This window comes from Uloborus diversus, unplaced genomic scaffold, assembly GCF_026930045.1.
Source record: "Uloborus diversus isolate 005 unplaced genomic scaffold, Udiv.v.3.1 scaffold_12, whole genome shotgun sequence".
Classification (NCBI taxonomy): Eukaryota; Metazoa; Arthropoda; class Arachnida; order Araneae; family Uloboridae; genus Uloborus; species Uloborus diversus.
Genome location: NW_026557876.1, coordinates 11,314,356 through 11,386,444, shown reverse-complemented (window position 1 = coordinate 11,386,444; position 72,089 = coordinate 11,314,356). Strand labels below are relative to the sequence as shown.

Genomic DNA, 72,089 nt, shown 5'->3' with positions numbered 1-72,089 from the left:
ATTATTGGGCGATGCCTGAAATGACAAAAAAATGAGCTTATAATTTGATGCATAATGTATGTAAACAATGATGTTAAAAAGTATGCATCCATTTAGCCAAAAAGAAAAGTTTCGGAGCTGCGAAGAATCCATCTCAATGCAAAAAATGTGGGTAAATGGCTATAAAGACTTGACGGCACAGAAGAGAGCGTTTGTCGGGTGTCTTTTTGTCCATAGGCTCGTATTTTTATGCATTGGAAAGCAGTTTCCTTTCACCTCCATACAATGGAACAATGCACGTACATTCACATCTGTGCAATCATTTACATTTTCCAACATTGTTTATGTTTATACTTAGCTCAAATGTTTTTTATTCCTTAATCTATGTCAATTTGAAGATTTACTGTAACAAAAAACATGACATTTCATGTAAAACCTGTGTACATTTTTTTAAGCTGTAGAAAAAAGAAAAAAGCTTCTGTGAGTCATATACTTTTCTCCGTTTAGTTTTGTACTAAAAAACGGAGGGTGCATATAAAAAAGAGCTCTTTTAACATTAATGTGAAACACAAAAATGCTAAATAGAAGAGGTGATTTTTTTTTAATGAAACTGAATACACTTTTTTAACTCTGTAGCTTTTGGTATTGTTTTACAATCAGAAGTAAATATAAAATAGAAAAAGTAAGGTCTTAAATTTATTTTGAAGAATGCTATATCCTATGAATTAGGATAAATCTTTGAGGGATCGGCAATTCGTTTTATCTGTGGTCTGGACGCTTGTGAAAACTGTGGGGTCCTGTAAAAAAATCATACCTTACAATGTTTTCAAAAATTTGTTCACAAATTGATATTTAATAGCAGTGGTGTTCCCATAGGGGTTCTCTACATACGCTGCATACTCAAACATTTTTTAGACATAGCGTATACCCTCAAGCTTCATAAATTTTCATATCATGACATACACAAATTGTGCGTAATGGATTACTGGAAGTATACACTCAGAAAAATTGATGGGAACATCACTGATTAAAAGTCCTTTCCGCGGAAAGAAACGGTACATTCAGAATAGTTTTGTCAGCAGGTTTTATTCCATAAATACAAATAAAATAAAAATAAGCAATGTTCGTTTCGGTATCAAAAGTAAAGATTTATCGTAGTTATAACACAGAAAATTGAAAATTAATATTATGTGCAAAAAACTGACTATTTGATCTTAATAGGAAAGTTTTCGATTTTTCAATTTTATTTTTATATGATAGAGTAACATGTATGAACATCATAGGTGAAAAATTATTGTGATACGATAAGTGGTTTTTTTTTTAATTAATTTTTAAAGTTCAAGCCCTTGTGACGTCAAATGGCATAGGAAGTGACGTCATGCGCTCTTCCGATAGGAGAGAAACGCTAGCGAACCGGTTCCCATGTCATGGGAGAAACCAAAGAACGTGCATTCGACTTCGAAGACGAAACATAAAAGGCTTATCTCCTTGCATTAAACTACTCGCGTTTCTGCAACATGAAACCTCTCATCCTCTCGGAAATATTCGAATATCAACATTCATATTATTTGAGGAAGATTATTTAGATTGTGCTTTAACGAATCCGGCCTCCATAGTGTGTTCAGAAGGATTTTATTGAATTTCTAAAAAATAAAAATATCAGCGCGCTCAAAATGTCCCTAGCGAAAACAAATGATCTTCAGCGGAAGGCTGCCCATTCGCGCCTTGTGACGTAGGTTCGTGACGTTTCAGAAGAGCGCACTTTTGCGAGTGGATTTTTAAAAATTCATTAAAAATCAACAACGGTGTTTTAAAATTCGGCGATGGTGAATTTTTTAGTTTTGAGGGTCAATTAGCAATATCCAATAGCCAAAATATGAACATTTAATAGGTTGCAACTTCAAATTCAAAAATCTGTACTTATTATCTTAAATTTTTCACTTAGTCCCCATATTTGGTCGCTTGCGCGATGGAAGTAGCAAGTAGATGTAAATTTCGAAAAGCATCATTGGATGTTTATCTCAATATAAACTATTGAAAGTACCGTTAAATGTGCAATAAATTATGAACTTTTTAAAAATATTATTTTCAAGAAAAGACAATTTTTTTTAATTTTTTGAAAGCATCCTTTAATATGCCAAAGAAAGAAAATATCTGATGATTATTGGCATTGGCCTATGATCAGCGGATGTTGATTTTGTTATTATACATTATATGGTATGCCGATGGATAGAACAAGTTAATCATACAGGTTAATCAATGAAAAATAGCTTTGTATTTTGCTAAATCAGTTTTGTGTTACATACTAATAAGAAAATAAAAAGAAGTATTGTAAACCAAAAGCGGATGCTAAAAGATAGGCGTGACACGTGACATCAAAGAAACGCTAAAATAACTTGAAAGTGCTTTGTTTTCAACTAGTAGTTAACGAATTCAAACGGTTTTGAACAAAATGTTTAAAAATCATTTAAATTTTGGGCTTCCTTGCGACAGTAATATTAATATTAATCACTATAAAAACTTTGAATCAAGGCTTCTCTATAGTCCATTTAGCGAGAGCTGATAGTGGACGTAAACAAAGCAACGTGACAATTGGCGTTACCGCTGTCTGCTTGGCGCTGGGATGATTGAAAACAGCGCCAATCAGATAAGAGAATGTCCGCGCTTTCAACGCGAACAGCATTGCCAAGCAGGCGAGTAAGTCATGGAAGTAGTAACCTTCTTTGTTTACTTCCTCTATCAGCTCTCGCTGAATTGAGTATAGTGAAGCATGAAATTTACCCACTATGATTGCTGTCTTAGGATTTTTATCTTCATCTACCAATAACTTGTATATTGTGATTGTGAAATATGAATTAGTTTCGCAAACCTTTAATGTTTAAATGGTTCTAATTAAATTAGCACACAAACAAATCCTAGAGGGGAACAAGGATTCATTTTTTCTGCCAAATGCTTTAAGTTTTAGACACGTATATATATTGTATATACACACACACTGCTCGACATTGAAAATGCAACATCAAGAAAGAGTGGTCAGAAAGTGATGAAATTTGCAAAAAAGACAGAGACAGCAAGGAATAATAATAAATGATCTTAATTTCAAAATGATAGACAGAATACAGAGCGAGAACGGCGTCGGCTCAGTAGGATGTAGGACCACCGCGGACAGCGATACACGAAGAAACACGTCCAGGCATAGAGTCAATAAGGGTGCGGATGGTGTCCATTCCCTTTCAACCATTTGCTACTGAACAGTTCGTCTTCTGAACGAGGCAGCGACAGAGCCTACAAACGACGTCCAATCACATCCCACACATGTTCAATTGATGGCAGGTCAGGAGAGTATGATGGCCAGGGAAGCATCTGTGTGCCTTGGAGAGCATGTTGGCAGGTGCGAGCACTGTGTGGTCGGGTGTTATCCTGCTGAAAAATTGCATTAGGTAGCCCTTGAAGGTAAGGGATTGCCACCGGCCGCTGCACATTATCCAAGTATCGGTGGGCCGTCATAGTGCCCTGAATACGAACTGGAGGTGATATGGAATTGTACGCAATTGCGCCTCAAACCATTATGCCACGTTGTCGTGAGGTAGGACGTTCCACAGTTACTGCCGGATTAGATCTGTCTCCACGTCGACGCCACACACGTATGCGGCGACTATCACTGGATAAACAGAAGCGGGATTTCGCCATTCTGTCATCCACGTCGCTCTAGTCCGGCACCATACTAAACGTTGCTGTCTATGTTGTGGGGTCAATGGCAGTCTTCTTAGCGGATGCCGTGATAGGGAAGTTTCCGATTTTTCAATTTTATTTTCATATGATAAGAGTAACATGTATGAACATCATAGGTGAAAAAAAAATTTGCAATACGATAAGTAGTTTTTTTTAAATTAATTTTTAAAGTTCAAGCGCTTGTGACGTCAAATGGCATAGGAAGTGACGTCATGTGCTCTTCCGATAGGGGAGAAACCGAAGGACATGCATTTGACTTCGAAGACGAAACGTAAAAGGCCTATCTCCTCGCGTTTGTGGAACATTAAACCTCTCATCCTCTCGGAAATATTCGAATATCAGCATTGATGTTACTTGAGGAAGATTATTTAGATTGTGCTTTAACGAATCAGTGTGTTCAAAAGGATTACTGAATTTCTAAAAATAAAAATTTCAGCGGGCTCAAAATGTCCCTAGAGAAAACAAGGGATCTTCGGCGGAAGGCTGCCCATTAGTGCCATGTGACGTAAGCTCGTGACGTTTCAGAAGAGCGCACTTTTGCGCGTGGATTTTTAAAAATTCATTAAAAATCAATCACGGTGTTTTAAAATTCGGCGATGGTTAATTTTTTCGTTTTGAGGGTCAATTAACAATATCCAATAGCCAAAATATGAACATTTAATAGGTTGCAACTTCTCCTATTGCAAACCACGTGCGACCAGACGACGGGAAATGGTTCTGGTTGACACGGGAACATTCAGGGTATCTTGCACCTGCTGCAGAATCGAGGAACAAGTGACTTGTGGATCTGCTACAGCTTGTCGGTGGATGCGTCGATCCACGCGTTCTGACGTCACTGTGGCTGCTCTTGCATGCCTCTATCTTGCCACATTTCGTTGTTCCAACCATCTTCGGCACAGCCGATGCACCGTGCTCGCATCCATGTGGATATCAGCTACGATTTGACGTACGGACCAACCTCCTCTTCTCAGTCCGATCACCATACCTCTCGTAAAATCGTCTATCTGCTGGAAGTGCCTTCGTTGACGGCGGCCTGGCATTCTCTCGTGTTACACGTATCCTCCAAGGCAAAAACAAAATTTCTTCGATTCTTCTCCATTCAGAAATGGCACGAATATTGCCCATTCTGAAAATTCCTTCCCTTATATCTTACTTCACGTGCGTCGGAGAGCTGCGCATTTCACATCATTTACATAACTCAGAGATGTACGTCTACTTTAAAATTTGTATGAATTTCTGAACACCCCCTTCTTGGTGTTGCATTTTCAATCTTGAGCAGTGTATAGGGTCGTGGTAGCCCGATCGGTAGAGTGTCGGATTCGGGGCCGGAGGGTCCTGAGTTCGAACCTCAATGGTCGAAGACCCACCGTCGTCATTAAAGGGGACTGGGCGACGTTAAATATGCTCGTGGTCTCAATGTCCTCCAAGTACCAGGTAGCTATTAGCTCTTGGACTAGTTCTAAATTCTCATTAACTGTTCGATCCGGTGATGGTGCTGCCATCTATCGGTATATAAAATAATGGAGGCAAGGCACTTAGTATGCAGTCCTCGACATAAATACAGTTGTAGTCAGTTGTGACTCTGAATAGAATAGGAGCAGTGTATGAATCACGTTTGTTCTTAACAGTTTTCTTTATCTTTCTTTACTAATAATAAAGCTGAAAGTCTCTCTGTCCGGAGGATGTCTGTAGGATGTCTGGATCTCTGTGACGCGCATAGCGCCTAGACCGTTCGGCCGATTTTCATGAAATTTGGAACAAAGTTAGTTTGTAGCATGGGGGTGTGCACCTCGAAGCGATGTTTCGAAAATTCGATGTTGTAGCGATGTTGTAAAAATCTTCACAAGCAGATTCGATATTGATTTTACAAGTCTATGTTTTGTTTCAAATGACAAAGTAATTATCCAAAATAATCCTTTACAGTTAATTATTTTTAGACTTTTTGGTTGATCTAACCAAATTTGTCTTTCTCGGGACCTGATATAAACCTGGCGGGACACCGGGATTTTGCCTGAAAACCGGGACTGAGTCTGGATAACAGGAAAGTGTTGCCGTTTTGAGAAAGACCCCCTATCATTCGTCCGCGTCCAAGAATTATTGAAATTCAACTCAATCTTTGCTAATAATAAAGCTGAATGTCCCTCTGTCTGTCAGGATCTCTGGGACGCGCATAGCGCCTAGACCGTTCGGCCGATTTTCATGAAATTTTTCACAAAGTTAGTTTGTAGCATGGGGGTGTGCATTTTTCGAAAAATCGATGTGGTTTTTTTTCCATTCCAATTTTAAGAACAAAAATATCATAAGATGGACGAATAAATTACGAAATTATCATAACGTGGAACCGTAACATGGGCACAAGCCAATTGGCGAGATACGAAATTATCATAACGTGGAACTGTAACATGGGTACAAGTCAATTGGCGAGAAAATTCACCGTGCATTATTTATATATAAATACAGGCGAACCAAAAAAGCTTTTAATTTTTCTATTACGGGCAAAGCCGTGCGGGTACCACTAGTGATTCCATAAAGCGGCTGATTCGATAAAGCTGCATTTTGTTCCGTTTTTGACGATTTGAAACATTAAAGCGTTTGATTCAACTAACCACTGATTCAATTGTAGAGTCACACTGAAAAAGTCTATTTTTGCGTAAAATGGGGTTGTTTCCATCCGTCAAATGTACTACGTTTAATCACTGAAGTTGATAGAATGAGCAAAAAAAAAAGACATGGAGCGTGGAAAATCTTTTATTTTCAAAACGCTGAATTTTCAATTATTTTTTTTAATGTCCGATATTTCAAATAAATCGCGATCTTTATGACGTCACAAGTGATGAACTTTGGCGCGCACTACCCTGGCACGCTGAATGTTTACGCTTGCACTTTACCGCGTTTCCAGGTTATGATAATTCAGAAGCGAATTAAGTATTGCGCTCTACGCTTGCTATCAGCCATATCGTTGCCAGTACATGTGGGTAAAGAAGCGAATGAAATATTGCGCTCTGCGATAATGGCATCAGTGAATGAGATTTCATCACTTATGCTGTCGTGTGCAGAAGCGTAAGAAAGAAAATTGAATCTGCACACTAGTTTTTTTTTTTTTTTTTAATATTAAACTTTGCCAAATCATTTGAAAAATGGTCAAATCCTATGTTTTTAGGCACGCTCTTTCAGAAAAAAATACTTTTAAAATTTCGGAAACACCCCATTGGTTGCTTTCAGATCTAGGGATGTGTCGTTCACTAGTCTAAAAGACAGACTCTTAAAATAAACGACGCAATACGATCTCTTAAAGAATGAACGGCCGTTCTTTTGAACGATGGTATTTATTTTACAGTCCTCCCTATCATTTAACATCTTAATTTGATTTTTACGTCTCTTGATATTATTTTCGTATTACACATTAAAAAATTATCTTCGGTTTTATTTTTACAATCAAAGTGTTTTTATTTGGAGTGGGGAGGTCAGGGGGTTCAAAAATACATGTAAAAAAAGTTTCTCCTAGACAACAGGACAAACCTCAATATTTTTAGACTTTTGGATAGTAATGTTTTGGAAGAACTTTAACCTCCTATTTCAACTGAAAGATGGTGCTCAACCCCCCTCCCCCAAACTTCCAACGTATGGGGAGGGGGGTTAAAAAATACACCGAACAGAAAAAGCAATGCTGCAGATTATCATATACACTACTAACATGCATATACATTGCAATAAAATAATTATTTACAAAAAAAAAAAAAAAAAGAAAAGAAAGAAAGAAAAATTAATTTGAATTTTGACATCTTGAATTCAAATTATGTTTTTCGCAATCACGAGTGTGTGTATGTAGGCGTGTGTGTTTGTGTGTGGGGGTATGTGTGTTTGTGTGTAGGTATGTGTATGTGTGTGTAGGCATGTGTGTTTGTGTCTGTGTGCTGGCATAAGTGTGTGGGTAGTTGTGTGTATGAATGTGTGTGTAGGTGTATGTTTGTGTATGTGTTTGTGTGTGTGTGTGTGTGTGTGTGCGTGCGTGTGTGTAGTTGTGTATGTATGCGCGTGTGTGTAGGACATGGATGCAACCTGGAGACGGCTTTCGCTAGAGGAGCAGCATCGTGAGGTGCCGGTAGACGGTGATGGTGCGGAGGGTGGCCGTGGGAGAATAAAATGATAGCACGCCAAAAACAGTCAAATGAAAGCAATTGTGATTGCTCAAAAAAACAGCTGAGGAAATCAAATGTTTATAAATGTGTGGCATGTTCTATGCTACGGCTAATGTTAAATGAAGGGGTCATTGAGTACCCTCTTAAAATTGGAGTAAGAAGCTAAAACTTTTACAGCATAAAAATATTAGTGAGAATTAAAAAAAAATAGGGGATGTCCTGGACTCTAGCTTAAAAAGTTTTTTTGAACCACCCTAGGGGCTAAAAACCAATTTGTCATTTTTTTTGAGCAATCACGATTGCTTATTGCTTTCATTTGACCAATTTTTATCGTGCTATCATTTTATTTCCCACCAGCACCCTCCGCACCATCACCGTCAGCTGTCTCCAGGTTGCATCCATGTCCTACACACATGAGCATACATACACAACTACACACGCACACATACACACACAAACACACATACACAAACACATACACACACGCATACATACAGACATCTACACATACACAAAAACATACACACACACGCACATATACACACACATACACAAACACATACACACACGCATACATACAGACATCTACACATACGAAAAAACATACACACACACAACTACCCACACATTCATGCCTGCACACAGACACAAACACATATGCCTACACACATACACATACCCCGCCCCCCACACACACATTCATACACACAACTACCCACACACTTATGCTAGCACACAGACATCTACACATACACAAAAACATACACACACACAACTACCCACACATTCATGCCTGCACACAGACACAAACACATATGCCTGCACACACGTACCCCCGCCCCACACACACATTCATACACACAACTACCCACACACTTATGCCAGCACACAGACACAAATACACATGCCTTAACACACATACACATACCCCGTACGCACAAACACACATACCCCCCACACACAAACACACACTCGTGATTGCGAAAAACATAATTTGAATTGAAGAAGTCAAAATTCAAATTATTTTTTTTTCAATTATTTTTATTTATTTATTTATTCTTTTATTTACTTATTTATTTTTTCAAATGTTCGGTATCCCCCCAGTTTCGGCCGACACAAAATTTCGTTCCCCCGTTTTTCAGTTTCAGTCATACTTTTTAAAATACTAGAGGAGGAAGGAAATTTTAACTGTCGGCGAAACTGGAGGTAAACCGCATGTTAAGAATTTTCCCATAGACTAATAATAAGAATAGACCGAGGTATGGCAACCCTTTGCTGCTCATGAACCAAACCATGTGACTAGTGGATATCCTAGCAACAGCAGTCGTTGATCATAGCAAACGATCAACTCCCGCGAGAAATAAAATAAATATAATTGATGGAATGCGGAATATTTATGGAGTCCGATTTGTAAATTTGTTATTCTAAGTTGTAAATATTTTGTTAATATAGTGAGTTTTTCGTTTAGATAGTATTGTGCATTTTCTTTAGTCAATTTCAATAACTCTCTAAGCAATTAAAGATGCAAGCGGCCAAATAGAATCGGCAAACGGTAAGATTTTCACCTACAATTTCAATTTAAGATTCCGATTAGTACATTTTTGCGTTAACGCAAAACGTTTACTCCATTACGTTCACGCCAATGCTGACGTAGCAGTTCCTAATGAAATAAAAGTTACTGAAAAAGACTAAAAGAAAAACAGTTCAATCTCTGCACCTGGAAAAATATTATAAAGAAAACACATTACTTAAAATACATGTCGAGTGCCAAACTATAGATAATGTTGCTATCTAGCAACCATGTGCCAAAGTTTTCGCCAAGCGTTCCACCAGTCACATGATGTATCTATGAACGAATTTTTTCATCAGCAAGTCTGGGAAAGCTCGGTCTACTCTTATTATTAGTCTATGGAATTTTCCCTATCACTATCCGATACTAGACGTTAAACCCCGGATATCACAAATTTGCCATTTCAACTGCGCTTGCGCGGACTTAGCTTTTTGGGCTTTCTGCTTTAAGATTCCGTGTAGCTTGTTTATTCTGAGCTAGAGTTTCAAAAAATTAATGGAAGCGATTAAAACATTTTTACAGAAATTTTGGCTCTGAAAAAGGTTTTTTTTCTTAATAGAAAAGCATAGACTAATAATAAAAGGTAATAATAAGATCTTATTATTAATCTACCAGAAAAATCCATTAATAATTAAGACGCAAAACTCAATCTTTTCCGAGGCCTAAAAACTAAATCAGAGAAAGCTTTGTGATTTCTAAACTTCATCTGTTGCTATCTCATATTTGTTAAAGAATTTAAATTGTTTGTAATTAATTTAAGCAAGAGTTTTGAAATAAGCGAAGTCTGAGCGCACGCACAGTTGAAATGGCAAATTTGTGATATCCGCGATTAAACATCGATCATATCATATGACGACGTCATATTAAGTATTGTTGGATTCCAACAATGATAAATATCGTTCACATGTTTTGTCCACAACAAAGCAAAATATTGCAACTGGAAATCATTCACTGCAACAATGTTCTTATTCTTCAACAATGAATACGCTTTCTCAGTCTTCATTTCTGAGTCGATGAGGATAGTAGTCGAGCAGAACTTGAACTCAAGCAATAAAAAAACGTCACATCTGGGTAAAAAGCATGGATAATTGTAAGTAAATCAGTTTTTTTTTTTTTCATTCCTTGTACTAAACACAGCGTGCAATAGCAACCTATTTTTGTACAGGGTGTTTCAAAATGAATAGCGGGGTTTTAACATGTTATAATATTCATTACACCAAACTTACAGCCACAAGTGATATATCAAATGAAAGAGAAACTCAAACAGTTTTACATAATAGCCTACAAGTGTTCAATGTGAGCACCATTCGTCACTCGGCACACGTCAAGACGATACACGAGTTCTTCCCAAACTTTGATGAGTCCCTCATTAGTAATTGCTGCAACAGCTGTTTCAATCCTGTTCCTTAATTCGGGAAGGTCGGCTGGCAGTGGAGGCACATACACACGGTCCTGAATAAATCCCCAAAGATAGAAATTATACGGCGTTAGGTCGGGTGACCGTGGAGGTCATGGGAAACAAGCTCTGTCACATTAGGCCCCTTACGGCCAATCCAGCGGTCGGGTACAGTTAGGTTAAGCCAATCGCGTACCTCATTAGGCCAGTGAGGCGGCGCACCATCTTGCTGAAAGATAAAACACAAAACGCTTTCTGTTCTTTAGTCGCCATCTTTGCTACAAGCGCGTTCTAGCGGATAGCAGCAGAAACATTCCACGCGCATGCGCACTGATGCGAACAAACAAAACTGAGTTTCTCTTTCATTTGATACATCACTTGTGGCTGTAAGTTTGGTGTAATGAATATTACAAATAAATATTATAACATGTTAAAACCCCGCTATTCATTCGGAAACACCCTGTATTTCATAGCGTTATCTCCCAAATAACGAAACATTTTTGGATATAGTTTATATCACTTCCATCTTTGCTCCTCTTGGTTTTACATTTTAATTCGTGCTATTTAAGGGTTAAGTATATTTATTTGGGGGAATTCGTTACGTTTTGGCAAAACTTTTAATGTTGTGTGATTGAGTTATCAATTTATTGCATCTCTTAATGGAACATTTGATGCTTCTCAGTAGCATGTCTGTTCTCTTGGAAGACAATTTTACATTTCGATGGAGCTTTAGATGGTTTTTTTCTAGTGCTCTTGCTGATTTCATTGTCAGGCTTTTTACATTACAATGGATCCTTGAAACTCGTTAAATGGTTTTCAAACATTTAATTTGTGCATTAGCATGCCAGGGGGGCCCACAGGGGGGGATTATGGATCAAGTTACGCAATCAAAATTGGGGTGGGAAGGGCATTTTTTATTTTTTTTTTAAATTTATTTATTGACTTTTTTTATTTTTTTATTTTATTCTGTTTATATTTTATTTCATATATTTATTTAGTTTGAGTGTGTGCGTAAACATGTGTCAATAAAAATCGGAACTTTTCTAATGAAATAATAATAATAGTAAATAATAATTAAAAATAAATAAAAAAAACAAAGAAGGGAAAGAGGGTTGAGAATTTTTTTTGGGGGGGGGGGGATTTGCGCCGTATGGGCCCCCCTTGTGGCACATGATGCTTTGCTTCATTTCTTTGCACTGTACGTTTTCCGAATGACTTCATTAAAATGCTAACATGAAGAATGACAACCAAACAAATATGCATTATAACCTAGTGTAAGAACAAGAAGTTCAAACTCGCACAAAGCCAGCATTTCGTCAGCACTAAGTGAACATATTGACCAAATCAAACCCTGTAGCCAAGGACGGATACAGATTTTTTTTCAAGGGAGGGGCGATTGATTTTTATTACTTACTTTATACTATGTCTACTGATTTTAAAATATTAATCACAAAGGTACTACTTTAACTCCTAAGCAGGTGCGAAGTAGGGTCATAAACCAAAACTTCCCTTCTCCCGCTAACAATGAAACTCGTCTAAATTTGCGTTTTTTAAACTTCATTTTCGAAAAATTACCGGATTAGAGTCCCTCAAGGGAGATCGCCGCCATCGCCCCTCCCTTGTATCCGTCCCTGTCTGTGGGGCCCGACAGCCCGTGATGGCCAAGGCCTACTGTGCCCAACTCAGTTTTCCTGACCAGGGGCTCTGGGCTGCTAGGCGGTTAGTTCCGGTTAGGTGGTCAGCCTAACGCGGAACCCCAAGTGTTTTGTTCCCAAGCACACTTGGCACTCATTTCATCGACCCACTGAAGGGATGAACGGCTGAGTCAAGCATTCTCGAGCAGGAAATGAACATATTGATCGCCGGTGGCAATATTGGCGTCTCACGAAAACAGTATCGGAGAAATTAAAATTTTTATGTAATATTACTTTATACTGAATTGCTCTCAAGTGCGATAAAGCATTTCTACAAAAATTTTGATTTTGAATCAGTAATTAATGCGTTTTTTTTTTTTAACTTCCTTTTACAAAAAAGGAAGTATTGTATTCGCGAAAAAAAATTCACTCAAAAATCGACCTTAATTTTCATTTTGCTCAACCCCGAATGAATATTGAGTTCTTTTTTTCGACTCGACCACACTTGGATAAGTAAGTGCCTAAGAATGTATAGACAAGCGAAATATCCTTAATGACGATTCCCGAATTAATTACAACGAATTTTCTCGTGACGTCTGCATGTACGTATATGTGTATGTGCGGATTTGCGTATGTGTGGATGTGCGTATAAGCGGATGTATGTCGCATAACTCAAGAACGGTAAGTCCTAGAAAGTTGAAATTTAGTACGTAGACTCCTAGTGGGGTCTAGTTGTGCACCTCCTCTTTTGGTTGCATTCGAGTGTTTCTAAAGGGATCTTTTGCCCCTTTTTGGGGGATAAATCATTGTTAGTTACGATGTAAACTCAACTGGTGTTATAATTTGGCGGACACTTGGCAATATCGCCTGTTTTTTGGTCGCCAAGTTTTTTTGCCAGATTGGCTACAAATTTGGCGATTCTTTTTTTTTTTTTAATCTTTTTCAATTTGACCACTGTTGGTGATATTTAGAGAGTAAACTATTGAATCACATTAAAATTACCAGTAATGGGGAAAGGACATTGAATTGGAGTAGAAGGAAGTCATGTGATGCACACATCAGCTCGGTTTTTTTTTTTTTTTTTTTTTGAATTTATGAGATGCACCACGACTTTCCCTAAAAGGCGAAATTATTTCCTAAACATGTTATGCCTTTTCTCTCTCATTCTGATTGCTGTTTTAACAAAATATTTCCATTTGAAAGCCATGCTGAGTACTTTTTAGGCTGCGATGCTAATTCCTTTACTTTAAATCAATTTTTCCGCTACATGTTGTCTGAGCTTAAAGAGAAATCACGAGCAGTACAACGCAGAAGAGTAGAGGGCACAGCAGAGAGCAATGTTAAAACACTTAGAGATCTATTGAAATAGCTCATTTTTGCAGAATGAAAAATTTACAGTTGAACTAGAATTTAAGCAGATGCTTTTCACTGATAGTTGCAGTGAATTGTAATAGAAAAATGCATGGCATGTAAAAGGAAAATGTTACGAACTACAGTAAACTCTCAATAACTCGAAATTCCAAGGGACCAGCCAATACCTTCCAGCAATCGGTAGTTCGAGTTACCAAAAGCTCCTTTCCCAGCTGTCTTAAGAAAAATTTCTACTTTCTTTTTAGAAATATTGTATAATGGGTAGACTATAACACATAGTTTGGATAAAATATTAGTATTATACTATTTTTAAAGAGAATAAGTTTTACTAAGATACTTCGAAAATAGAAATTACTGGGGGGAGGCTTACTGCTTACTTTTTAATGTTGTAATCCCAATTCATTTTCTCTTGACGTCAGTTAGTATTGCTTTTAAATGTCTTTGTCCTAAAAGCGTATTATTTGAGTCATCCAGAAAATGAAGACTATTTTTTTCAGTTTTTGTCATAACTTTAAGTCTCAAAGATTAACCAGCAATAAAATTTTAGGACGTCAGCCACTGCAAAAAGTAGCCCAATCGGCTACTCCTCACTTTCTTGCAACACTGTGAACCGTTTTAAGTCTCAAAGATTAGACGGCAATAAAATTTTAGGTCGTCAGCCACTGCAAAAAGTAGCCCAATCGGCTACTCCTCACTTTCTTGCAACACTGTGAACCTTTTTAAGTCTCAAAGATTAGTCAGCAATAAAATTTTAGGTCGTCAGCCACTGCAAAAAGTAACCCAATCGGCTACTTCTCACTTTCTTGCAACACTGTGAACCTTTTCAAGTCTCAAAGATTAGCCAGCAATAAAATTTTAGGTCGTCAGCCACTGCAAAAAGTAGCCCAATCGGCCACTTCTCACTTTCTTGCAACACCGTGAACCTTTAGGAGCACTATTGTAAATATTCAGTAAGTTACCGCCCTATAGCCAGGGCTACGGCAAATACATGAAATACACCGCCAACTCTGTCAATTCCAGCCGGTTCGGTTGTTGAACCGAACCATTGCTTCGGTCACTCGACTGGTCAGTGCTAATTCTGTATTAGCTACCAGTTTGTTTGGCTCTCTTGGCTTCCTTAAGAGGTTTTACACCTCCAGTTCAGTCACTCCTATGTATGCCGGGCTGATGAGTGCTAATAAGCACGAAACTGCAGTCCTCGGCTGGAATTGACCGAGTTGGCGGTGTATTTCACTATTGTAAGTAACTTATACCCCATACACAAGATCAAAAGCAAATTAATGTGTAATAGAGGGAAAAAAACCTATTTTTTCCTGTTTTGGCTGCATTTTTATGCATAAAATGGACACGAAACTCTCGTAAAAACTTCGACTTAAAAGGAGTACATTCGGGATACAGGCGTCTCCCGTATAACACGGTACTTGTACAACGCGGTTTCGATATTACACGCTACGAAACATTTATAAAAAGTGGAATTTCATTTCTTTTCCATACATTCTGTTAATTTTTGCTATTAACTCTAATACTTTACTTTGTTTTTATGAAACTTGGTTTCGGTACAACACGTTACACATCCCTTGATTTACACTATTTCTAAGTCTCGGATGACACGGTTTCGATATCACACGGAACACGGTTTCGATATAACAATGAACATGGTTTCGATATCACACGGAACACGGTTTTAATATAACACGGAACACAGTTTCGATATAACACGGAACACAGTTTCGATATAACAGGGAACACGGTTTCAATATAACACGGAACATGGTTTCGATATAACACGGAACACGGTTTTGATATAACACGTAACACGGTTTCAATATAACACGGAACACGGTTTTGATATAACACGATACATCTTATATATATATATATATATATATATATATATATATATATATATAACTTGATATTTCTCATGTACATACATAATTACAGTCTAGTCCCGACTTACGCGAGGGATGCGTTCCAAGACCCTTCGCGTAAGTTGAAATTACGCGTTGTGGAAAAGGGTATGTGTAAAAACTTTGATAAACATACCCATACGATTAAAAACACTTGTAAACACCACCTCAAACTGTTAAAAAACCATTTCTTAACTATACATTACTGTTTCTGAAACAAAAGATTGAATTTTCATTTACTGTATTTAAAAAAAAAAACGTTTTATTTAACATAAAAAACTGCTACGATGCACAAAGTCAATGATCAATGGGAAAGGAAGACTTAAACCACTACGGTACGTACATTATGTAGTAAGAAAAACAAATGCACTATAGTTGTTGAAACTTTCTCTTTTTCCTTCTATCTTCACAGTTTTAAATGAACAGCACTCTTAGGTGTCATTATATTTCATCAACTTTCTTATTTAGAATGAAAAAAATAAATGGAAAATGAGGAGTAGTTATTTGTATAACCGATGTTCAGACTAGTACGGTGTGGGAACTTCCGCCCTCTACGATGTCAAAGGGATGAAGGTCTATTCGCGGAAAAACCGCGATTCTCTTCGGAAAATTTTCATGTTGCGGGGGAAGAATTCGCGTTGGGAATAAAATTCTTTACCAGGGAAAACATCGCGTTATAGCCATTTCGCGTAAGTCGGATCGCGTTGTAGCGGGAGTCGACTGTAGTATCAAAAATAAGTAAAAATGTTATTTTTAAAAACGTCTCGTATAACACGGTTTCGATACTACATGGAACGCATTAACCGTGTGATACAAGGGACACACCTGTATAGAGACAACATTTTTATTAAATACACTAAATTAATTTGAGATCGAATGAGCACTTCGAGATAAAGGAATATTCGAGTTATCGAGACGCGACTGCATCGCAGTAAATTATTCTAGAAAATTAAAAGGATTGCTTCATTAAAGGATGGAACTAATATATTTAAGTATCAAAACACAATGATGCCGCTCGAAAATTTGACGAGAGAATTAGCACACAATTACTTATGAAACTTTTAGTTTCTCGTATTTACTGGTTTGCCACCGGTTAGTTGGAAAGACAACATCTAGTTACTTTTCGGAAACGGACGCATCAGTTTGTAAATTTGACAGTTTGACGTTTACGCACTTGATTCCATTTATAACCTGAACTACAAATTGATTGAAGCAGATGCCAATGTAAAAATGAAGGGAAGGGAGAGACCTAATGTGCAAATGGTCTGCTTGAAGCTATGAACAAAGAAATTAAGGGGGTTCGGGGCACAAAAATTGTCAAATTTTGCAATTTGTTTTTATTTATTTAAAAAACTTTTCCGTTTTGTTATGCTTAAAAGGACGTTTGAATCTTGTTTCTATCTTAATTAGAACGAAAGATATAATTATTTTTGTTACTTGCATTTAACTAATATTATATTTAACTTTAAAACTTTAAACGCGTTTTTCTCCATGATGCAATTTTTCCCGATTTTGTTTGCATTCAAACTCTTATACGTCAAGAACCGATAAAGTAATGAAATTTTGAGCATACCTTTTACAAACAGTTTACTTTAATCTTTATTCGGCAAATTAAAAAAAAAAAAAAACGTTTATTGCAAAAATATGATTTAAAAAAAGTATCTTTTTGTTACTTGCACATTTAATTAATATTATATTTAACTTTTAAACTTTACATGCGTTTTTCTCCATGATGCAATTTTTCTTGATTTTGTTAGCATTCAAACTCTTATACGTCACGAACTGATAAAGATAAAGTAATGATATTTTTAGCATGCCTTTTACAAACTGTTTACTTTAATCCTTATTTGGCAAATTTGAAAAAAAAAAAAAGTTTATTGCAAAAATATGATTTTTAAAAAAAGTATCTTTTTATAACTTGCATTTAATTAATATTATATTTAACTTTAAAACTTTAAACGCGTTTTTCTCCATGATGCAATTTTTCGTGATTTTGTTTGCATTCAAACTCCTATACGTCACGAACTGATAAAGATAAAGTAATGATATTTGGAGCATACCTTTTACAAACTGTTTACTTTAATCCTTACTTGGCAAATTCGAAAAAAAAAAAAAAGTTTTTTGCAAAAATATGATTTTTAAAAAAAGTATCTTTTTATAACTTGCATTTAATTAATATTATATTTAACTTTAAAACTTTAAACGCGTTTTTCTCCATGATGCAATTTTTCGTGATTTTGTTTGCATTCAAACTCTTATACGTCCAGAACCGATAAAGATAAAGTAAAGAAATTTGGAGCATACCTTTTACAAACAGTTTACTTTAATCTTTGTTCGGCAAATTCGGAAAAAAAAAACTTTTATTGCAAAAATATGATTTAAAAAAAGTATCTTCGAATTTTTCTTCAAGTATTTTTTATTTTTTATTGAATTTATGTTTTTTAAATCGTCGAATAAAAATTAAAGCTTGGATATTTATGCAGAATTTTTGAAATAAAAAATGAAAATTGAATAAGAATATTTTGAGTTTTTGCTATTTAAAGCAACCCCGTTTTTTTAAATAAATTAAATTTGAAAAAAAAATTTTAATATATTTATGTTATGATTTTAAATAGATGGTGAATCAGTGTAAAAAATTTCAATACTCTAAACTGTTTAATAATTTTTTTTTTTCAAAATGTGTCCCACACCCCCTTGACACGTGGGCTGCCTTCTACGAGATAACTCGGAGATTGCGTTCTTTTCTAGGACGCCAACTACGAGTTATCTCGTACTTGATTACTTGCCATTTTTGTGCAACTACGACTAAAACGACTAAACTCGCAATATATCAGCGCTAATATCGATAGATGGCTTCTGGGAAACGAACAAAAAGTCAATGCTGGCTTGCACAAACAGAAAATTTACTACAAAACGCACAAAAATATAATTTATAAACATTTATTCAAATTCAGGAAATTAATTAATATTTTATTGCGTTTGTGGAACTTCTTAAAACAATCTTCCACACGAAGGGCTACAAGCACAAGGGTTACAAGCTAGATTAAAATAACGCGTTTCGCGCCGTTTTTTTTGCATGGGTACATAGTATACGCAGAGCCGAAGTTTCATGCCGCCCCTAGGCAGATTTGAATTCTGCCGCCCCCTCCCGCCTTAAAGAAGCAAAAACTCAAAAACACGCAAAAACGAGCTGATTTGTGCATCACATGACTTCCTTTTACACGAATTTAATGTTTTCCCCCATTTTGGCAATAGGGAAGTTTTCGATTTTTCAATTTTATTTTTATATGATAGAGTAACATGTATGAACATCATAGGTGAAAAAATTTTTGCGGTACGATAAGTACTTTTTTTAAAATTAATTTTTAAAGTTCAAGCGCCTGTGACGTCAGATGGCATAGGAAGTGACGTCCGATAGGAGAGAAACGCTAGCGAACCGGTTCCCATGTCATGGGAGAAACCGAAGAACGTGCATTCGACTTCGAAGATGAAACGTAAAAGGCTTATCTCCTCGCATTAAACTCCTCGCGTTTCTGGAAAATTAAACCTCTCATCCTCTCGGAAATATTCGAATATCACCATTGATATTATTTGAGGAAGATTATTTAGATAGTGCTTTAACGAATCCGGCCTCCATAGTGTGTTCAAAAGGGATTATTGAATTTCTAAAAAATAAAAATATCAGCGCTCAAAATGTCCCTAGCGAAACAAGGGATCTTCGGCGGAAGGCTGCCCATTCGCGCCCTGTGACGTAGGCTCGTGACGTTTCAGAAGAGCGCACTTTTGCGCGTGGATTTTTAAAAATTCATTAAAAATCAACCACATTGTTTTAAAATTCGGCGATGGTGAATTTTTTAGTTTTGAGGGTCAATTAACAATATGCAATAGAAAAAATATGAACATTTAATAGGTTGCAACTTCCCTATTTTAATGTGATTCAATAGTTAACTCTCTAAATATCACCAACAGTGGCAAAATTAAAACCAGGTTTAAGAAAAAAAATCGCCAAGTTGGCGACAAAACTTGGTGGCCAAAAGACTGGCGATATATGACCAAGTGTCCTCCAAATTGTAACACCACTGGAGTTTGCATCGAAATTAACAATGATTTCCCCCAAAAAAGGTGCAAAAGACCCCCTTAGAAACATCCGAATGTAATCAAAAGGGAAGGTTGACAACTAGACCCCACTAGAAATCTATGTACCAAATTTCAACTTTCTGGGATATACCATTTTTGAGTAATGCGAGATATATACGCACATACGTACATACGCATATACGCACATACGTACATACAGACGTCACGAGAAAACTACACCCAGGGAGGTAACTTGTGGTGTAATGTAACGTTTCGGTCACCATGTAATGACCGAAAAGCGTGAATGAAATACAAAACGTGCATCTTCTTTTTCAGCTTTCGAAATGAACGAAATGTGTGCCTGTTACGCCAGCCGTTCTGAATGTGCGCAGGAGTCCATCGGCAAGTGAGTATAACGAACATATTGTTATTCATTTTTTTACGCCTCCTTATATTTGATTCATAGATTTCACTTTTTCAGAACTTTAAAAAAAGATTTCCCATGCGCAAATGACAGCAAAGCATTGTACAGTTGTTCCCCGCAACAACTCGATTCGACCCAAGCGAAATGGCTATAAAGCGATTTTTCCCCAGCAAATAATTTTAGACCTAACGCGAATTCCTCGCCCGCAACGCGAACATTTTCAGAAGGGAATCGCGGTGTGAAAGTGCCGACTTTGTTATTGGCTATTAAAAAAAAAAAAATTTTCGTGAACAGACCTTTATACTATTTTGTAGTAAGTTACCGCCCTAAGCCAGAGCTAAGGCAGAAGTACTTAAAATACACCACCAGCTCAGTTATTCCAACCGAGGACTGCAGTTTCGTGTTTTTTAGCCCTCATCAGCCCGGAATAGGAACCACATGAGCTGGTGGCGAAAATCCTCTTGAGGGAGCCAAGAGAGCCAAACAAACTGGTAGCTAATGTAGAATTAGCACACCAGATGAGTGACCGCAGCAACGGTGCGGTTCAACTCAAAGATTGATGGCAAGGCATGGTATTTTGTAGTAAGCTACCGCCCTAAGCGAGGGCTAAGGCAGAATTACTTAAAATACACCACCAGCTCAGTTATTCCATTTTAAGACCTTTATACTTTTAGCATCACTGGCAGCTGAAGTTCTCACACCGTACTAGTCTGAACATAGCTTCAATTGTATATAATACAAATAACTACTTTCTAAATGTGAAAGTTTCTCTGACAATTAAGGACATGCTAGAGGTTCTCGATATGCTCAAACAACTAAAAAATGCGTCGAAGGTATCGCGACAATTAGGCGTGAATAAATCTTCCGCATGTACAATTAAAAGTCAAGAAAATGAAATTCGTAAAAGTTCGCCGAGTAGTGTCTAAGCAAAATGCAAAAATTATAAAAATGGAAGCTGCTCTTTTATTGAGAATTAAAAAAACCAGGAAGAGGGGTGTTGCCAGAAATGAAAACGTTATACAAGAACTAGCGAAGCAACTGTATTAAAAAATATTTTAGAATAAAGATTTGATGACGCAGTATGAATCATCAACATCTTCATTTTTTGAAACAAATATCATTCCTGGATCTACTATACAGTATTATCATAGTACATCATTTTATTATTGCTACATACTGTACGCACCGTACTGGTTTTTTTATGTCTCTCTTTCCTGTTGATCACTGATTTTGTGCATCGTGACAATATTTTATGTTGATTAAAACAGCTTTTTTATAAATATAAATATAAATTCAGTTCTTTATGTAAGAAACGGTAAAGTATAATTAAGGAAATGTTTAAAACAGTTTGAGGTGGTGTTAACAAATGTCTAAAATAATTAGGTTTGTTTATAAAAAAAATTTACACGTACCCTTTTCCACAACGCGAAATTTCGACTTACACTAGGGGTCTTAGAACCCATCCCTCACGTAAGTCGGGATTCGAGTGTATGATGGTAAAATGTGTTATAAAGAACCAGTTTATGACAATAACTCAATTTTGAGCAAAGTTCAGATACGACTTTTGAGCCCAGCACGACAGTATAGAGAATGTACAGTTGAATGCTCACGGCTAACCCTCCCCCCCCCCCCCCGATTCAGCACTGACTTCATTCTAGATTCTTTTAAATGATTTCTTGTACCCCAGAAAAAAATGGACTCTTGCAAACGCTTTATGTTGGTTACTTATATCCAGTGATGTTCCCATCAATTTTTCTGAGGGTATACTCCCAGTAATCCATTACGCACAATATGTGTATGTGATCATATACATAGTATGTCATAATATGCAAATTTATGAAGCTTGAGGGTATGCGCTATACGTCTAAAAAATGTTTGAGAGTATACGGCGCATATGGAGTATTACACAGTAGCGTAACTAGGGGTTGGCAGGAATACCTCTCACCAGGGGCGCAGCAGCCAGGGGGCGGCATTTCAACTGATTAAAAAAAAAGAAGAGGTTTTTTTTATCATAGAGTTTGAAAAATGCTTCCGGTGATTTCCCATGTGGGCGACTCGGGGTCGGGGGTCCAAATTCTTTAGTTCGCCAGGGGTGCTAGATCACATAGTTACGCTACTGGGAGTGTACCCAAAGTACCAAAGGGAACACCACTGCTTATATCTATACCTCAGAACCAGACTGATTTAAGTCCTAAAATTGCAATTTTTCGTTTACACACTTTTTTTGCACTGAATGTAGAATCCTGCTACGCATCTAACCATGTTCACCTAACTTAAAAAAAATCCTGTGCAGTTATTTACCAGTGTTGAAAGAGCACGCGTCTCAGCCATTGAGAAGTGGAGGGAGGGAAGACGTTCTTACGTAAACAAAAGATCAAAAACCACGTGATAGATTTCAAAGCAAAACATTGCACGAAATCTGACTTCTTACGCTAGTTTCACGCAAAACGTGTCAACCATTCGTCGTTGTTGAGTCACGTGACTTGGAGTCGTAGTCTCAGCTTTTACTGAGCCAATGATTGGACTTACTCCGTTCCTTTTCTCCCCTGTAAAGTGCGATTGTTTGATTTTTGTTACTCTGACTCTGAGTAAAGATACAGTGGCTCCCAGAAATGTTCGTACACCTACAACTTTCAAGGAAATAGGACCCTATCCATCGGTTAGTATTAGTATTTCTGGATAGGTATTTAATTATAAGATCTTTGATCAATTTTCAACAAAACTACATGAACTTTTTAAAAAAAATATTAAAACCCTTTTTTTTAAGAATCAAAAACCAAAAAGTGCCGGAAATTTTATCTTACAAAAGTCTTCGTACACTTTAAAAAATGTCTATATATTATCGAATAATCTAACTTTTTATTAAGTTATTATTTAGTAGAATATCATGCAGTATCAACAACACCTTTTAAACGTCTGGGAAGAGATTTCATTCTTTTTTCTTTCATTTTTTTGCGTAATTTCTGAGTAAGTGTTCAACTACACTTCCAAGTCTTACTGTTTCTAGCTCTATTTTCGTTTCAAAGCCGTATTTTCGTAATCTAGCCTCCAGATATCTATAAATACGTTACATTAAGTTCAAATCTGGAGATTGAAGGGGTATTTTCTAAACTTTAGGACAATTTTTGAGGCACTAAACGCAAGCGTTGAAAACCGTGTGCTTCTTATCGTTATCTTGATAAAAAAAAAACAAAGTTTTTTCCGATAACCAAATTTTTGGCTAAAAGTTTAAAATTGGTTTTTAAAATATATAAATGAACAGCATAATTCAGTATTTCATCAAAAAATTCCAAACTACCAAGTCCTGATGCTGATATGCACCCTCCCACAAGAACACCTTCACCATCCTGATTAACTGGTCCAACTAAGTTCTTAAGATTAAGTTCCTAATTTTTACTTATATTTCAAATTATACAACAATTTAACCAAATATGTTGAATTCATTTTTGTCTGCAAGTAAGACGTAATTCCAAAACGTGTAGAGCTTATTTATCATTGATTTTGCGACAAAAAGCGTAAGCTTTCTGTTTTTCACATGGCCAAGAAAATTTCTGCGGGAAGAGCTCCCATTTAATCCAGCTAATCAAAGAACTTGGCGAACAATTTTAGGTGAAAATTGAATGTAAAAATTTTCATTTAACTCTGTAGAAACTTTTACAGCACTCAAATGTGTATTTTTCATAAATTTTTTTAACTGTGAACCTCCGATCACGCTTTATCAACTTTGCCGGTTGACCATTTCTTACCTTGTTTTTGGTCCGATTCTTTTCTTTAAAGCATTTTATCAAGTATTTTACTATAAAATGGATTAAATTAACTAATTTAGAGACATTTGAAAACAATTTACCACTACTGTGAGGAAAAAATTTTAATTTTGAATGGTGTTTGTGTTTTTTTTTTTTTTTTTTCAAATACCAGCCATTTTAAAAGTAATAAGCACAATATTAAGGAATAAATAAACAAAAAATTAAAGCCAAATGACTTTTAAGGGTCAACACAATGCATAAATAATAAAAAAAAACGACATATGATAATTTTGATCATAAATTTATTCGAAAATATTTGAGTGCACGATGACTTTTGTGGCATATTTATTTCTCCGTCTCTTCGTTTTTTGACCCATTTCAAAAAGAAGATCTGTCAATATTTTGAAAAAACTACAGGGATTCAGAATGACATAGGAATGACGTGAAAAAATATTGGACTTCATATTCGAATTCAGTTTTGCAGTATTGGTTTTACTAAAAAATTTCAAAGTGTACGAATACTTTTGGGAGCCACTGTATATGCCTTGTTAAGTATGTCACTTAAGGTAGCTTTCGTTGTACTGATTTAAATAAATAGTACAGAAATCATAAGAAAATTTCAATGGTTGAAGATAATGACACACCACAAGAAATAGGGTTATAGATAGGCGTGCATTAAAAGACTGCATTTCATGTTGAAATTTATGCACAGTGAAAGGTTAAAAATTACAGAAATAGCAAAATAAGTACTTGAGTAAAAGTTTAAAAGGCCAGAGAAACTATTAAAGTAAAATAACTCGCATGCATGCAACTATTACGTTAAAACCTGTGAAGTTGACCACCCTTGTAAGTTGACCACCTGTCTAAGTTGACCGCTTTTTTCAGGCACGGAATCAGCCCTTATCATATAAATCAACCTATGTAAGTTGACCACCCTTGTAAGTTGACCACCTGTCTAAGTTGACCGCTTTTTTCAGGCACGGAATCAGCCCTTATCATATAAATTAACCTCTGTAAGTTGACCACCCTTGTAAGTTGACCACCTGTCTAAGTTGACCGCTTTTTCAGGCACGGAATCAGCCCTTATCATATAAATCAACCTCTGTAAGTTGACCACCTGTTTAAGTTGGCCACTAAAGTAGCGCACCGCAAGTGGTCAACTTACACAGGTTTCACTGTATGCAGTTTATGAATATCTTTATTTTTTATTATTTTCACAGGAGATACCAGAACGAATTCGTAAATCATCCAATTTATAATGCGAGTTTTTGGAGATTAAGAGATAGGGAAGTTCTCAGTGAAGACATGAACGAAATCAAGATGGAAGACGAAAATGAAATTAAGAGGCATGATGAAGAAGATAGCAAAGGTAAAACCGAAATTCTGGAGGAAAGAAATTTCGATTTGCGAGCTGACAATGAAAACAGCTTAGATGATCAAGAGGTCAGAACGATATTACCAGCAGAAAATACTGAACAGATTATGCAGATTGACTGTAGTCCTAAATATGAAGGCGGTGTTAGTGACGAAAACTTAATGATCAATGAAAGAAGATTAGATGATGAAGGCGTCAAAAGGATACTCCCTGCTGAAGAGAATGAAAAGGTCATGCATACCGATTGCAATGCTAAGCATGTTGGAGACGTAAGTGACAAAAGTTTGATGTTCAAGGAAAGAAGATTAGATGATGAAGGCGTCAAAAGGATACTCCCTGCTGAAGAGAATGAAAAGGTCATGCATACCGATTGCAATGCTAAGCATGTTGGAGATGTAAGTGACAAAAGTTTGATGTTCAAGGAAAGAAGATTAGATGATCAAGAGGTCAAAATGATACTCCCTGCTGAAGAGAATGAAAAGGTCATGCATACCGATTGCATTGCTAAGCATGTTGGAGACGTTAATGAAAAAATCTTGATGTTCAAAGAAAGAAGTTTAGATGATGAAGGCGTCAAAATGATATTGCCTGCTAAACAAAATGAACCGGTTGTGCATTATGACTGTATTCCTAAGCATGATGGTGATGTTTGTGACAAAAGCTTGATGCTCAATGAAGTAAGATTAGATGATCAAGATGACGAAATGTTATTGCCTGCAGAAAAGAAAGAAGAGGCTATGCATACTAATTGTATTGCTAAGTATAATGGAGACGCTAGTCACGACAGCTTGATGCTCAATGAAAAAAGATTAGATGATCAAGACGTTAAAATGATAAAGTCTGTAGAAAAGAAAAAAGAGGCTATGCATACTAATTGTATTGCTAAGTATAATGGAGACGCTAGTCACGACAGCTTGATGCTCAATGAAAAAAGAATAGATGATGAAGACGTTAAAATGATAAAGCCTACAGAAAAGAAAGAAGAGGCTATGCATACTAATTGTATTGCTAAGTATAATGGAGACGCTGGTCACGACAGCTTAATGTTCAATGAAAAAAGATTAGATGATCAAGACGTTAAAATGATAAAGCCTACAGAAAAGAAAGAAGAGGCTATGCATACTAATTGTATTGCTAAGTATAATGGAGACGCTAGTCACAACAGCTTGATGCTCAATGTAAAAATATTAGATGATCAAGACGTCAAAATGATAATATCTACAGAAAAGAAAGAAGAGACTATGCATACTAATTGTATTGCTAAGCATGATGGAGACGTTAGTGACGAAAGCTTGATGCTCAATGAAAAAAGATTAGATGATCAAGACGTCGAAATGATAATGTCTACAGAAAAGATAGAAGAGGTTATGCATACTAATTGTATTGCTAAGCATGATGGAGATGTTAATGACGAAAGATTGATGCTCGATGAAAAAAGATTTGATGATCAAGACGTCAAAATGATAATGTCTACAGAAAAGATAGAAGAGGTTATGCATACTAATTGTATTGCTACTCATGATGGAGACGTTAGTGACGAAAGCTTGATGCTCAATGAAAAAAGATTAGATGATCAAGACGTCAAAATGATAATATCTACAGAAAAGATAGAAGAGGTTATGCATACTAATTGTATTGCTAAGTATAATGGAGACGCTAGTCACGACAGCTTGATGCTCAATGAAAAAAGATTAGATGATCAAGACGGCAAAATGATAATGTCTATAGAAAAGAAAGAAGAGTTTATGCATACTAATTGTATTGCTAAGTATAATGGAGACGCTAGTCACAACAGCTTGATGCTCAATGGAAAAAAATTAGATGATCAAGACGTCAAAATGATAATATCTACAGAAAAGAAAGAAGAGACTATGCATACTAATTGTATTGCTAAGCATGATGGAGACGTTAGTGACGAAAGCTTGATGCTCAATGAAAAAAGATTAGATGATCAAGACGTCGAAATGATAATGTCTACAGAAAAGATAGAAGAGGTTATGCATACTAATTGTATTGCTAAGCATGATGGAGATGTTAATGACAAAAGCTTGATGCTCAATGAAGTAAGATTAGATGATCAAGATGACGAAATGTTATTGCCTGCAGAAAAGAAAGAAGAGGCTATGCATACTAATTGTATTGCTAAGTATAATGGAGACGCTAGTCACGACAGCTTGATGCTCAATGAAAAAAGATTAGATGATCAAGACGTTAAAATGATAAAGTCTGTAGAAAAGAAAAAAGAGGCTATGCATACTAATTGTATTGCTAAGTATAATGGAGACGCTAGTCACGACAGCTTGATGCTCAATGAAAAAAGATTAGATGATCAAGACGTCAAAATGATAATGTCTATAGAAAAGAAAGAAGAGGTTATGCATACTAATTGTATTGCTACTCATGATGGAGACGTTAGTGACGAAAGCTTGATGCTCAATGAAAAAATATTAGATGATCAAGACGTCAAAATGATAATGTCTACAGAAAAGATAGAAGAGGTTATGCATACTAATTGTATTGCTAAGTCTAATGGAGACGCTAGTCACGACAGCTTGATGCTCAATGAAAAAAGATTAGATGATCAAGACGTCAAAATGATAATGTCTACAGAAAAGATAGAAGAGGTTATGCATACTAATTGTATTGCTACTCATGATGGAGACGTTAGTGACGAAAGCTTGATGCTCAATGAAAAAAGATTAGATGATCAAGACGTCAAAATGATAATGTCTACAGAAAAGATAGAAGAGGTTATGCATACTAATTGTATTGCTAAGTCTAATGGAGACGCTAGTCACGACAGCTTGATGCTCAATGAAAAAAGATTAGATGATCAAGACGTCAAAATGATAATGTCTACAGAAAAGATAGAAGAGGTTATGCATGCTAATTGTATTGCTAAGTATGATGGAGATGTTAGTGACGAAAGATTGATGCTCAATGAAAAAAGATTAGATGATCAAGACGTCAAAATGATAATGTCTATAGAAAAGAAAGAAGAGTTTATGCATACTAATTGTATTGCTAAGTATAATGGAGACGCTAGTCACGACAGCTTGATGCTCAATGAAAAAAGATTAGATGATCAAGACGTCAAAATGATAATGTCTACCGAAAAGATAGAAGAGGTTATGCATACTAATTGTATTGCTAAGTATAATGGAGACGCTAGTCACGACAGCTTGATGCTCAATGAAAAAAGATTAGATGATCAAGACGTCAAAATGATAATGTCTACAGAAAAGATAGAAGAGGTTATGCATACTAATTGTATTGCTACTCATGATGGAGACGTTAGTGACGAAAGCTTGATGCTCAATGAAAAAAGATTAGATGATCAAGACGTCAAAATGATAATGTCTACAGAAAAGATAAAAGAGGTTATGCATACTAATTGTATTGCTAAGCATGATGGAGACGTTAGTGACGAAAGCTTGATGCTCAATGAAAAAAGATTAGATGATCAAGACGTCAAAATCATAATGCCTACAGAAAAGAAAGAAGAGGTTATGCATACTAATTGTACTGCTAAGAATGATGGAGACGTTAGTGGCGAAAGCTTGATGCTCAATGAAAAAAGATTAGATGATCAAGACGTCAAAACAGCATTGCCTGAACAAAAGAGAAAAATGAAAAGTTACCCAAAGATATCTAAGTGGTTTTGCAGGTAAACTTTTTAAATATATATATATATATATATATATATATATATATATATATATATATATATATATATATATATATATATATGTGTGTGTGTGTGTGTGTGTGTGTGTGTGTGTATATATATATATATATATACTGGTGTGCAAAAATTAATGACGAGACGTTTTTTTCAATATAACTTTGTACAAAAGCTTTACAAATCAACACATTTAATACGTAAGATCCCCGATACGTAAGGACATGTGTAATGTAAGCAACACTTACTAAAAGAGAAATCAGAGGGATAAAAAGAAGCTTTATTGAAAAAGTAGCATGGAGCGCAATGCGACTGAAGGCCGGAACATCCCTGTGATGGGTGTCCAGCAAGAAACATCCGATCTTAAGTAGGGAATATGATCTCCCCCGACTGCTAGGCAGGTATCACAGCGTCTGCCCATGCTGAGTATGAGGGTGTCAATGAGTTGTTGAGGCATTGCTGCCCTTTCGTCTAGCAGCGCCAATCGAAGCTCCCGAATCGTTACTGGTGGTAAGGTACGAGCTGCCAAGCGTCTGCCTAGAAAATCCCATACATGCTCGATGGGATTGAGATCCGGAGATCGTGCCGGCCAATCCATACGTTCAATATGCTCATTCTCTAAGAGCTGTTCGGCAGCTACTGTGCGATGACATGGTGCATTGCCGTCCATGAAAAGGAACTGCGAACCCATAGCGCCTCTAAAAAGACGCACATATGGAAGAAGAATCTCGTTACAATAACGGGTCCCGTTGACTGAACCTGCGTCGAAGATGTGAAGGTCTGTACGACTACCAAGCATGATGCCTCCCCAAACGAGAACACCGCGACCTCCATACCTGTCTCTTTCAATGATGTTCGAGGGATGATTATGGCTTCCCCGCTCTCTCCAGATGAGTATGCGATGGGAATCTCTACTCAGACTGAATCTGCTCTCATCTGTAAAGAGTACTCGTCCCCATTCATTGTCTCTCCAATTCCGGTGTTCCGGCACCCTAGAGAACGCTTTCTCCGATTGGCAGGCATTAGAGGTACACACCGTATAGGGCGTAGTGCAAACAGACCACCACCGTGCAGTCTTCTAGCCACGGTAAAACGAGATATCGGTCGTCCAGTCGCCTGCGTCGTGTGTCTAGCAATTTCTCCCGCTGTCTGCCGCCTGTTTCTTCTGGTCTGTAAAACAATATACCGGTCATCTGCGGGTGTGGTTCCTCGTGGACGACCACTACTGAACCCCCGGATAGCTGTTCCTGTAGTTTGAAATTGTCTCCAAAGTCGTGAAACGATGCTGTGAGCAATTCCGAACTCTGCAGCCATACTTGTCACACTGCGGCCTTCCTCCAACTTCCCAATGATTCGACCTCGGGTAAAAGCATCCAGATGTCGTCTAACAGATTGATTATTCGCCATTTCTCGCTGAGGCAGCAACTCGGTGTGATTTTAACTGCTATACGGCGTGCAATCTCTTTGCCAGAAATGCTGATCTTACACCGACAACATGCTTTATACTACTCAGACACTCCCCCCATTACGTCTGCTTGCATATCTGCGGATGTGCTACCGTACATCACCTTACTTAATCTCCTGATTGGTCTTTCTGTCCGCTCTGCCTCTTCGTTCAGCTGATATGCTAATTTTTCGACTTCGTCCTTAATTTTTGCACACCAGTATATATATATATATATATATATATATATATATATATATATATATATGATGTCTTAGGTGTATACAGTGACCCTCACTTATACGCGACCAAAGGGGACAACGAAATTTTCGCGCACAAGTGAGATTCGCGCATAAGTGAAAAACATAATTTGAATTCAAAATTTAGAATTCAAATTAATTTTCTTTTCTTTTTTTATTTCATTTATTTATTTATTTATTTATTTTTTGAGCAATCACGATTGCTAATTGTTTTCATTTGACCGTCCTTGATGTCCGGTTCCTTTTTCAACCCCACCGCTCTCTGCAACCGCGACTCCTCCCGGTAGCCGCTGCTCCTGGTCGGTGGCGTCCATGTCCTAGACACACGCACGCTCATACACACTCACACACATACACACACGCCAACGTACATACACACAAGTCTACGCACACACACGTAACCGCCCAAGAAGAGGGGCAGGAACCGTTTCTAGAAACAAGCGAGTGGGATAGTAACCAATGAGTAGGGTCCTGTAGCAACTCGTGATTGCGTAAAACATAATTTGAATTCAAAATTTCAGAATTCAAATTCAGAATGCAAATTTATTTTATTTATTTATTTGAGCAATTACGATTGCTTATTGTCTTCACTTGACGTCTTTGATTTTCGGTTCTTAAATTGACGTTTGATTTTCAGCTTGAACCAGGGGCTTTGCAGCACCACCACCCACCGACCTCTGCAGGCGCGGCTCCTCCGGTCCTGAGCTATCCGCTTCTCCTGGTCGGCGGCGTCCATGTCCTACATACACGACTTCACACACATACACTCACACACGCCTACGCGCATACACACAGGCCTACGCACACACACAAGCCTGCACACACACACACAACTATGCGCACGTAACCGCCCAGGAGGAGGGGCAGGCTTGGAGAACAATCTCCAATGAGTAGGGTCCCGTCGCAGTTGGTGATTGCGAAAAACATAATTTGAATTCAAAATTTCAGAATTCAAATTAATTCTCTCTCTCTCCTTTCTTTTTTTCCACAGGCGTTACGAAAAATTTGTAAACCACCCAATTTTCGACCGTGGAAGATTGCCACGCGCTGATGACCAAGTTAAAGATGACAACGACCATGAAAACAAACCACAATTACGAAACTGTGCCAAAGGGGACATCAATACACCTACTGCCCAACCTCACAAAACTCCACATACTACTAAACCTCACCAAGAACAGTCCACGGAAGCTGTAAAAGGAATACTTATTAAAGACAAGGCAGCTTACAAAATGAACAGGGCAACTGCAAGAAATGTCCGATTTAATGGCTTTGTTGAACTATACCCTGGCAAATCTTTTCTCTATTTCTTGAAAATGACAAAAACGGCGCCAAAGCCAAGCAGAAAGCCTATCAACGCCGAACCCATGTATTTAACATCCCCAGAAAAATATGCTGAACTTACATTCTATAGAAAAAGGCAAGAAATCCAACAAAACATAAATAAACGTTGCAAACAACTAAGAAAACAAAGACAAAAAGAAAGTTTCAACCAATTTTTTCAAAAACTTTGCTGTTGCTTTTTCAATTCATCACCTTCGCGAAACATATCTTTCCCCATTTAAACAAACACTCTCTTAGACAATATACTGATCAGATAAAGAAGACAATATGCAAAAAAAAAAAAAAAAAGGAAAGAAAAGAAAAGGAAAAACAAAATCTTCAAACCAACTCAGAGCCAATAACATCTCAGCTCGGGGGCCATAAAAATGGATTACAAGATCTGAGGGAGGAGCTACCCCAACTGGAAGTGTTGGAAGTCCAGGTCATATACCATAAGAGAAATGACGAAGTTGTCTACAGGGTTGGGCGTTGATCTCTTACGTGCAAAAGGTCGCGGGTTTAAACCCGGCTCCAGGCCCCGAATTTTTAAGATGCAGAAAATCGCCTGCTTCCACGCCGACGAATATGCTGCTCTCTGTAGGATAAAGTTCCTGGTGCAATGTCGCATCGAGAGAGCTCAGGTGCCGACACCTGGTGGGAAACTTGGCATCGAAATTCTCTCGGTTCGGACACAGTGCTGCTGCACAAATGAGCTGGATTCCAACTCGTGGGGAATGCGTAGTTTCTGAAAATGAAGAGGAAACAAAAAGCCGCCCCAACAGAAACAACAACAGCAAAAGAAATCCACTCCGAGGAATGCCTAGCCTGCAAACAAGTTTAAATGTTTTATGTTCAGTGGTGAATCAGTGTTGCCATCATAAAAGAAACGTCACGAGAGTCTGAAGTAATCTGCCGTAACTAAACGAACCGATTTCCTTGTACGAGATCAGTTAGAAAAATATTCGACCTTGTCTTTTTTAAACAAGGAGCCAAAGGTGCTTTTGTGTATGGAAAAAAAGTGAATCGTTTAAACTGAAATTTTTGATATTTCCAACCAAATAAAATGTGTTTTATACCGTTAGTTTTGTCCAGCGATTGAAATCAGAAACCCATCCGTGCTGGTGCAGTAGTTGTTTTAATATTATTCGCAAAATATCAGAACAGGATTATCTGTTCGAGGCGATTCTGTTTTCAACTGAACTCTAAAGATGGTAAAACTACTTAAAATACACCGCCAGCTCAGTTATTCCATCCGAGGACTGCAGTTTCGTGCTTTTTAGCACTCATCAGCGCGGAATATTAATCACATGAACTGGAGGCGAAAAATCTCTTACTCGGATGGAATAACTGAGCTGGCGGTGTATTTTAAGTACTTCTGCCTTAGCCCTGGCTTTAGGGCGGTAACTTACTACAAAATACCTTAGCTTTGCCATCAATCTTTGAGTTGAACCGCACCATTGTTGCGGTCGCTCATCTATCTGGTTTGCTAATTCTGCATTAGCTACCAGTTTGTTTGGCTCTCTTGGCTTCCTTAAGAGATTTTTCGCCTCCAGCTCATGTGATTCCTATTCCGGGCTCATGAGTGCTAAAAAGCACGAAACTGCAGTCCTCGGATGGAATAACTGAGCTGGCGGTGTATTTTAAGTATTTCTGCCTTAGCCCTTGCTTTAGGGCGGTAACTTACTGAATGGTAAAACTAGTTGCACGAATCTTCGAATTAAGTTTGGCTCAGCATTGTTGGCACTGAAAAAACGAAAAGCTAATCAAGCATTTCCCAATGTGCACCTTATATGGAAGTTGGGCGCTAGCTTTTAACTTAATTTATTTCTTACTGTAGTCAAGCAACGCCGCTTCATGAAAGAAACTAATTTCGCCAGCGCTTGATATAGTACAGCTCTGGTTAGTTGAGCTGTGACCTTGACAATGTTTACCTGTTTTAGGGGAGTTAAGTGAAAAATGGTGCCGTGGTAGCCCGATTGGTAGAGTGTCGGATTCGGGGCCGGAGGGTCCTGGGTTCGAACCTCGATAGTCGAAGATCCACCGTCGTTATTAATGGGACTGGGCGACGTTAAATATGCTCGTGGTCTCAATGTCCTCCAAGTGAAACGATACCTCTGGGGGTGCTAGCAGCAGGTAGCTATTAGCTCCTGGTCTAGTTCTAAATTCTCATTAACTGTTCGATCCGGTGATGGTGCTGCCATCTATCGGTATAAAAAATAATGGAGGCAAGGCACTTAGTATGCAGTCCTCGACATAAATACAGTTGTAGTCAGTTGTGACTCGGAATCGAAGTGATAAATAGACGTGTTATTGGCTCGGATTTTAGTTGGAATATTTTTGAAGAACTACTAAGAAAGTTTCTCAACTCAATTTAACGCCAATTACCCCTCCCTATTTTCCGAAACAGAGGTAAACATTGTCAGAGTCGAAGCTCAACTTCTCACAGCCTCAGAATAACAGCGACCCATGCTTGTCTTCATTTCAATTGCGTTTTATTTAAAATCGTCCAAGGCTAAGTGCCAACAATTTTGAGCTGCACTAAGCAAAGTTAGGTTCTGATTACAAGACCATCAAAACTATGTTGCAATTTATAAGATGTTGTTCGTATCAACACGAAAATATTCTTACAGTATAATGCTGTTAGTGATTATGTGCCCTAGTGTTTGCCTAATGGTCGAAATTCAACCAAAACCATAACTGAAAATTTGAAGAAAACTTACAATATTTTTATTTCTACACGTATACATTCGTCCGTTGCACATTTGGGAACATGCAATTTTATGTGTATTTACAAGCTTTTTCGAACGTCATAAACAAAAGAAAGGGGGTTATTTTCAACTCCACCTCCTTTAGATGACATATGTAAAATTATAGCATTAAAACTAATAGAAACAAAACTTAGTCGAAATTTAGAAAAAGGGTTCCGTGGTGCAAACTGAAGGGGCGAGTTTGAGTTTTGTACCAAGTTCCAAGACTGTAGGTGTTACGGGGCATTGCGTGCAAAGAAATATCATCTCCCATGTATACTCAAATCTGTTCTTCTACGGTCGATAATGACCGAATAAAAAAATCGTTCGAAGCTTCACGAACAGCTATAAAAAAAAATTTCGCAATGTAGTTAAAAAATATTGTAACGGATCCAGCGAGACTTCCAACTTTCTTGAAAGGACGACACAGTTCTTGATTAAAAGCACAGGAAATTTATTTACACTATGTACAGGAAAGATCGTCAACAACTGCTAAATTAATCATCAGCAATTAAGCAAATATCACACAACACCGTAAACCCAACGGTTACACACGTATTTACTTCCAAATACGAAAACAACACAGCGAAATGCCTCGCAATAAACAGAGCTAATACACTCTCAGTTCGAATTCTCAATCGAAACTAAACTTTTTCTCTAGCATAACGGCTTATATACACACCGAAAAGAGAGCTCTCAAATATTCCACAAGATTCCAAATGCTTCTCGAAAATAGTAGACCGTTATTTTCTTTTTTTCTTTTTATTCATTCACGAATCTTATCAATGAAAAATAGGGGGTACATATACTTCAACCGAATGTATAGGGGCTGTGTATTCATTACGGGAAACTATTTACAGGTTACGTTGCTACAATAATTACTATTTACAGAATTTGTAACAATATGTTTCATGCGATGGATAGGGACCGCATAAGAAAAGTCTCACGTAAAAAATAACCGAAGCATTTATGAAATAACTTATAATTGCTTCTTAAAACGAAATCAAAACAAACCAAACGATGATAAATAACGAATAAATACCTTCGTGCTGAAAATTAAAATAATCAATTATCCAACGTTTTGAAGCGAAAAGAAATGCAAATTGTATTTTTTTTTATGCTTCAAAACGTTGGATAATTGATTATTTCAAACGATGACAACTTTGTCGAAGAGTCAGACAAAATATTCCGAATTAGTCAAATTTTTGGAGGTCACAGTGACTTCCCATTGGGGTGCCTTGTCACTTGAAGATATTGCCTCGCCCCACTCGTTTTATAAATAATTTTGTCTATTGAGTCCCAATGTAATTAAAATTTTCATTTTCCACACAAAAAAAGCGCACAAAAGAAAAGACCAGTGGTGTTTTCATAGGATATACTCCATATACGCCCTAACTCTCAAACATTTTTTTAGATATATAGCGTATACCTTCAAGCTTCAAAACTTTTCATGTTATGGCATATTATGTATATGATCGCATACACATATTGTGCGGAATGGATTACTGGGAGTATACCCTCAGAACAATTGATGGGAACATCACTGGAAAAGACCACACAAAAACAGCTTTGAGTGCACAGTGCCCGCCGCTTATTAAAATCACATTTGTTCGGGGGACATTTGATTTTATAAAGCGGCTGATTTTATTATCCGGCATTCAAAAAATGAAAAGTTTTGAAGCTTAAATAGTGTAAAAATGAATTGAATTACTTCATGTATTTCTATTTTAAGTATTCCAAAATAGAATTATCATTTTAACTAAACATGAGGTTTTATATATATATATATATATATATATATATATATATATATATATAAATATATATATATATATAATTATTTGCACAAGGATCGTAAAATGTAAGTAAGTGTCTTGTTGTTTGCTTAGCAGAATTGGGAGAGCCAAGATTCAATATCGTTTGAGAGTTTACGAAGTGTTTTGTAACGTTCAACACATTTTCCTCTTTGTTCTAAAGTGCATCGTACATTATCAAGCGCTTTTCTGGCATCTATTGAAAATGAAGAGGCAAATTTGACTCCGAGATTTCCTCATTTTCTGAAATCGATTTCTTCACTTCTTGGTGTTTCTTTTAAAAAAAATTACGGATGATGTCCAAAAGTTTGATTTTATAAAACGGCGATAGTGATTTTATCAAAAGATAGTTTTAACATGTTTTTTATTGCAATGATTCTGTTCTTCCAGATTTGATTTTAAAAAGCGGCTGATTTTATAATCCAGTGATTTTATTACTGGCGGGTACTGTATATACCAGGGTTGGCTTTCTGCAGGCAGAAACTAGTTTTTGCCGCGCCAAAGGCAGAATTTCGTGCTCAATGTCTCCAAAAACATTAGTCGGGCTCTGAGCATGTATAAAATCCGTCCGAAGAACTGACGGCGCCTGGGGCGAAAGTTTCTTGCCCCCCCCCCCCCCATACACACAGAAAAATCAAGTTAGTTATAACATCAATGCGTAATACATGCTTGAATTTTTTGCATAATGATAAACAGAACAATCAAACGGCTATGCATATAACAAATTAAAACACAAGCAATGGATCTGTTTTAAATAGTTGTAAAACATTAATGCCCCAGAAACTTTTTAAAAAATGGAAATGTTAAAAATCCAAATATTTATCTAGTAAAATGTTATCCCACTAGATTAAAAACAAACACTTAAAACTGAATTGATTATTCATATTGATCAAATTAAGAACACGAATAAATAATTTTCTGACTATAAATAGAAAATGTATTTATCGAAGTAAATTACATCAAAATTAAATTTCGATCTAGACTCATCCAATACTTGTACCAATTTAATATCAACGTTCTTATATGTTATAAACAAAGATGTTATTCTTTTGCATCAAATATTTGTCCGTTTTAGGGAGAAGCACATAAATACTCAACAACGCCGAAAATCTCTCAGAATTGCGTTTTTGGAGCTCTAATTTCGAAAAATTACTGCATCTAATATTAAAAAATATGGCCTTACAAATTGCTTTTAAGACTGCAGTTAAAATATTCGTGCAAGGGTGCCCATGCCGCCTTTCTTAAATATCACAAGCAATACGTTATTCAAACGACACTTACAAAAAATTTAAGTGGGAAAGCCCCTAAAGTAAAACACTGCTTAAATTTTTTGGACCATAATTTTGAGCAATTTTCCAGGGAAATGCTTTAGATCCTCCTATCCATAAAATCTTGTTTAGAAATTTAAAAAAAGTATAATAATAAGTTAATTAGAAAATATAAAAATAAGTTTATCTAAAGTTGCGTTTTTGAAACTTCAATTTCGAAAACATGCAGGGGGAGAAGGAATTTATTTCAATCTATTTAAAAAAAATCGATCGGAAACAGTCCCTGAGCTCCCTCCCTTACATTAACGTCAATAAACATGATCTATAATAGAGTTTTTAAAGCTAAAAGTTTCAAAATTTTGACCGGACACCTTTTGATCTTTTTTTCTTATCCGATCAACAAATATATATATATAGATATATATATTTCAATGTACCCCCTTAAGAAAATTTTCTAGTTACGTCACTGCATGCAGGAGCAGAACCCAAGTAAATTTGGTGAGAACTAGGCAAATGAGAAGTGCCTTTTGTTTGATTCTAAACAGTCATATTCTCAAAAATTGTATCCGTTTCAATGATACAAAAGAAACGAATGTTTTGGAGACTGAGAGGCATCAATATTTTCGTGCCATAGGACAAAATAGAGAATCATTGCAATGATTCTCTATTTTGTGTGTCTATGGCTACGTATCTATGATACATGAAGTGAGGGGGAGCCACAAGGCGCCCCTAATTTTATACAATCGGAGCATTTTATACGAAGGGCGCCCCTCATTTCGTGTGAATGTCGTCGTGTTCCGTCGAAACGAGGGGCGCCTTGAGGCGCCCCCTCATTTCGTGGCGCCCGGGGCGATTGCCCCGATCGCCCCCCCCCCCTTTGGGACGGTCCTATATAAAATCAAATTCCTACCTGCTATTTCCATGACATTCGCCTTTAGCGCTGTCCATCTGCTGTGAAAACGTTTAAGTTCAATGACTATCTTCATGATCTAACTATCCAAATTCAACACGGAACAGCGAATAATATTCCCAGAATATATTCACGCGTATACGAAACAAAAAAAAAAAAAAAAACTCCGTACACACCACTTTCTAGCAGCGACAAGGCTGTAAATTAAAGTCAACAAATCATTCGGTTGCCAGAACGAAAAGTTGTGTTCCTCTTCTTCTCTTCGCTTTGCTCAAATAGATAGGTGATATGGAATGAATATTCCTTCCACCCCGAGAAGATGTACAGTAGAACCCCGCAAATTCGGACCCCGTTCGTCCAGATCCGGATTGAACGACTTTTTTTTTTAGTTTGAGGAGCGATCGTCAAATTTCCGAAACATTAGCTTATTTTACCCCCTCACGGGCAAGACCGCGTTAGGTCGTTGATAGAGTTCCCTTTTCTTGGCAATGCAACTTTTGAATCCATTTTTTTCCCTCGATAAGGCAAAAAATTGAACTGTCACAGCATCAGATTACAGACTTTAAAACAAAGTAAACATGTTTACGTGTCATTCTATATGTTTAATTTTAAGGTGATTTTCATTAAGTATGCTTTATTTCTGTTTTTTTTTTTTTTTTTTTTTTTTTCATTCATTGGATAATCAGGACTTTCGATGTTCCGTATCGGGTCGGGGATCCCAAGTAATCCAAATTATCGAGTTTCTACTGTATTTCCAATGCATTTATTCTAAGAAAATTGAAAATGCCTTCCAGGAACAACTTAGCAAGAGTGAATCGCTTTTCGCAATTTTAGCTGAAAAAATAAAAAATGGGAGTAATCCTCAATTTGTTAAATTTAGGGAAATTCTATCCTCTGAGGTGTTACAAATTTGAAAATCTGATAGGTTGTTGTCGTGTCTAATGACGTGCAGAGTGCGAAAGGTTTAGATGCCTCCAAAAGTCTTGATAACAAGATCTGTTAATTCTGGAGCCCGATGTCTGTACAGGATTTCAATTGGTGGTGCTCCAAGTTGGAGGAAGGAGCGAATTAACGGCCTGACAATTAAAAACATGATCAGGGGTTATTGCAGTATTCATTAGAATGGGGGAACGATTGCCTGTTTGTACCGCGGGAGGTATTTTATTTCCCTCCTACCACCCACGGGGTGATCCTGTGGAGGCACTCCCCTATCCGCCACCTGGGGATAAGCTCAGTGTGGGTTACAGGCTCCCGTACTTCGAGTGCTGATAGGTAAACACTTTTATTGAACCAAACTTTGTACAGAGTTAATACTATTATTGTACAGCAACTTCTTATACATCAGATTTCGGCAAACAGAGCGCCTTGCCCTTGGAAGGACACTCAGGAAAGAGTTACAACACAAAAGGCAGGAAATAACACCCATAACTTCCATTACTGCGCTCAGGCAGCTGCCGGAGCAAGCGCGTTCCGCCGCTCGATTGTGGAGGTTCCTAGGATTTTAGTCAAAATTGGAAATTCTTTTTGAAGTTAAAATAGTAATTTTGTATGCAGAGTGGTTTTTTTTTCTCAATATTGTCTTTCGGAATGTATTTAAAGAACAAAAATAACTCTAGCTGTTTTCTCTATTTTTCTAGAATGAAGTTGAAAAAATTGACCAGAAAACAAGAACACTAGCTAAATTTTTATATAAAACTTACAGTTTAGACCAGAGCATAACCAAGAATCAATCGACGGAATTTAATCAAAATTTAACGTTGACATCTGAAAGTCCTTCTATTCTGCTTTTGAATTTATGATTTGTCTTACCTGTGTACGGTTATAAAACTATTTCAACGGTGAAGTTATTCAGTAGTACTTAAAAACATTCTAAATTACTGGAGCTTATACATTTTTCTTTTTAGTTTTTTCGGTTTTTACGCGGTCGGGTTTTTTGTTTTTATTTAATAATTTATTATTTATTTTGTTTAGATAATCTCAATAAAAGAGAATCATGGATGTTCCTAAATTGCATTTTAAGATAACATTTTCATTTAAATTTTAGAGAAAAAAATGCTTTTAGTCACTATATTATGTTTACTATTTTCTTTTTTTAAACAACGAAGAGTTTCTCTTTTTCTTCGTTTCTTGCATCGCTAGAAGGAAATTGGCGGCCCCACTTCTAAAAACTGTGGGGGGGAGAGGGTAGCACCCCGCACATTCCCCCTTGGCGTCGGCCCTGCAGAGGGAGCTTAGTTTCTTGTCTCAAAGAGACTATTACACTATTTGTCGTTAAATTGATAATTAAATAAATAACTGAGTACATGTGAATGTATGTACATTGTTGTATGTATGGAGGCGAAAGGAAACTTTTCAATGCACAAAAATGCGAGCCTATGGACGAAAGGACACCCGACAAACGCAGTCTTCTGTGCCATTTTCTCACATCTTTTGCATTCAAAAAAAAATTCCTCACAACTCCGAAACAGGTGTTTTTTTTTCCTTTGCTAAATGGCTGCATGCTTTTTAACAACGTTTATATACATTAGTAAAATAATAAATGCATTAATTTATAAGGCAATTTTTTGTCATTTTAGGCATTGCCCCCAATAAAATAAACAGATGTCGGTTACAAAATCTGCGAGTACACACCAAAACTTTTAAAAAAAATGCATTTATAAATCTGTACCTCCGAGCCAAACCGACGTAAGCAGAAAACAATGCGATTTTCCATTTTTTTTTTTGGTGAATTGTACGCAGAGGCCTATTCCGCATCGAGCCATGTTAACGTTATCCTGCGTTTTTTACCAGGGTCATAAAGAGTGCGTGAAAAATATTTCTGCAGTAAAAGTGTCTCTTTCGTTCGTGCCAATATGGCATAGGAAAACAGATTTTATTTAAGGCTAAAATATTCCTTTTATTGACGCGATTGATACACTTTCGCAAATGATGTACAAAGCTATTAAACGGTTTTCTCAAGGAAAACAAATCTTCCTGAGTTACATAACCAGCAAACAAGGTTCGGTAAACCACCTCGGGCACTTTCTGTATTCTAACAGAAGAGATTCATACATTTCAAGCAAAGTTCAAGTCCTGTGATCTTTATTTTTTTCCCCATTGTGAGGCACTCGAACGGAATATCTTCGGGACTAGAGCTCCACGGCTCGGGAGAAGTGCCTCAGGTCGTCGTCCGCCAGGCACGCGAGGAGGACGTCGGTGCAGGTGGGGGGCAGGGGCGGGCAGAGGAGGGGGAAGCAGCGCAGGAATCGATCCTCCAGGGCCCTCCTCTCCCGGACCTCCCCCAGTCGGACGAGGAGGAGGTCGCCGAAAAGCGGGAAATCCTGCGTCAGGAGGTCCCGGTCCGAGAGAAGGCGGATCGCCTCGTCAGAGAGGCAGCGGGCCAGGCGGGAGGGGTGTCGGCGGGCGAGGAGGGAGAACCTCGATTTCTCCGCCCGGGCGTCCCGCATCTCGGCCTCGCACTCGGAGAGCAGCCGGACGCCGTGCTCCTCTTCCTCCTGCGAGAGCTCCATCTCCTCCCAATCTATCGCGATGCCCCTCCAGGCGTACGTCGCCAGCAGCACTCTGGCTACACCGCTGTGTCCATTCGCCAGGGTGTAGTGCAGGGGACAGAATCCAAGTACATCTTTGGCATGCAGACGCGCACCCCTCGACACCAACGCTCTGGCTGTCGGCACGAGACCTGCTCTCGCGGCCAGATGCAGGGGGCGGCGGCCCTGAAAGTCAGGCTCGTCGCATTCGGGGTCGGCCCCCAGCAGCACTTCTGCCGCGGCCTCCCTCCCCGAGCCCACGGCGTGATGGAGGGGCGTCCGTCCCGATCGATCCCTCGCTCTCGCGTCCCATCCAGCCTCCAGCAGTGTCCTTATCTTCTCCGCGTCTCCGATCCTTGCCGCATGATGCAACGCTGTCATTCCGTCCCCTTCCGTCTCCAATGCACGTCGCCGCCGGCGTCTCCTGGAAGAGAGAGAGAGAGGGTGAACACACATTCGGTTGTTATAAAAAAATGAAAATGACTTATCTATGAGCAGCAAACGGAAGAACTTTCAGTAAAAACCATAGACCAGGGTTTAAGTTGGGTTCAAAAGTTTCTTAGCATAAAAGCTAAAATTGAGGGGAAAATGTTAGCAAAATGGTAAAATGTTACACATTCTCATATATTTATATATGCCTCAGTGTGTTTCATCTACAGTTGAAGATACAATTCATATTTCATCTGTGACATCTTTGAAAAAATAAGTACAACAGCTATTTTTTAAAAACATAAAAGAAAAAAAGAAAACACGATTGGTGTTTAGAACGTTGCAGTCCCATCCTCCTAATAAAGCAGTTATTGGGGGGACATAATGCTGGATAAGACTAATAGTTATTGAACATAATTGTAGTTTAAACATCTTAGCTAAGATTTAAAAAAAATTAAGTTGATTATCGCCATGCATGCTTCCTCTCTAGGATCATACATTTCTTCTTTTTTTTAAATTTATTTTTTATTTGAGCAAAAAAGCGAAAATGCATTGCATTATTTTCGCAATTCAGATAGTGTTTTCGCATTATGCGAAAAATGCGACCGTTGCGGAAACTCTGCCATAGACTAATAATAAGAGTAGACCGAGCTTTCCCAGACTTGATGATGAAAAAATTGGTTCATGGATACATCATGTGACTGGTGGGAGGCTTGGCGAAAACTTTGGCAGCATGGTTACTAGATGGCAACATTATCTATAGTTTGGCACACGACATGTATTTTAAGACGTAATGTGTTTTTATTATAATTTTTTTCCAGGTGCAGAGATTGAACTGTTTTCTTTTAGTTACGCATTATTTTGACATTAGTAATTAGTTTTTGATCACAGTTTTCAGTAACTTTTATTTCATTCGGAACTGCTACGTCAGCGTTGGCGTGAACGTAATGGCGTAAACGTTTTGCGTTTACGCAAAAATGTGCTAATCGGTATCTTAAATTGAAATTGTAGATAAAAATCTTACCGTTTGCCGATTCTTATTGGGCGCTTGCATCTTTAATTGCTTAGAGAGTTATTGAAATTGACTAAAGAAAATGCACAATACTATCTAAACGAAAAACTCACTATATTAACAAAATATTTACAACTTAGAATAACAAATTTACAAATCGGACTCCATAAAAGATCATTCTTCCGTGTTCCATCAATTCTATTTATTTTTTTTCTCGCGGGCGTTGATCGTTTGTTACGATCAACGCCCGCTGTTGCTAGAATATCCACTAGTCACATGGTTTGGTTTATGAGCAGCAAAAGGGTTGCCATAGCTCGGTCTATTCTTATTATTAGTCTATGGTAAAAACCTTTTTATTCTACACTAGCGGCACCCGCACGGCTTTGCCCGGAGAAGAAAATGAAAAGGTCATTTGGTACGCCTGTATATTTACAAATAATGGATGATGAATTGCTCGACCATTTGCTGCGTTCATTTGCTCGTCCACGTTATGATCGGGGCCGGATCGAGGATTTCGGGGCCCAGAGGCATTACAAGTGATGGAACCCCTCACACATGTATTTTATACAACACCTCATACGTTATTTCTCCAGCCTGTATTTCAGTCACCAAGCAAAATCTTCCTTATTTCTTTATCAAATTCCATTATTTACCTCTCATTTTAAAGCTTATAATTTTATGTTCTGACTACAATTTAAAATTTTTCCAAATAATGTTTATTAACAACTAGAAAATCGCCCATCAAGGTGTGACGGGTGAAAGATGTTTCTAAATTTGAACGAAGCCATTGCCTGTTTGGTGATATTTTGTTTGATGAAATGTTAACCCTTAACACCAGTGGATGAATCCTAAACTCCAGTAGGTAGCGTTCATTGTTTTGGTTTCTTCGTTTTATAAAAATGAAAGTCTTACCGTAAAACGGGGTGAAGTGAATCGGGCGGGGTGAAAGGGATCACAGGTTTTATTTTCAAGGTAACACGTGCTCGCGTCTATGCGGGAGTAGTTGAAGAATTCAAAATGGCGTTACAGGTTCCGATAATTGTATTGTTGTGTTATAACCCCAAAATTCGTTGTATTACAAGATTTGTGACAGCAGTGAACAAATCACGGTTTTTTGGACGATTTCAACTACATCTGAATCGAATTATTGTCAACAAAAAGGTAAGTGACTTATATACATGAAAGAGTTATTGTGATATCTGAAAAGCCATCCTTATTAACTAGTGTTTTTTTTAATCGAAATATTTTGTTGTAGGCTAATTTGTGACAACAGGCACACCAGTGGGGTGGAATGGATCATGCCGCGCAAGTATGTCAAAAATGCTCGGATCAGCGGCAAAACGTAACTACAAATACAAATGTGACGACCAGCAACAGGCTCTGGGCCCAGCTAGGCTGGTCCTAGTCAATTAATTAGTCCCCAATGAAGATCAATGGCCCTCTTAAAGCTATCCACTCCCTTGCTCATTGCCGCCTCTTCCGGTAAGCTATTCCAAGTGCCCACGACCCTGCTAAAGTAGTAGTTTTTCCTGATTTCCAAGTTAGCCTGAGATTTAAATAGCTTAAAACAATGACCCCTTGTCCTGCTTTTCCCGCAAAAATTTAATCCATTTACATCTTTCATTTTGATGAATTTAAATAACTGAATCATGTCCCCTCTGACTCTCCTTTGCTCCAGGCTGTACATGTTAAGCCTATTAAGTCTGGTATCATAATCTAAATCTGAGAGTCCCCTTACTAATTTAGTTACCCTTCTTTGAACCCTTTCCAATACGAAAATATCTTTCTTCAGATAAGGCGACCAAAACTGAACAGCATACTCCAAATGAGGTCTTACTAAACTCCTATATAAAGGCAGAAGAACTTTCTTAGATTTGTTTGAAATAGATCTCTTGATGAACCCAAGCATTTTGTACAATCTTCAACATCTAGAAAATGCTGTTTTTGCAGTCAAACCTAAAAAGATCGTCGGAGATATATGCCATGCCATATACTTTCGTTTTCGTTGTGTTCATTTTATCTTTCGTTTTTGTATGTTACTGAACACCCACCCATGCAAATATACCTACAAAAATACAGTATGTTTTTTAAAAACGGAATTCACTCATCCGCTTAACCCCTGTATAAAGAAAAAGTTGTTGTATTATAGAAATCATATGGTGATCACTCTTTAACATTAAATAAAAAATTTTATTATTAATGTAGAATAATTTCCGTTGGATAGTACTATTTAGGAGGAATGTAAGAATTTATGTATTTTTTTCCAGATTTTTTCATACTTTTGTTTGCGAGTAAATTAAAAAAAGACCTGAAAAAGTGATCCGCTTCATCCTGTTTTACGGTACCAGTAAAACAGTTAAGTCACCGGATCGAGTTCTGCCTTGTCACAATAAAGCTTTCCCTGCATGTGTTAAACACTACCGAAACATATCATCAAATGATCATGCCGTGGCGCGAGTTTCATCGTTGAAACACGCGGGTTACTCGATCATTGTTTATTATTTACATGAGGATTGATACAGTAACTAAAATGTGTTTATGTTTACTTTTCATTTTAGAGCTAGAAAAAACATTTAAAAGATCATTACTCAGTAAAATATTGCTGAAGCATTTATATCATAGTTGTTAACAGTTGCGGTTTTGAGGGGGGGGGACTGTTTCCCTCCCGAAGAGATGAAAATAACTTAACTACATCAATAAAACATTTCATGTTACTTCTTTAGAACATAAGTAAAAACTAAAAAACGAAAAACACACACACATAAAACATATATTTCAACAAAATCCCTTTGATTTTGTAAGGAGGGCAATATTGCAGTCAGAGGTTAGTGCAGAAAAATACATAAAGCTCACAAATATCGAATTCAAAAGGTACAAAATATCACGATTCCTTCATGAGTACTCCTTTGATAGAAAAAGTGATTTTTCTGCTTTAATACGCTCTTGTTTAAATCATTATAACAATCTTTCAAAGTAATACAGAGCATTATAATACCAATTTGGTGAGATTACATAAGAAAGATTTAGTAGTTAAGGAGCTTAAAATGCTAAAAAATATATTTTAAAATCACATTTGAAGTAAATCAGAACACAAGGTTTATGTACTTTAAAGTAGATTAATCGACTTTAGCTTCTTTCAAACATTTTAAAGGATCCTCACAAAAACTGCTTAACAAAACATTATGAGGGGGAGGAAGGGGACACTTTTGACTTTTACAACTCTGAAATTCAAGTTCAAGGAGGTGAGAAGCCAGGATAACCACACTAAGTTTTTGAAGCAAAATCTATCTTCTTGTTTTTGGACAAAAATCTCACAACTTCAACTATATAGCTCAAAATAAACAAGGGGGATCGCTCGTATCATGGAAAATAAAATGTGATGTTATTACTGCCACGCACAGTGGGGCGAAAACCCCAAAAAGCGCTTAAAAGTGTTTTTAAACCTCTCCTGCTTGTTCGTTTACACAGGCATGTTATAATGGAGTTTTCTCGATTTGCTTGGGCTCAGGCTCCAAAGTTCGCAGGTTTACGCAGCTCATTCCTTTTCAGGGTCTTTCTACAGACCATTTATGACTAATCAATATTAATTTCTAAGAGGACATTTTTTTGTAGAGTGTTTTGAAAAAAATAAAATTGAATTCCGAAGTTTTTGGTGCTAATCAAAACCGATTTTTGGTTTGAGAATTCGATTACTCATTTTTTTCATCCTATTACTATCGTTGGACACGAGAGAAATTAAATATACCCGCCTTTAATAGGAAAAAATATATATATATATAGACTGTGTGTGCTTAAAAGAAATTTTTGTAAATTCCCGCACTCACGGTTCGTAAACTTTCTAAAGGCTTCCTTCAGCTTTATAGTGGACGAAGGGCTCTAAAATTCCAGTTCTGATTGCCTATGAGGTAGACCTGTGAAAATTTATTAATCCTCAGTTGGGAAAAAAACATTTGGGGTACAGGGGGAAAAAACCCATTTATAAGCGCTTTTTGGCGTTTTTTGCCCCACTGTGCCACGTGTCAATGAGGAATGGCATTTTGTGTTTAGGTAACGGAGGCGAGTTTTTCGTGTGACATGACTACTTATCCTTAAAAATGGACTCAAACACAACATTAAAAAGTAATTGTACTTAATTAATTAGCATTTGAGACACTTGTGAAAGGAAAAAAAATAAATAAATAAACATATACTTTTCATTAAACAGGTTTGTAAGCAAAATATACAGTCACTCAAGGTGTGTGACATGCCACGGAAGTGAGAATTCACATGTTGTGAACCAAAAATATATTAAAATAAGAAGTATTATTAAAAAATTGCTGGCAGGTTTAAATAGATATATTTTTGATCAAATTAAAAAATACTTTTCAAATGAATTGTTCCTTAAAGTTTTTACTGTAAAAGGCGTGTGGCAGAAAAGTTACACTTTTTGAAGAATGACCCTTATATGTATTTTACAATAACTGGATGAAAATTTAAGAAATTTTGCTTCAGATTATTTTTTATGTAAATTTTCGCCTCGACTCTCAGAGATTTTCAACCGTGAAAACTTTTGAAACTATTTTTCCTACCAGCATATAAGCAACCTGTTACTCAACACTCACACTGTGACTTCATATGGCTTCCAAAGGTGTCACAGTTGGTTCACAGAGGGGTAAACATTCAAGTAGCCTGTTCAGGAGAGTAGAATCATTTACCAAGTTAAGTACAAATACAAGTTCTATCAATTAAAAACACTTTTTAGCTTTTTAGGAATTTCTCCATGAACTAAAATGGAGGCATTTTCCTAACACTTCATAATCCAAAGCGCAAGTGGATCCTTTAACTCGTGATAAAATTACAGCTAAATATCTTTCAAATTTATAAAGTTACCAGTGGTACTCGCGCGGCTTTGCCCGTAACAGAAAAGTAAAAGGTCTTTTGGTTCGCCAGTTTATTTACAAATAATGTATGGTGAATTTTCTCGCCAATTGGCTTGTACCCATGTTACGGTTCCACGTTATGATAACTTCGTAATTTACTCGTCCATCTTATGATATTTTTGTTCTTAAAATTGGATTGGAAAAAGAACCACATCGAATTTTTGAAAAATCGCTTCGAGGTGCACACTTCCATGGTACAAACTAACTTGTTGAAAAATTTCATGAAAATCGGCCGAACGGTGTAGGCGCTATGCGCGTCCCAGAGATCCAGACATCCAGACAGAGGGACATTCAGCTTTATTATTAGCAAAGATTGAGTCGAATTTCAATAATTCTTGGACGTGGACGAATGATGGGGGGTCGTTCTCAAAACCGCAACACTTTCCTGTTATCCAGACTTGCCAGACGTCCCGGTTTTACAACCGGGACAGTCCCGGTTTTCAGGCAAAATCCCGGTGTCCCACCAGGTTTATATCAGGTCCCGAGAAAGACAAATTTGGTTAGATAACCCAAAAAGTCTGAAAATAATTAACTGCAAAGGATTATTTTGGATAATTACTTTGTCATTTGAAACATAGACTTGTAAAATCAATATCGAATCTGCTTGTGAAGATTTTTACAACAACATCAAAACCAAAAGATAAATAAAAAAAGTCCTAGTGAGTGAAAAATACATGTAAATATCATTCAAGTTTTTATTTCTCATTCAAAGTATTTCTTTAAACTGAAGTAACTACAGTAGGTGCCGCCTTATGTGATCACGGTTAATGTTATCATTCGCTTAATGTTATCAGAATCACGAAGTCCCAGAACACTTGTATGTTAACACACAATTAAAAAAGTCGGAATTGTAATCAGCGTCTTCGTTTATTGTTATCATTTTTTCATAAACTTTCAATTTTTCCCCGTTTTTGTTCTTCAATTAACAAAAATACATAGGCAAACCCTGACGGGACTAACTTTCTGGGTAGCATTTTGTGGTTTTCAATAGCAGTTCAAATTTTTTCTAGGAATAAAGCTACAGAAAGTTCGCCCCCAGTGACCACAGACTCCCCCTAAGAAAACTTCTTTTGCACCTAAAAAAATTCAGTCGCTGGACATGTAGCAGGCAATGATGTAGGACCTCCATTGTTGCCATTACTTTGTTAACTATTAAAGAATTGTGTCGAGATTGAAAACAAAGCGAAGTTAAATTAAAATGTAAACAACAAGCAAAACCATGCTGGAAAAGATAGAAAAGCTGAATGTGCTTTGAAACTGGTTTACGAATGTCAGGGAAAACGGTCATACTTTACTTCACCTATTACTATGTGATTAAAAATTGCATAATTTAGCTTTAACTTTTTATAATTCAGATATTTCCATTCTGTTAATTTAATAATTTATAATTTAAAACTGCATTCAGTTGAGTAACTGTGATTTTAATTTGAAATTGCCAAAATAAATGCACCTTAATTGGAAAAAATCATTATTTTGTGTCTCCTGGATTCTTTTCGGTTATTGTTATCAAATTGCATTTGTCCCAAAGTGATCACATTAAGCGGCGCCTACTGTAATAAATATTAACGTGAAAGAAATAAGCAATTTAAATTTATCTGCTTGTGTCATTTATTATTACCCCTGGTTTAGGCTCATAATTTCTTTTTCTTCAAGGCATTGATATTGAACTACCCTCAAAAACACAATTAAAACCAGCCAGGGGTGTGTTCCTTTCAAGGGTGTTTGAAGTCCAAAATTTTGAAAAAATGTCTTGAAAAAAAAAAAATTGAAATGTTTCTTTTCAATAACTTTTGTTTGCATATGTCTAATTTTTTTACGGGGGGATGGAAGTTGAGTTTCTCATAGTTTCTGAAAATTTCACTGTAATCAAAAAATTTACTTGAGTCCACTACCATCCGTGATTCCTTTTTGAATACTTGCGACGGGGGGGGGGGGGGTATTCCGGTGTCTCGGTTGAACATTTCAGAAATCTGGCAAGCCTACTGTTATCGTGCAGAGAGATTCTTGTTAAAAACGAATTATTTGCATACGATCCCATACGATGCATCGCCTATCCAAGAATTATTGAAACTTGGCTCATTAGCTCGCTGATAACTTTTTAAATTTTAAAGATGGAATTTTATTATGAGTCTCAGGATCTATCTGGGCTTTGGATTATGAAGATTATAAGTTGATATCTTTCGCGCATGCGCAGTAAAAATTCAACTGCTTTAAACGTTCATATTTCAACCAATTTTCAATATTTTAATTTCAAATTTTGTTATTATGTTTCTCTTGTATGCTGTCAAATACTCTGAAAGTTTAGTGACGGTTGGCGGAAAACTCTGCGTGTTATGAGTAGAAATCCTTCAAAAAAAATTCCTTTTTTGAAAGAAATGGCTATATCTCCGTGGGCATAAGAGATACTATCACGAAAGTAATAAATTAAATTCTACATAGTTCGTTAACATATTTCTGAAATTTATAGCTTATTCTCAGCTATTTACAATGAAGAATGGTCAAAAACCTTTTTTTGTCTTTTCAATTTGTTGTTGGTCCCCTAAATGAATAGTACAGTCGTCCCTCGCTACTTCGCGCTTCGACTTTCGCGGCTTCACTACATCGCGGTTTTTTTTTCTTTTCAAATATATTAATTAGCTTTTTTTATGCACTCGTGTAAACTGTTTCCTACATAAGAATAACAAAGTATGTCTTTCAAGTAAGGTAAGCACTTCTGAGGGCTGTAGCTGTACTAGTTGAGGGAGTGGAGGTATAAAATCGTTGAAGAAAGAGTTGGAAATCGCTATCACATTTTAATCATTAAACACTAACTGAAAAGTATAAATCACTGTATTATTACATCTGTAATTGTAAATGGTGTTTAAGAATGTACTAGCTTTTTAAGTTGTATACATAATACCTTAAAAGAGGATAATTGTAGAGGAGGAACGGGGGCACATACAGTCACTAACTGGCAATTAATTCATCATCGAACAAGTTGACCTATTTTCATAGATTAGTAGTAGTGTGTACGAACTGCATGTGTGCGTGTAGTTTATTTCTCAATAATTAACAATGTGATACCTATTACGTCTAACATAACTCATTTTCTCATATTTTGTGCAATTTTTTAAATAATGCAAATGTAATGGTGGCTACGTTTCATGTCTAGGGGCTCTACAGATGTTAAAAACCTATTTAAATTGTCTTAAGTATGTTTTATGCGCTCCAATTAGGAAAATATTAGGAAAATATGCGGTTTATAAATACAGAATCCTACTTCGTGGAAATTCAGTTATCGCGGTAGAGTCTGGAACAAATTGACCGCGATAAATGAGGATTGACTGTACACTCAATTTTTATTGGAAAACGACAGCTGGAATATACCTTTTATGTGGAAAAATTACAGAGCAATTGGTCTCTTAACAATTTTTTTTTCCCACGAACTATTCGTGGATAAATTGAATGTTTTAAAGGAAAAGTTAGGACTGTCTGGAAGCGTGAACTTTTCTAAATGAGTGCTGATAAAGACTGAAATAGGTTAATCTGAGGTAGCATGTGTCAAAATAATTTCCGGTATCCAAAAACATCAAAGTACTTAAAAGATGCAAAAGAATTAAAATCTAAAACGAAGGAAGTATTTTTATCGCCCCACGTGTTGAGAATATCGTACCCATCGGGGGTGCATTGGATATCCGGTCGATCCTTTACTATCCGGTATCCATCCGGCCAGCCCACATCGGGTGGGATATCCAACGGATTTTTGCAGGATATCCGGCATCGATTGGGGGGTTATGGGGTGATCATGTCAGATTATCCGGCATAAAGTGGGGATTCAACAGAAAATTGCCAAAAAAATGTTGGATGAAGTTCATGTTTTCTTCATTAATTTCTACTTCTAGAAGTTCAGATGTTAATTTCCATCTTTTAAGACTGTAGGAGAAAGGGCACATGAGCATGGTATGTTTTACTAAGACAACTTCAAGCAAAAAATCTTGAAACATCTTCAAGTAATGGCAGTACAGTAGAATACCTTTATAACGCCGACCTATATAACGCAGTTCTCTATAAACAGCACAACTTTTCAGATGTAAACAATAAGTTTTGCAGTTAAAAAAAAAGCCCTCTATTCTGCATTGCAAACATAAAAATTGTTAAGCAAATTAAATTTTGAAATAGTTTTTCATCTTTCTATCTAAATTCAAAGACTTTGAATGAAAATTAGAATTCACAGTTTAAAAAAGAAAAAAAAACAGATCAACAGATCATTCTTGAAAATGCAGCTGTTATGCAAACTATAAAGATAGGAGAACTGCAGGATACACTTTATTTTGATTGTGAAACATACTTTTTGAATAGTACATTGTGTAATTATTGCTTTAATACAAACTGCAGTTAAAACTCATTCTTAAGTAGAAATATATATATATATATATATTCTGAATATATTAGTTTCAAAATTTGTGAAATGATCTGCATAATGCAAAAACCTGTATAACGCAACAGCTCTGGTCCCAAGGTGTGCGTTATAACGGTCTTCTACTGTACTACCTAACTCAGAGGTTCTCAAACTGAGTGCTGCGAAGTATTTACTGTATGTTAGATGGGTTCACTAAATATAGACCAACAATACCATCTCCCCACTTTTTGATGTAGCATGGTGAAATTTCGGAAGATTGTGACTCCCTTGCCGTCGGGAAGCATCACTGGTGATAAAGCGTAATGAACGAGCAGTTCTTAATCACCGCCCAAAAGTTATTATTACAGAAGACTGATGTAAAAACTACCTCTGAGTTCCTGTGCACTAAACTTGAGGCAACCTGCGAATTTTCAAGGGGATCAGCAAGATTTCAAATTTTCTTGTGGTCACTATAAGTGACGTTCATAAATTACAATCTTTTATAATATCTCCTGGGCTTAAACCTCAATAATAGATAATAAAATAAATAAACCTCAATGAAAGATAATAACACTCTTTATCAAGACGACCAATGAATAAAAGTTCAATGTTCAATATTTTTCTCTTCTCCCCACCCTATGATCATCATAAAATGATCGTGGGGTGGAAAAAACTTGAGTTTGTGATTTGACTTAAGAACACCCTTAAGTATTCAAATGAACGAAATTTACGCAAGACTGGCTTTCGACAGGGAGTGGGGTTGAAACACTAAATAACAATTTGTGTGTGGATTAAGGAGAGTCTTCAAAATATCAAATGATTAAACTAGTTAATTCATTAGAATGCGGCACTAAACCATGATCAGATCAACTTTGTCACACACAAAATTTCATCAAAACGAATCACTCAATCTGGTGTTACATTGTATTTCTGTTAAAAAGAAATAAATAACATTGATTCTATTAATCTAACGTTTACTATTTTTAATGTTTTCTAAGAAATTATGTCTGTTAAATACATTTTACTTGACGAAAAATTCAATTTTTCTATTTTTTCCCAAATTTCCCAAGAATGTTTTTTTTTTTGCTTTACCCACCACCTTTAAATATCCATTATTTTTACATCTCCAAATGTGACACAACAGGGAAGGAGCTCAAGGCTTCCCTTCTCGTTTTAAATGAATGACAGCACAATGTCCTTTCAACAACAGACAACTTACTTGTGTGTGGGACGTTGTCCTTCGCCATATTCGAATTGACGCTTGGACGTCGATGGCAGCTCACCATTCGCTCCACAGCTACTTCCCTGGAACAGAGGAAACACAGATTTCTTAGAACGGACAGGGCCGACCCTAGCAGGTGTGCAGCGCATCATGTAGTTATTTTAATCAAGCAAAATTCCTCAAGAATTTCTCACAAGATAACTTATAATAAGTCGAATAAATATGCTGAATTTTAAATGCTCAATTATAAAAGTAAGTGCCGATTTCCCGACAGCATAACATAGTTTAAGAAAAATATAATGTTAAGGAACATTGTGTTGGTTCATTGTTTATTATTATCTTTATTTACCCACAGCTTTAGTATCTAATGGTTGCCTCTTTAGACATTCTGTCCTTCTGCATGTCTCCTATTACATTGTACAATCTAATGATTGTTGGCTTTGTTTTTGGTGAATGTAGCTGAGTGTATTGTCTGTTTGTGTCACTTTGTTGATTTGCTACCACCATTCAATGGTGTATAGCTGTGTACCCTGTGTAATGTGTATATATATATATATATATATATATATATATATATATATATATATATATATATATATATATATATATATAAATATCCATATCTATATGTATGTGTGTATATGTGTGTGTATGTTTTTATTATTATTAATATTATTATTATTATTGTTATCATTATTATTATTATTAATCTTTATGTGAGTTTAAAATTGTGTAAGCAAAATTCCCGTCTGTCGGAATATGATTTCATGTATTGCATGCATTTTGTAGGACATATACAATGTATTAACTCACCGATTAACACAGCTGTCTCCAGGTCCCCATCCAACCGTTTAAACCACACATAGTGGTAGGTACAGGGGACCCTGAAGTGTTATGTTATGTCCATTATTATCTACTCTTTACACATATGCTTCATTTGGTTGTAAAATTTGTGACAGAACCGGTAATCAGGCATGGATACAGGGAAGGGAAATGGTCCCCTCCTGAAGCATGAAAGGGTGCCTTCAAAAAGGAGCACTCGGGGCCCAGGACTTCCACTAATGTCAACCCTTTAAGCTTTTATAGACCTAAACAAAGAAGACATATTTTATATATTACATTTAAAAAAAGCTATACTGATTAAATAATCCCACAAGCATTTCAAACAACAAATTCTGTTTTCATCAATCACCAATGTGTGGAGGGACAGTGAAAAATTGCAACTCCCCTGAGAGTCAAACATATATGAATGACGAACTAAAATTTTGTAATTTTCCCCCTTTACAGCATTTTTTTCGAATTAAAATCATGAATGAACTACCGGTTTCAGTTCAGGGCTCTTGCCCCGAGTAGTAAATTTAAACATGGGTCCAAAACGAAGATCCAAAAGGATGCCATGACCTCCTTGACGAGACTAAAGAAGGCTTAATATTGCATTTTTAGGACTTTTTGGAAAATTTTGCTGTTTGAACCACTAATCTTAATAACCCAATTAAATCTCTGATACACCCCTTCCACCTTAACTTAATCAAACATAGCCTGAAAATGTTGGCTTCAAAATCCAAAGTGTGTGTTCAGAGGACAGCCCTTTTTAATGTCATAAAAATTTGCTTAATGACATTTTTCCTATTTCTTTTTCGAAATTTTTGCCGAGAAGTGGGAAAGAAATATCTAAGAGTTTGTGCATCCAAACCATCATTGTGAGGACCAGGGTTGGCAAGGTTTTTCCCACCACCGGTAAATACCATGGTAAAAACCGGTATTTACTGTCCTGGGAAATACTATGTTTTTCCCGCATGGAGAAAAGCTGATTTTTAAAAACATCAATTTCAAACAATCTTTTAAAGTATCAAAATTGAGTTATAAGTAAATAATAGCTTGGAAGACAGAAAAAAAGAAGAAACTTTACAAAAATGGACAATTTTTCGTCATCTACTTACACATTGGGTTTTAGCATCATGTAATAAAGCACATTAGATGCTTTTTGCAGTGTTTCTAATGCATTCAGATAGAAATATCTTCGACCAGGGCCGGATTTAGGGGAGGGCAGGTGGGGCTACTGCCCCGAAGCCCCCACAACAAAAGGGCCTCCACAATAAAATTTTTACAAAATATCCTAACTTTCACGAGTTGAAAATATCATTCATACTAGAGAACCCGACAGACGTTGTTCTGTTCAAACTTTGTAAATTGAAAAGTTTAAAAATTTCAATAAACTATCAAGTGTTTGAACCGTTTTGTTGAAAAGAAATGCAAAAAGAAAATGTTTTAAGCTGCTTGGTGTCGGAATGTGTACATTTATTACAACTTGATTTACCTTAAGCCCACTGAGCAGTTGTTTTATTAACCACTAGCAAAAATACCCGGCGTTGCCTGGGTCAGTAATAATTATTAGAAAAAATCGTTACTTGCTTTTGTTTTCTGCTTTAAGTGAAAGAATTTAAAACATCTTTTTGACATGATTAAAAATCGAGTTTCTTCCTTACCCATTACACTAAAATAGCAATAAGTATAAAGAACAAAGTAGTATTGATTTAGAAACGAAAGCACTATATTTAAGCATATACAAATTTAAAAAACATGAAATTAATCTTCTCATATTTAAAAAGATTAATCTGTTGATACTTTTTTTTTAACATGGAGTCTAAAACCTTCTCTATATGGATAATGAAGTACGAAGTGATTAAAAAAAGTAGCTGCGCTCGTAATCCCCTTATACTTGCTTTAGTTATTTCGGGAAATTTCAATCATTATGGCTCTTGGTGCGATTTTACCGAATTTGCGAAAGTCGTTTCGGGGTACCTTCGATGATGCTCCCCCATTCTTTCCTTACTTTGTAAAACGATATGATATTAATTTTCGTTACAGAGATATCGTCGCCAGATGCTAAGATATTTTTGGTCACCATAAAATGGCGCTAAACAGTTTCATCCGAAATGTTACCAAAATAAGTAATAAAATTTGGTGATTGTTTGAAATTGTGCAAAAAGGAAAATTAATGGAAGTTTTTGTGCTGTTTATGGATTTGCCTAATTTAGTTGCTGGATTATTTAACACAGTAAAAAAAGTCTTTTGAAAATTCTTTGATTGGCGATATTTTGTTTACATGGTGAAAGCTGAGAAACATTATGACGTAGTCTTCGGCTTCAAAAACAGCAACGTTGAAAAAACTGCCAAATGCATCAGCTACGGAAATCTTTCTGCAAGAATTTTGGCGATCTGCTGGTTGAATGAATAATGAGTAAGTGTTCAATCAGCATAAATAATAATAAAAACCATTAATTACATTAAAGTTCCGTTTAAATGGAAAATCATCAGTCAAATCATGTATTATTTGCCAATTTTGTGCAAAAATCTTACTTCAAGATTTGACTTGAGAAAAGCCTTGAACAATCACGAAAAGCAAAGAAAGTCAACAATACAACAATTTTCGCTATCGACAGGGAGTTGAGATGATACACTAAATACCGTATTGAGTTGAGGAAAGCCTTCGAACATGGATCTAAAAAGCTCATAACTCGTTTTTTATTCTACTTAGAAATTTCGAACAGGTGCCATCTTCAGCAGAAAAATCAGAGCTTTCGATGGACATATAATGTAAATATGTGCAAGTATTTTTTCATCCCAATATTAGAGAATTTATACAAAAATTGTGTTTTATTGCCCCCCTAAGGGGGTTTTGCCCCCCATAACGGGACGAAAACTACCCTATGTGTTATTCTGATGCATAAGCTATATTATTGTAAAGTTTCATCAAAATCCGTTCAGTAGTTTTTGCGTGAAAGAGTAACAAACATCCATACATCCATCCATACATCCATACAGACAAACTTTCGCATATATAATATTAGTAAGATACATATATATCAAAATATTTGGATATACATCAAAGTATCGGATATTTTCGAAAATATGATGATTTTTTCGAACCCTTATTAGGGGCCTCCACTCCTTCGTTGCCCCGGGGCCTCCACACTTCCACTTCCGGCCCTGTCTTCGACTGATTTGTGAAACATTTCATTAGAGTGGACAAGAATCTGGCAACAACTGTTACTGATAATGCAAAAAAAAAAAAAAAACATTCTGTGTAAATATCACACCGAACCAAAATTTAAAAAAAAATTAATTTGAATTTTGACATCTTGAATTCAAATTAGGTTTTTCGCAATCACAAGTGTGTGTATGTAGGCGTGTGTGTTTGTGTGTGGGGGTATGTGTGTTGTGTGTAGGGGTATGTGTGTGTAGGTATGTGTGTTTGTGTCGGTGTGCTGGCATAAGTGTGTGTGTAGTTCTGTGTATGAATGTGCGTGTGGGGGGGGGGGGGTATGTGTGTGTAGGCATATGTGTTTCTATCTGTGTGCAGGCATGAATGTGTGGGTAGTTGTATGTATGTGTGTATGTTGTTTTTTTTGTATGTGTGGGTGTCTGTATGTATGCGTGTGTGTATGTGTATGTAGGCGTGTGTGTTTGTGTGTGGGGGTATGTGTGTTGTGTGTAGGGGTATGTGTGTTGTGTGTAGGGGTATGTGTGTGTAGGCATGTGTGTTTGTGTCTGTGTGCTGGCATAAGTGTGTGTGTAGTTCTGTGTATGAATGTGTGTGTGTGGGGGGGTATGTGTGTGTAGGCATATGTGTTTCTGTCTGTGTGCAGGCATGAATGTGTGGGTAGTTGTATGTATGTGTGTATGTTGTTTTTTTTGTATGTGTGGGTGTCTGTATGTATGCGTGTGTGTATGTGTTTGTGTGTGTGTGTGTGTGTAGGACATTGATGTAACCTGGAGACGGCTTTTGCTATAGGAGCAGCATCATGAGGAGCCGGTCGACGGTGATGCTGCAGAGTGCTGGCGGGAAAATAAAATGATAGGACGCCAAAAACAGTCAAATGAAAGCAATAAGCAATCGTGATTGCTCAAAAAAAAAAAAAAGTTTCATAGGTCTACTTAAAAATGTAATAAAAACTTTGTTTATATTAAACACAAATTATTTATTGCTTCTCCTGATGACCCTGCTATTTTTTAGTTTAAGAATTTTATTTTATTATGTTCTAAAATATTTATTTAAAAAATTAATTATTGTTAAAAACTTTTGAGAGCAAATTTTATGTTTTATACAATAATTTTTATTTATTTATATTCCTTTCCTACAGAATAATTTTAAAACCAAAAGAATTTTAAAATAACTATTTATTTCTAACTTTCATTTTAGACCATCAGATTCAGAAAGACAAAATATTTCTTACGTATTGTTATTTGGAAGTTTTTCCCGGTTTTTACCACTTTTTCTCAGTATTTCCCAGTTTTTCCGGGCGGGATGGGAAAAACAAGTTTTGGACGGGAAAAAGCCAACCCTGGTGAGGACTGATGTGGTCGATAAAAATCTGATAAGTTGAAATTCATTAATGGGTGAGGGTCGTTTGGACGAGTTTTTAGGTGCACAAAACTTAGCAGTAGTAACAAAAGTTTATTTTAAATTTCATCCCATTATTCTTTTATTGCAAAACATTGGGTTACCTTAAATTTAGTTTCATTTCGGTAGAGTAACAGCGAAACACAAAAAGTCTCACTCACCCAGTTCATCTCGACTTTAATTTGATCTTTCACTTTCGTGGAAGTACTCAATTTCCTTTTTTCTCTTTTTGAGAGTATCCTGAATCTAAAAACAAAAGAAACATTATAAATTCAAACACATTTTTCAACAACTCAAAAATGAATTCCTTGAAAATCAAACATTAAAAAAGATACAAGATTTTAAAACATGGGATTTAATTTAAATCATTTATTTACCCTCCCCCTTCCAATTCTGCCTTAATTATTTATACTGGTGATGCAACGGTTGAATAAAAACAAAGCACAGGTCACATTTAAAGCGTCATTTTGCTTCATTAATAGTTAAATGTACATTATCAGTGGTTTAAAAAATGATTTGGAGTGAGTTTTTTTTTTATCATAACATTATTTTAAACATTAAAAGTATTTGGCCGAAAACATCCCTTTGCTTCTTGCTGCCTCCAATGGTCTTCAAATTGGTGAGAACAAAATTCTTTATCCTATCTCGATTGTCCAGGTAGTATCTTTCAGAACATGAAGTTCTCTAATAGGGAAGTTGCAACCTATTAAATGTTCATATTTTGGCTATTGGATATTGTTAATTGACCCTCAAAACTAAAAAATTTACCATCGCCGAATTTTAAAACACTGTGGTTGGTTTTTAATGAATTTTTAAAAATCCACGCACAAAAGTGCACTCTTCTGAAACGTCACAAGCCTACGTCACAGGGGGCGAATGGGCAGCCTTCCGCCGAAGATCCCTTGTTTTCGCTACGGACATTTAGAGCGCAATGATATTTATATTTTTTAGAAATTCAATAATCCTTTTGAACACACTATGGAGACCGGATTCGTTAAAGCACAATCTAAATAATCTTCCTCATGTAACATCAATGATGATATTCGAATATTTCCTAGAGGATGAGAGGTTTAATGTTCCAGAAACGCAAGGAGTTAAATGCGAGGAGATAAGCCTTTTACGTTTCATCTTCGAAGTCGAATGCGTGACCTTCGGCTTCTCCCCTATCGGAAGAGCGCATGACGTCACTTCCTATGCCATTTGATGTCACAAGCGCTTGAACTTCAAAAATTAATTTAAAGAAAACTACTTATTGTATCGCAAAAATTTTTTCACCTATGATGTTCATATATGTTACTCTATCATATAAAAATAAAATTGAAAAATCGAAAACTTCCCTATTGTGTACCCAATTTAGTGATCACTTATACAGTAGAAGACCATTATAACGCACACCTTGGGACCAGAGCTTTTGCGTTATACAGGTTTTTGCATTATATAGATCATTTCTCAAATTTTGAAACTAATATTCAGAATACACCTATATATTAGCACTTCAGAATGGGCTTTATCTGCAATGAGTAGTAAAGCACTAATTATAGAATTAGTCATCTACAAATAAATATGTAAAAGAAAGTGAATTATCTTGCCCTTCTGCTAGCTTCATGGTTTGCATAACAGCTGCATTTTCAAGAGCCATCTGATATTTTCTTTTTAGTGTAAACACTAATTTTCATTTTAAAACTCTGAATTAAAATGGAAAGATGAAAAACTGTTTCGAAATTTAATTTGCCTAACAATTTTTATGTTTGCAAAGCAAAGCAGAGGGATTTTTTAAACTTCAAAACCTATTGTTTACTTCTGAAAAGTAGTGTAGTTTATAGAGAATTGCGTTATATAGGATGGCGTTATAACGGTCTTCTACTGTATTCAAAAATATAGTAACTTTATTGGACAAAAGAAAAAAGAAAAACATATCTGCTTAAAATGCTGAACTTTATTTTTTTTTCCTGCATCATAATCTTTTGCACAGGAAAAAACTTTGCAGTTTATGCAGTTGTTCTTCACAACTGTGAACAGGGTTGTCCTGTTTTGTGCACCCCGGAAAAAACCGTCCTGGACAAAATGTCATTTTTTGTTCATTTCGTCCATATTTTTGGTAAACTGAAAGTTTTTAGTTAAAAATTTGAAGTTTGAAAATAATAAATAATTATATAGATTCTTCCTATTCAAGTACTATTTTAATATAAAAATAGCATACATAAATATGTATATAAAAAATTGATTGAAAAAGATCTTAAAGTGAAAATGAAAAAAATTAAGATCAGTTGAAGTTTATGTAAATGTGTATACTAATAAAATGACTGTTAATAAGTTATAATTAGGCTTGCCAGATTTCCGAAATGTGCAACCGGGACACAGGGATGTCCACCCCCCTCCCCCACCACAGTCGTTAGTATTCAGAAGGTACACACCTGTTGCTAATTTTTGGAGTGTTTTATAGGGCAGTTAGTTCTTAATGTCATGAATAAATGGTTACTAATTATGAACCTTAACAGGGGTAATAAAAAAATCACATAAGCAGATAAAATTTGAACACTTCACTTCTTAGATGTAAACATTCAAAAATTTATTTTTAATTGGAAAAAAACACTTAAGAATGAAAAATAAAAAATTGAACTATACTTTTCTCCTTTTATAGGACTTTTTTGGATCTAAGCTTGTTGCAAAAATCCTCACAAACTAATCCGGTATTAATTTTACAGGTCAATGTTACAAATGATAAAATAATTATCCTAAATATCCTTCCCAGTTAATTATTTTTAGACCTCTTTGGTCATTTGTAATCAAATTTTGCTTTTCCGGGACATGGAGTAAACCGGCTGGGACACCGGGATTTTTTCTGAAAACCGGGATTGTCCTGGTCAAACTGGGACGTCTGGCAAGCCTAGTTATAATGCATATATAGAAATAAACACATCAGCTATGCATTTTGAGATGTTTATCTGTGATGTGGAGGTTTATTGCCCATAATAAATGGATTTTTAAAATTAAAAAGTAGAAATAAAAAATTTTTAAAGGTTGGAGTCTCTCAAAACATTAAAATCATACTTAACAAAAAAAAAACTACTTTATATTAATAAAGGAAATGTTGACATGAAATGAAAGCTGTTTTTGTAACACAAATACAAATATGATGATCAGCAACAGGTTCTGAACACAGCTAGGCTGTTCCTAGTCAATTTATTAGTCTCCAATAAAGATTAATGGCCATTTAAAAGCTATCTACCCCCTTGCTCATTATAGCCTCTTCCGGTACACTGTTCTGAGTACCCACAACCCTACAAAAGTAGTAATTTGTATTACATTAACATATCCATAACAACATAAATATTTTGCTATGGAGTGACATCAATAAAAGCTCAAAAATTATAACAGTAAAATGTTTTTAGTCTTTAAATCTTCATTTTATATGTATGTCTTCAAGCATTTCTTTTGACTTTTCTATTAAATTTAATTTCTACTATTGCAATATATTAGAGACGTACCGAGTAGCACTTTGGCCGAGTAGCCGAGTACTCGCCTTTCACTACTCGGCCGAGTTACCAAATACCAATTATGTTTTAAGAAGAACCACTGACACACATGTGATGAATTTTGAACTCATTGGAATAGTAGAATAGACCTCCTTGTCCATATAATAGTTTTTAAAACTTAATTCCTGCGGAAATTTAATTACACATTGTATAAACAATTTTGTTTGTGTCAAAAATTTTATAAAAAAATTATTTTTAAAATAAAAAATTAATAAATAAAAGCTATGCTTAATCAAGTTGGAATTAAAACAAATTAATACCATTCAATTATAGTTCTAGTCCAAAAAACATAAATAATTTTTAAAAGTAGATAAAACAAATGTGCAGGAACGCTGCAGACACGTGTATCTGCCCCCCCCCCCCCCCCGTTACAAGGAACGTCTTTTTCAGTGCATAACATGTGAGCTAAAGAATGTAAAGACATTCGACAGAAAAATCCGACTTTTGTCGGATGCCTTTAAATCCACAAACTCCCATTTTGTGCATTGAAAAAAGAATTCCTTGTAATGCCAAAACACGTGTCTGCAGTGTTTCTGCACTGTGCTTTTAACGTTGGTTTATGTCCTTTTATTTTTTAAGCAAAGGTATTTTTATATTCTTTATGACTAATTTTTATTTGTAGCAAAAATCCATTTTTAATATGAAAATTCCATGTTTTCTATACTTACCTTTTTTGCATAATTTTTAATAAATAAGTTTCATTAACTTTGGGGACATTAAAATAAACATTTATTCCATGAAGCATTACAAACTTCATTATTTTCAAAATTTAAATTTGACTTATAAATTTTAATTGTAAACGATTGTAGAATATAATGCTAGCTCTTTTTTTTTATAAATTTGTATATCTGTCTTGGACAATATTCAATTTTTTGCAACTACTCGGTATTGGCCGAGCATCTGATCAGAATTTGGCCGAGTGCCGAGTAGTTATACTTGGCAAATTGGCCGAGTAGTTACCGAGTACTCGGTACGTCTCTACAATATATTATACTGTAATCTTGCCCAATAACTTATTTACATTCTTAAATTTTATTACTTTTAAGTAAATTATGATCTAAAATAGTTGCACCTATGTGTAATTAATTTTTTTTTATTTATTAAATTCTAAAGATGACAATCATTCTATTTTAATTAGATGATTAATTCATAATACAAAATGTTTTTTAATTATATACTAATTTTATTACACCATAACAATAAATTTATGCATGGATACTCAGTTGGTGTTTCATTTCGTCCAGTTTCTTCGGGCGTACCCGACTTTTAACAAAAAAGTGGACAAAATAGCAACCCTGACGGTAAATCCAACAATAAATTGAAAAGGTTGTGTAGGAAACCATAAAAGTTGAATGGTTATTTTTCTATTTTAAGCTGTCATATTTAATAAGCAAATGAAAAGGTTGAGAATTCTACACCACCTCCCCTCATTTATGTCATACTATTCAATTTCAGGGGCCAATCCAGAATTTTTTTCTCGCTACCTATTTTTGTGAAAGTATTGCAACATTCTATTTTTGTGAAAGTTTTTTTTTATCAACATTGTTTTTGTGAAATTTTAGAGGCATCCTAATTTTTGTAAAAGAGAAGTAGAACAAGTGAAATTTTAGTTCGAAAAGTGTAAATGTCATCAAGTATTATTTTTAACAGGTTTCATTTTTTGGGGAGGTGGGGGAGGGGGAGCTAAAAACCTAAGAAGTACGAAAAATACCATAGTAATTTCAGCTTAATGGGCTATGTACTGTGTACAATATAGGAAATTATGAGAAAAACGGTTTCACAAATCATATGTTGAAAGATTATTGCATAAATACACTTTGGCGAGAAACAGCTAAAAATTAGTTAAAATACTACAAATGGTTTCTATTTAAGCAATTGTTCATATAAACCTGCTTCAAAATTTGTTTTATGAGTAAATTTTGTTTTAAACAGAAAAATAAATTTTATATTTTAAAATGCGATTTTTTGTGAAATTTTCGATGTTTTTTTGCAGCTACTGATTTTATTACTTGATTTTTGTGAAAGTACCGATTTCAAAACAAGATTTTTGTGAAGGTACCAAAAAACAGTAGCAAAATCAGCCTGTATTGGACCCTGAATTTTTATACAAATTTGGGTAAGAGAGGAAAAAAAAAACAATCCTTTGCATCAAGTATGATTTATGCTTGTATTTTAACCATTTAGATTCCTTTTTTTTTGTATTCGAACTAGCTTCAAAAAATAAAATAAAAGTCTTAACCTTCCTAATATGAACAAAATATTTTGTTTTTCCGGTTTTATCCGGAAACTTTGTATACATTTATTGTATGAGTTAATGAATGGTCAAGATTTGCAGTACAGACATTATCTGTAGTCAATAATTAAAGAAAACCCTTAAAAATGTCAATGTACTAAAATACCCATCAAGAATGATAAAAGATATATAAAAATTTATAAAAGTTTCAATGCATAAAAATAAATGTATTGCATCACAAATTCTTACATCTGATTTTGCAGAGGTTTAAAGAACGCTTTTGGCTCTTCATTTTTGCACTCAGTAAATAAGAAAAACAAATAACCGCTTCTTGCGTTTAATGTTGTTTAAGTTACTCGTAGTCCATACAGTCGAGCTATTTCATATCTTTTTTTCAATCCACAGCATAAAAAACTAATGATATAACCTTAAAGCCACCCATTTACCAGCAATAAATGAGAGAAAGTTTATAAAGAAAAGAGCGCCGCTTGTTTTGATTCTCCAAAATGAACGGGGTGGAAATAATAAAAGTCAACTTTTATAAAGAGTAGAAACAATTCTAACTTCATGCGATACGAACAAGTCAAAAAAAAATCCCTCCTTTGAAAAAAGAATTGATTAGAGTACTTACTTTATAGCTCTGAATCCGTACTTGATTGCTTTCGAGAGACAAGACGCTTCCAAACAAAAAAAATGGATGCACGCACAAGCAAGCTACATTACAGTACATTAAGCGGTTCAGTCAAAGAGAAGAGAGAGGATATTTCCAAAGAGGGCTTTTCCTCTTCAATAATTATGACACATATTAGTCAGCAAAGATATTTTTTTTACAAAATAAAAAAAAATTTTTGGAAGCAAAATATAGATATATATTTTACCCATAGCAGAAAAAAACAAACAAACTGGGATTATCGTATAAAATAAGCGCAATGACAAATTAAATGAGCACCATTATGTGCTTCTAGTGTTGCAAAAAGGGTGGAAAAAACCCTGTTTGTTAAACCCAAAAAACCGGGTTTTTTGGGAAGGGAATTTTGAAAATTCCCGGAAGTTTTGGGAATTTTCAAAGTTTTAAGAAGTTTGATTTAGACATCTTTTTAGTACAACTCTACCAGAAAAGTGAAAAAAGAAGTTGACAAAAAATTGATAATTTGGTTGTCATAAAACTACGTTTTCATATAGGGACTCTACAGAAACAGAATTCGAGTGCGGAGGTAAAGTAGAGAGGTTTTTGCAGGGGGCTCTTCCTCTCCAATATGAAGCACTGATATTAGCTTGATTTTTTTATTGTGCTTTGTTTAAACAATGATTGCAGTTTCTTTTTAGCCTAAGGTAAAAATTAATTTCATGCGTTCAGTGTGGACACTGTTGAAAAAAAAAAAAAAAGACTCTGGTTCCATAACTGTTAGAGAGGAGAAGCCAATTTCAAAAATCTCCTTTCTCTCTTTTTCCCGCAGCACCTAATATAATATAATAGTGTATCTTGCGATTTTGCGTTCTCTCTAGAAAGCCATTAAGTTCGAATTCAAGAGTTCCAAAGGTACGATTTTAATCCGTCCTCTTTCACAGTAGAATAAAATTTATTTTCCTCTTTTGCAAAAGTTGACTTGACTCATGATTTCCGTCCCTTTCGTGTCTCGTTTACTTTGAAATATCAGAACAAGTGACGCCATTTTTTTTACAATCGGACCCCGATTCAGCGAATTCATCGGGACCAAAACTTTTTTACGTTAAATCAGGCTTGTTCGTAACATCAGGGTGCGATTTTTTTTTTTTAATTGCACTTATTTTATCTGAAAGCCTCAATAAACAACTGCACAAAAATATCCAATTATTAGAAAGTGTACGCGTTTTACTCAGGATTCCACCACTTATTTCACGCTAGTTAATTTGAAATTTTGTTGTACTGAGTAATAGATTCTGACAATTTCACACTTTCCTTGGCACTTGACTCGAAATAGTTCTCCTTCGACTTTATGGAGAAAAGAAAATACTGTGTCATTTATAGTGTACTGCATGAGATATGTTTTTAACGGTTTCCATTCCATGTAAAGCAAAAAGTAACAGTTTTGAGGAGAGTTTCATTCTCGCTTTCTGCAACAGAATAGCTATTCATTGAAGCCCACTTGCCTGTCGTCTTAACAAAAGTTTTTTCTGCTTCGCACAAGATGGATATATCATTTGAAAAACATTCCAATATTTTCAACTCAAATCAACAAAACAAAATTTTTTCCGGCTGTTAAAATAATTCATTAATTCAGGGTTTGTTATTCGGTAAATAGGGGTTTTTGCCTTCGTTTTAGTCGGGGAAATGAGAAAAATTCGCTGAAATGGGGAATTCGTTAAAAAGAGGTTCGTTAAATCGGCGTCCGACCGAATTCGCTTACTCTATTACTTCACCTACTCTGGTAAATGTGTGACTTCGAGGTTGTATGATTCGTTTTCTGTGCCACGGATCAGAAGGGAATGGAACTCGACTTTTAAGCCATCGAATTATTGAACCCATGAAGCGATTATTTATTCCCCCATTTGCAAGGTGCATTCTTTTAACCCGGGGTCGGCAAAGTTTTGGACATGACGGTTTAACCCCGGTTTTTTCCGTCCTGTCGGAAAGTGTCCGAAACTACATTTTGGAAAAATTGCATTCTGTGAGAAAACATTAAAATCAGAATAAAACGTATGTTCATGTCATGTTTTAAATTGAACATTTATTCAATGAGAACATTCAACTTGTTTATGCAGCTGATTTTAATCCGGTCACACAGAAGTTGAATTCTTCAATAAAATTTCAATTGTTATATGCATGAGTTTATTTATTTTTTTGATAATAGTAACTGAACTTCCCTATGTTTATGCATGTTTTTAAATGAAAGCAGAGTTGGCAAGGTTTTTACCATCTTGTTCGAAACAATCGTGTCCAAAAGTGTCTAAAACTATTTTTTCAGAAATTGCGGTAACGGCACCAGTAACAGACGAGGGTCCAGAAACAGACATTTTCAATATTACCCGACTTTTCCATAAAATTGTTCATTTCCCATTTTTTAGCAAATAAGGCACCGGTACAAGGGCGCCCCTATGGGGGGGGCTCGAGCCCCCCTCTTAGAAATTAGAACTTCCTTGTGTTTAGTATTTTTTCTTTGCAAAAATGTAAAAATATTTTTTCTTCAGCCATTAATGAATAAGTAATTAAAAATGTCCAATTCAATGATTCTAATCTGTCCTTAAATTGGTTTTCATGGGGAAAATATCATGCTAAACCATGGTTAAAATATCTGAGCCCCCCCCCCCCTTACAGTTTTGCATATGAGCGCCCATGCACCAGTAACAGACCAGGGTCCAGAAACAGACATTTTCAATATTACCCGACTTTTCCATAAAACTCTTCATTTCCCACATTTTAGCAAATAGGGTAACATCACCAATAACAGACAAGTGTCCAGTAATAACTGACAGTTGTACGTTTGGATTTAAATAATAAGAATTCTTAGCAAAAAAAAAAATGATGTTGCTGTGGCCCATGAATAGGGTGCAAGCATTTATACAAATACAAATACAAATACAAATGTGACGACCAGCAACAGGCTCTGGGCCCAGCTAGGCTGGTCCTAGTCAATTAATTAGACCCCAATGAAGATCAATGGCCCTCTTAAAGCTATCCACCCCCTTGCTCATTACCGTCTCTTCCGGTAAGCTATTCCAAGTGCCCACGACCCTGCTAAAGTAGTAGTTTTTCCTGATTTCCAAGTTAGCCTGAGATTTAAATAGCTTAAAACAATGATCCCTTGTCCTGCTTTCCCCACAAAAATTTAATCCATTTACATCTTTCATTTTGATAAATTTAAATAACTGAATCATGTCCCCTCTGACTCTCCTTTGCTCCAGTGGTGTTATCCGAGTGAAAATTATGAGTCAGATGGTATTTACAAGGCAGTGGGGGAAGGATATGAACATACACCACGAGGTCATTCGTGGTGTACGTTCATTTGAACTTAATAGGGGTTTTGATCTAAAAATAAAGAACTTTTTGAAGAGGAAAAGAAGAACTCTGTCCATGAGTCATCCTTTCCTCATCCTATCTCGTTTCATCAGAATTGTCGGTGTCTGTTACACAACTCTACCAACTGTTACACAAGGAAGTTTTTATCTAATAATTATTGGCCATTTTTTTAAGTAAAATGTTTTTTAAATGAACATTTGAGAAAAATATTATCAAATACTCATTACTTAAACCTCATTAATATCTATATTTATGCATTATGACTGTTGCTGTAAATACTCAAGAATTGATAGATTACACCCCTTTAGCTTTAGCATAGTTTTGGACAGTTTCAGACACTTTTGACATTAAAAACCACCTGTTCTGTCCTGAACCAATTTTGGACAGTCCAAAACCCAACCCTGTTTTAACTTTTTCAGAATCAGTTAGAAAAAGTAATGAAGGCAGGATTGGGGGGGGGGGGTGACGATTGCTTATTAAATCCTTGACTCCTTCTGCTGCTTTTGAAACATACTGAGGAATTAAAATGTTTGAACTGTGATAAATTGATTTTTTTAATGTATGTAATGATGACTCTGAATGTTGTTTTGTATCTTTTGGTTTTAATTGCAGGATTCACTTGAATAGAAAACCGAAGGAAATTAAGAACTTGGCAAGATGAACTCTGTAAGTTCAAGTATTTTTCTTTGACTATTTGTGTTTCAAAGAAAAACTAAATTGAACACAACCTAATATTTTGAAATACTGTTTTGTTGGGCTTAATGAAGACTATGCCAATGAAATTTTCAGGGGTGTATTTTCATCTTGGGGGAGGGGTATCCATGCTCTCAGCTAGACAGAATCTTATACATATAAAATCTGAGTATCTATCTATCTATCTATCTATGTCCAAGCTTCTTCTCCCGAACGACAGTGAACTGACCATCGAACCAGGTATCGATGGATTCGTCATCCTCCCGTCTTCATGTTTGGCTATTTAACATAATTCTCCGATAATAATTAGCGGAGATATCAATTAACAACTTTTAATTATGACTCTTAGATTTCGACATCAAATCCCTATTTTTCGAAGGCTTTCCCCCATTCAAATTATTATTCAGTGCTTCATCTCAACTTTCCGCAACAATGCTTTTATTAAAATTTATAGCGTGAAGAAAATCATTGAGATGAAAGATCCGTTGCCATTTTTTTTTCTCGAATATGAAGAAATAAAATTAGGCTTTTGTTTTAAGGCTTTTCCTGTAATCAGGGTGTTTAAGTTGTTTACTTTTCGATTATTTTGCCGCAATCTGCAGCAAAATTTTGCTGTTTTTTTTTTGTTCAAGCCTGATTGTTAAATACGCGTCACATGACATAACTTTCATTTTCGAGGAGGACCGTGCACGTCGTAAAGTAAATGAGTGATTTACAAGTTATTTGAGTTCTTTGAGGGTTTGTACCTGGAAAATGGATTGATGTAATTCTTGTACGACCATGTGGATAGAATCCATCCAAATATTTATCTGAGTGGTATGTTGCATTAATAAACACCCGGGCAACGCCGGGTAGTAGAGTAGACTATTTTATGTAAAAAGCGGATTGTTATTGTGCATAAATATTTCCGATATAGTCTATCAGATGTAATTCAGTTTAACGTGAGTAAAGATTATAGTTGATAATGCATATATTTTCCCCTTTTGTGCTGACTGAAAATGTACTCATAACTTGTATCATTGATAACGATTATTAACGTTGATGAGGTGTTTTGGCAAAAATATGTTTTACTGGTGTTTTGCAAACCTTGCTTTACGCGCATTTATTTATTCCTTAACGCGTTAGAAACTAGTGTCAGTGTACTACAAAAGCATCAACTGGACTGCTCTTGCATTTTTTAGGTAGCCCGTGCAACGCCGGGCACGCAGCTAGTAACATGATTAAGTTTGAAATGAACTCTTCTTAGAATTATTTTCGCTGTGCATCAGCCAAGTGTTACACAACTTCTGCTCATTGCGTCACAACATTGCGGAAGGAAAACAACATGAATCATAGACTTTCACATTGGGGGATTTCGTGCAGGGTTGCCCGGGTTGGACCCAATGGGTTTTTTTGATAAAACCCATTTTTTAGTCCACTTTTGGATTTTTTTTTAAATTTTCTGAGAAGATTTTTAAAAAATTATTTAATTTAAATACTTTGCAATTTAAACTTATTTTATTTGTTCTTCACCACAGACAATGAACATAAAAATTGAATTTTGAACTTTAGTAGTATTTCTTAACTCGTAATGGCATTAAAAAAATACTTCGAAGATTTTAAATAAATACATTTAACTTTTTTCTTTAACTGGTCAACAAATAACTCAAATTATCTTGACTAAATCCTGTCACGTCAGATTTTCTCAATATTTGTAGTTTGCACAGAGGAAACGACTCTAGCTAAAAGGCTTTCATGTGAATTATTTTCTGCAAACCAACCCGTCACAAATCTCAAATAAACCAGGTATATTTTATACGAAAAAGTTTAATATTTCTTACTCTGTGCAGAGAAATAGAAAAACAGGCAACATAAAATTCAAAGAAATGTCTTGATTAAGCTGGAATTCAATAAAAAGAGATTTAAATTACTTGAGGTTCTACAGTAGTTTTGCATAAC

General features: G+C 35.9%; 1 protein-coding gene across 1 annotated transcript; it reads right to left on the bottom strand.

Annotated features, from left to right (window-relative positions):
* Positions 1–41,782: 41,782 nt before the first annotated feature.
* Positions 41,783–66,154, bottom strand: LOC129232362 (26S proteasome non-ATPase regulatory subunit 10-like). Its single transcript, XM_054866514.1, has 4 exons — positions 66,093–66,154; positions 59,854–59,938; positions 54,286–54,371; positions 41,783–42,752 (listed from the first exon to the last, which is right to left on the bottom strand). The coding sequence occupies exons 2-4, from the start codon at positions 59,860–59,862 to the stop codon at positions 41,930–41,932; spliced, it is 918 nt and encodes a 305-aa protein (XP_054722489.1). The 5' UTR covers positions 59,863–59,938; positions 66,093–66,154; the 3' UTR covers positions 41,783–41,929.
* Positions 66,155–72,089: the final 5,935 nt, after the last annotated feature.

What these genes read in the sequence shown, in the direction of transcription:
- LOC129232362 (XM_054866514.1), bottom strand. An exon ending in GGACAACGTCCCACACACAA is followed by an intron (nt 42,753 to 54,285) that starts GTAAGTTGTCTG and finishes TCTCTCTTCCAG; the next exon opens with GAGACGCCGGCGGCGACGTG.